Source organism: Pelodiscus sinensis, chromosome 3 (genome assembly GCF_049634645.1).
Source record: "Pelodiscus sinensis isolate JC-2024 chromosome 3, ASM4963464v1, whole genome shotgun sequence".
Lineage (NCBI taxonomy): Eukaryota > Metazoa > Chordata > Testudines > Trionychidae > Pelodiscus > Pelodiscus sinensis.
This window is the reverse complement of record NC_134713.1, coordinates 38461191-38533279: the sequence shown is the minus strand read 5'-3', so window position 1 is coordinate 38533279 and position 72089 is coordinate 38461191. Positions and strand designations below refer to the sequence as shown.

At 40.7% G+C, this 72089-nt stretch overlaps 1 long non-coding RNA gene across 2 annotated transcripts; it reads left to right on the top strand.

The window, feature by feature from the left end:
- Nucleotides 1-32502: 32502 nt before the first annotated feature.
- Nucleotides 32503-51857, top strand: LOC142827584 (uncharacterized). Of its 2 annotated transcripts, none has more exons than XR_012902262.1 (4): nucleotides 32503-33387; nucleotides 43309-43546; nucleotides 46441-46502; nucleotides 51260-51857. It is a non-coding gene; the product is annotated as an uncharacterized LOC142827584 (long non-coding RNA). The 2 variants fall into 2 exon arrangements; XR_012902261.1 differs by lacking the exon at nucleotides 51260-51857 and adding an exon at nucleotides 48189-48391.
- Nucleotides 51858-72089: the final 20232 nt, after the last annotated feature.

Sequence of the window (72089 nt, the reverse complement as noted above, 5' to 3'; positions counted from 1 at the left end):
AAGGTTGACCAGGGGAGGGGCCTGTGAATGTGGGGCCTATTTCCGTTGCCGTATCCTCTCACGTATCTGGGCAGAGTTCCAATGGGCAGCGTCCGCTGGCTCTCTCGAGACCTTCGGGGAGCAGTGGGTGCTTTCCTGGGTTCTCTGCTTGGTATCCCCATCCAATTCCCTCATTTTAGCCCTTTGACCCTCACATCCGTACCTATTTTCTCAATATTTGTCCCCAGCAATTAGTTGGTTCTTCTGGGTTCTGTGAACCCTCCCCACTGACGCACCTCATCATGGGAGGGAGGAAGGAGAATTTTTAGTGCGCACGCAGGTGCACATCTTATAGAGAATGGAGCTCTCAAGCAGGCGGGGTTCATTATCAACTGAGGGTGTAGCCTGGCAGAGAGCCATGACTCGGCAGGCAGGGGTTCGCAGCCCACCACTGGTCTGTGCACCAGTGGTTAGGAACCACTGTCCTACATGACTACTTTTTCCTATTGCTGGTCTTCTAAGTAGCCCAGGGTCTCCTCCCAGAATAGAATTCTGTTCTTCATCTTCTTCAAGACCATGTAAGCTATCTCCAGTCCTGTAAGAACAGAAATGATTCCTCAGCTTCCTTGCATCCTTTCCCATATCTTACACTATCTTAGACTTTCCTTTCTCCTAAACAGATTCCCTTGTAACTTGAGCTGGGTGAAATTTTTAGTTGATATTTATTGCGCAAAATATGCTGTTTTGAGGCAACTGAGGCAGCATTTATGTATGTGGGCTCAACTCAGCAATAGCTTTAACTAAATAAGAGATGTTAAAATTATTTTTAATGTTTTCTAAATGAAATATTTTATGTTTTCATTTCAAAAATACGTTTTGTTTAGAAATTTAACTAGACTCATTATAAACAACAACAACCTCAAAATCCAAGTGAAACAAAATGGAAAACAAGAACAAAACACCCCAAACCAAAAAAACCCTAAACCAAATAAACCAGTGATGCAATATTTTTCAGTTTGGGTAATGAATAAAAATTCATTCAGCTCTACTTACAACTACCATTTCCCTTCAACTATTTGCAGCACTTAGGAACAATGGACCATTTGGATTGGTATCCTGTCTTCTGAAAGTACTCAGCGCCAGATGCTTCTGAAGGAATGATGAGAAATGAGCAATCATCAAATGATCACCCTGTCGCTCAGTCCCAACAGTTGGTAGTCATATAAGAGTCATAGAAGAATAGAACTGAAAGGAACCTTGATGGTTCATCAAGTCTTGTCCCATGCACTGCTGGCAGGACCAAGCACCATTTAGATCATTGGGAATGTTTACACACAATTTTCATTTCAGGAAAAGGATGCAAATAGCGCTGCACATTTGCATACTTCCTCCAGATTTTTTTCAGAAGATGCTCTTCCAGTATTTACCCACCTCTATACAAGGTCAAATTTTGAAATAAACCCCTATTTTGAAAGACCCCTTATTACTCCTACAATGAGGTTTACAGAGGTCTTTCGAAATAGGGGTTTATTTTGAAATTTGGCTGCATGTAGACAAGTGTAAATACCGGAAGAGTGTCTTCCAGAAAAAAAATGGAGGAAGAATGCAAATGCACAGCTCTATTTGCATCCTTCTCCCAAAATAAAAAAATTGTGTGTAGACATAGCCATCTAGACCCATCTAAACCTTACCAGAGTTTATCTAAGTTGCTCTTAAAAATCTACAGTGATGGAGATTCTGGAACCTCCTTTGGCAATTTATGCCAGTGCTTAACCACTCTGACAGGAAGTTTATCTTAATGCCCAATCTAAACCTCCCTTGCTGCAATTAAACCCATTGTTTCTTGTCCTATCATCAGAGGTTAAGGAGAATATTATTTTCTGACTCCTCCTTGTAACCATCTTTTTAGTTACTTGAAAACTGTTATCACGTCTTCTCTCTGTCTTCCTTTTTCCAGATTAAAGAAACCAAATTATTAAAAAAAAATGAATAGTCCTATTGCACCTTAGCCCTGCTCTACAATAAGACTTTATTTTGAAATAACATCCCCCCCCTCCACAGGCTGAATTTATAAATGGAGTGTCCACACTACCACGCTGTTTTGAAATAACAGGCTTTATACTTCAAAATCTGTACTCCTATTTTTCATCAGGAATAATGCTAATTCTGAAATAGTTAGTTCAAAATAACAGTTGTGTGGACACTCTGGTGCTGATGTTTTGAAATAATTACTCCCCAGAGTAATTCGGACTAATTACTCCCCAGTGCTTTCTGGGGCTCTAAATTTGAGATAGCACGTCCACATTAACAGAGCCCACCTCAGATAATTTTGAGACTTCCCCATAGTGTGAACATGCTAGTTTGAATTTGTTTAATGGGGAGTTAAGTCAACTTTACTAATTTTGAAATAGTTTCCTAGTGGAGAAATGGCTTTAGAGACTAACAAAAATATACAGCCCTTCTCCGACTTACGAACCAGTTACGAACCAAGCACTTGGTCGCAACTTGGTTTGTTCGTAAGTCAGACCCCATAGATCACGTTCATAACTCGGGGTCCACCATTTACAACAGCTTTGGTCATAACTGCGAATGGTCGTAAATCGACCGTTCGGAACTTGGGGACAGGCTGTATACTATCATAAGCTTTGGTAGATAAGACCTATTTTATCAAAATATTAACACACATAAACTTGAAGGGGTCAGCTACCTGGTGACTCAATCATGGATTTAAAAGTAGCCATTTTCCTACAAAGGAATTTCACCACATAATTACAGAGAGAAACTGCAGAACTAGAATTCACCTACAAGTTTTTCACTGTTACTCTGGGATCAAATAAAGACATTAACTGGTTAAAGCACTATAAAGCCAATTTCCCCTGCTTTTGATATCCACATTTTCACATTAAAAGGTATGACTGGCACATATCCAGCTCACGTAATCAGCTTCATTAATATAGGTCCTACATTTTATGAGGTGTGTTGATCAGAACTGAAGACAGGATTAAAGGTATAGTGTAGTATAGATTTATATAGTGGCTTTATAAAATATTTTCTATTTATTATCTATACCTTTCCTACTGCTTACTGAGATTCTGTTTGTTTGTTTTTTACTTTTGTTACAAATTAAGCAAATGTTTTCAAAGAATTATGTATAATTATACCAATCTCTCTCTCTTTAGTGGAAACAACTAATTTAGACCCCATCAATCTGTAAGTTAGAATTATGTTTTTCAATGTGCATTACTTTACATTCATTAATGTTCAGTTTCATCCACCAATTTGTGGCCTAGTCACCCAGTTTTGTGAGATTTCTTTGTAACTTTTTGCAGTCTGCTTTGGTCTTAACTATCTCAGTAATTAAATATCATCTGCAAATTTTGCCATCTGACAATTTATCCCTTTTTTCCAGATCATTTATGAATATGTTTAACACAATTGATCTCCTTACAGATCCATGGAGGGTCTCACTGTTTACCACTCTCCACTGTGAGAACTGATCATTATTTGTACACTTTGTTTCCTGTCTTTTAACCTGTTATTGATCCAAGAGAGGAGCTTCTCTCTTAAATTATGTCTGCTTAGTTTACATAAGAGCCTTTAGGGTACATCTACACAGAGGACCTATTTCAGGATACTAGTGGTATCCCGAAATAGTTATTCCATGTCTTTTACACGTGCCTGTTATTTCAAAATAGATTTTAAAATAACGGGCATGCTATTCCAGAATCCCTGTAACTCAGATTCCATGAGGATTAAAGGATGTTTTGAAATAACACATTATTTTGAAATTTGGTGGTGCTAAATTTTGAAATAAGCTATTCTGAAATACATTCAAAATAACCTAAGCAATTTGTTTAGCGCAAAGTGCATAGCTTATTCCAAGATAAGGGGCTGTCTAGATGTCCCCTGAGTGACAGACTTCATCAAAGGCTTTCTGGAAGTCCAAGTAAGTTATATTCACTGGATCCCCCTTTGCCCACCTGCTTGTTGACACTTCAGAGAGGTCTAATAGATCATACTCTTCCCCCAACAAATCATGGTCATCTTTGTGGCTAATAATTTTGTTCTTTATGATAGTGTTAGCCTGGTACTGAAATTTAAAGTTGCCAGCTTTTAACTGTTAGGATCATCACTTTTAAAAAAGCTTTTTAAAAAGTTGGTGTTATATTAGCTCTCCTCCAGTCAGGTCAGACAGAAGCTGATATAAGTGATAGGTTACATGCCACAGTTAGTAATTCTAGAATTTCAAATTCAGTCTCTGAGAGCCATGATCTCTTTGCACAGAATGCATTCATATGCCACCTGTCCCTAAGGCTCGTGATCACATACGTTGCAATAAATTAGATAGCTCCCATTCTGCTGTTGGACTTATGCCTGCATTATTTTTACACTTGTGGCTTTACAACTGTATTTATAACTTTAATTTCCCTCCAACCTGATCAGAAGCTTTTTACCTTTGAAATATTATCTCCTTGATTTATGTATGCCAAGCAGATTTACAACCCCTAAAGCCATATAACTCAAGGCATTTATAGACTCATTAATAGGTTGATTATTTTTACATGTTCTTCACAATAGTAATCTATGAGTTAAATAGTGCAATTTATTGTAATGGTGGCCCTGAAGTGTTCATTATTACTATTTAAGAATTGCCAAGGCATCAAGGCTCTGTAGCAAAGATAGTACAGAAGGTTTAGAGAGAAATAAATGGCAGTATTTGATTTCTCTGCGTAAAGTTGCAGTCTCTTCTTTTTTTCACAAGAATGTACTGTTTCTGCCTCTGAAGAAAGGTCCTTTTTCCTGTCTTAGAATGAATGAATTAAAAAATGATGATGTCAAACAATAAGCTATGATATAGTGTGCCGGATACAATAATGAAAAATCAGGAACAAGATGGAAACTAATATGAGATTAAAATAAGTTATATTTATAAAAGGGAAGTTGATGGTAAGAGATAGAGCTTTGGGCAAAATAAACTTTAATGACCAAGTTTACTTCTTGCGCAATCCTTTTAGGGAAAGAAAGATTTTTCTTTTTTCACATCCATTTCTCTTAGTTTAGTGACAAATTGAAGAAATAAGGCTAATATGTGCAATCAAGCATGCCTGTGTTACCAAGTTAGTGAAACACACCTGTGCTAAAAGAGACAGTAAATAAAAGGAATTGAAACCACATAGTGTTCGTATGCTAATGACTGACTCTGGTAAAGGATATCAGTGTTGATGGATAAACTATAACCTAAACAAGTATAATGGCAATGCTTGCCATGGGATCCACTGTAGAGAGGCTCACAGAAAGTGACTAACTGTGGTAAACTGTATCTTTTTACCAGTGGCGGCCCGTCAATCCAGGCAAACTAGGCTGTTGCCTAGGGCATCAAGATAAACAGCCGTTAAGGGCAGGGCCATATTATGACTTTCGTGGGCCCTAGGCACTTTTCCTTCATGGGCCCCTTGCTGCATTAAACGAAAATATTAAAAATATTTGATATAACTTTAAATACTTCAACATTTTTTTTTCTGCTTTAGGCAAAATTTAATAGCTTTTCGTGGGCCCTGAAAGTTTCATTTTTTTCTGATGTGAGAAAAAAATTAAAACATTTTCTTTGACCCTAAAAGTTCATTTTTGTCTTCTGATTTTAAAAGAAATGAAAACATTTTTGTGGGCCCCTAAAAGTATCGTTGGCCCCAGGCATTGTGCCTACTGGATAAGTCGGCCCTGGTTGAGGACTTTGGAGGCGGGGGAGCCGATCGCGCGTTTCGCCTAGGGTGCCAGTTGCCGACAGCTCGTCTAGGGCTGCTCCTGCTTTTTACATAAAAAATGTTTTTATATCTTTTGACATCAAAAGATAAGTATGGGACACTTCTACCCCAATCAGCCTCATTAGCACTGGCACTACTATTGAAAGGTGCATTTTTTTCTTTCCTCTCCCTTCTTTTTCTGTTATAATTCTGATAGTCCCCCTTTTTTATCCAGTCAAGCTCATCTGAAGAAGTGGGTTTTGCCCACCAAAGCTCATTCTACTATACATCTTTTTGTCAGTCTCCAAGGGTATGTCTACACAACAGGGCTAAAGTTGAATTAAGCTACGCAACTTCAGCTATGTTAATTACGTAGCTTATGTCGAAGTAACTTATCTTGGCTTCAGGCACTGACTACATAGCAGGAAGTCAAAGGAAGAACACTCTTCCTTCGACTTCCCTTACTCCTCATAAAATGAGGGTTATCATGAATCAGAGTAAGAAGTCCTCCAGCTCAACATTATTTTGAAATAAAGGCTTGTAGTGTAGATGCACTCTTTATTTCGGAATAATAGTTATTCCAAAATAATGCTCCTGTGTAGATATGCCCTAAGGTGTCACAGGACTACTCATTGTTTTTAAAGTTATAGACTAACATGACTACCACTCTGTGTCTCTTTTTAGTTTCCAGCCATTTGGGTTACTTTCTACCACTTTGGAAAAAGATTATAAGTGTGTTGGCCCTTTGATCCACCTGTGTTAGCAGTGTCAGCTCCTGCTGTAAACAACAACTGGGCTGTAAGCTGACATTTGAACAAAGATCTGGTAATAAGTAAAAGACAGACTTTCTCTTGGATGATGATGTCAATGAGTGAACTGACCATTTGCTGAAACTGGATAGTATACTAATGAAGAAGTGTATATGCTTGTGTATGTGATTTAAAGATTGTCACAGACTTATGAGTGTCTTTGTTGCGCAACAGGTTCTATTCAAGACTGTTGGAAAGCAGCTTCAAAACTGAACAAATTACTATTGTTAACTAAGGTTGTAGAATCTAACACAGGTAATGGTTTCATACTATTTTTCAAGTTCTAATTAAAGAGAGACATAAAACAAACCATGTGTACAGGTTTCTTGAACTGAACTCATGTTATGCAGATTTTTATAATTTAGGAGTTTATGTTGGCCAATCAGGATTTGTTAGAATATATGATCAGAAGAAAATATAAAGGAATTTTGTTTTTTCAATCTGTGTCTGTTGATAGAGATGTCAGAGTTCAGCTGAAACAGCTATGAAACCTAGTTTTGTGGATCTTAGTGGTGAAAATCTTGGTCTGTGTAAAAAGTATGGCGAAAAACAATATCAAGCTGCAGTGCTTATGTTTACCCCAATTTAGGCCCACTGGACTAGATTGCCTTTCTCATATTCACTGCTTTGCATTATATTCTGCTTTACATTCTTTTCAGCAGTAATGCAAGAAACCAACCAGCCTGTATCCTGCAAGACATTATCTTCAGCAAGTTGGCATAAGGCTTGAAGCCTATGAACTCTAAAAAAATATACTTTACATAGATACATTGATAAATAGAAAACCTTAAATATTTGGGGAATTGAAAAAAATAATTTGAAAGGAAGTTCTGATGTCACATACATGATACAACTATGGATGTGCCATGGAAATGAACTAATATTTATAACAGACACATGATGTGTATCTAAGACTAGCCTGCTTGCTTGCACATATATGTTTTCTAGTAAGTTTCCTATGGGTTTGATTATTTGTTTTATTATGTTTATGGATTTATATTAGAATATATTTATCTCGAATGCAAAAGACATACAGACCACATCCTGTATGTTGAGCTAAGGCAAAATTAGCATGCATATGTTTGGGACCTTTCATTTAAATGGTGATGAACTAAAGCACAAAGTCCACATACAGCTATGATCTTTAACATACAGGTTGCATTAAAGTAGGTCAACATAGGGGGGCTTCTAAGTTAATGTCCTTTTAAACTTAACAGTTACACCACTACTTGAACCTGGGAAAGAAACAAAACAACTGGTTAGGACAGAAATAACAACTGTGATATCAAACCACAAAGAGGCCATTTTAATAAATCTAATATATAATGGAGAATGTTTGTCAGTTTGTGCTCTAATAACTTGGATACTATAAGACCTACCACTACCAAACTTTCCATGCGATAGCCTTTTCTCCAGGAAAAGGTTTTAAGGTAATTTTGAACCTGATCAGGCCTGATCTCAACCTGTAAAATAAAAAATAACCCACCCCGCTGCTTTGCAGATCACCGATATACTAAGCTACAGAAAAAGACACTGCAACATTAGTGGTAAGAGGAAATAAAAATAAGGGAAAGGAGAAAATTCTCCTACTGGGTATGCATCAACATAGCAGTGTCCACGTAACATATTATGAAAGTGGCAGCCCATACAAGTGGCAGTAGGAAAAGGAGATGTAGCCCTTTGGAGGTATTGAAATTACGGCTGCTACCAGTGGTGTTGGAGAAGATGATGGTGATGAGGAAGATAGTAGCTAACATTTCAGATTGTTCTACAGGAGATGGCGAGTATGTGGAAGTGCAGGTGTACATTCTGTAATATTTCTATCTTACTGAGTTGTGGAATTTATGACTGCACTAAATGCATTAATAAACATATTTGTAAATATAAAGAGTTCCTCTAGTAAGAATGTGTAATTGTGCATATTGAGGTTTCCATCTGTGTAATAATTTGAATAATGCTGGGCCTGACCTTGGGAAAAGGACCCGACAACCCTCAAAATGACAGCTGGGGATTGATTCTTAAGTAATCGATATACTTAATACATAATCTGAAGACTGGGTAACAAGTTAACAATCTAAGGGCACAAAAGAGAATAGTAAGATAAGAAATGGATGGAACCAGTGGTGTCAACAGCAAAGAATAGATGACAAAAGTAGACAGTTAAAAGTAAGTCGTATCAGGATAAGCAAAAATAAACTACAGGTACAATACCCTCTGGATCTGACCAGTCCCGAACGAAAGAATTTGCCAGACAGTGGGATACCGTCCCCCAGCCCACTGCCTCTCCTTGCTGCTAGCCTCAGCAGCCCCCAATCCAAGCAGGCTACGTTGCCATGCTGCTGCACCCCAGTAGCCTGGGCTGCTGCAGTCTGATCCTGCTACCAAGGCAGCTGCAGCTGCCATGTCTTCAGCCCTAGCCCTGCTACTGGGGCTTCTGTGGCTCCAGCTGCACTACCAGGGCTCTGACCCTGCTCCCAAACCCAGCTGCCAGTCTTCTTGCCACTGGGATTCCCAGCCAGGGCTTGTGGAGAAGGTATAGGAGAAGGATACAGCAGAGACCTGAGAACTCAGAAGAGTCTCTCTGTTCCCTGGTGAGGACAATTATCTTGAACAACTATTTTTTTTGCCTTATCTATTTTAGCATGTACATGTAATTCATAGTTGATAATAGCATTATTGTAAAATATACAAAATAAAAAACAAAGCAAATACCTACTCGAGTATAAGTCGACCCGAATATAAGCCGAGGCACCTAATTTTACCCCAAAAAACTGGGAAAAAGTATTGACTCGAGTATAAGCCTAGGGTAGGAAATGAGGCAGCTACTGGTAAATGTAAAAAATGAAGATAGATACCGGGTCTAGCCCCGGAAGTCGGGGCGAAAGCTGCTCCGGTGCCCCTGGTCTGCTGGAGACCATCTCCAGCAGACCAGGGGCACCGGGCGGGTTCCCGCGCTTCTGAGGCTTTGCCAGAGCAAAGCCTCAGAGGCGCGGGACCCCCCCGCGGCTGCGGCTTCAGTCCGGGAGCCTGTGGTCTGCTGGGGACGGTCCCCAGCAGACCACAGGCACCCAGATTGAAGCGACAGCAGCGGCGGTTCCCCGCGCCTCTGAGGCTTTGCTCTGGCAAAGCCTCAGAGGCGCGGGACCCCCCCGCGGCTGCGGCTTCAGTCCGGGAGCCTGTGGTCTGCTGGGGATGGTCCCCAGCAGACCACAGGCTCCCGGACTGAAGCCGCAGCCGCGGGGGGGGTCCCGCGCCTCTGAGGCTTTGCCCGCCTCAGTTCTCTGACTCGAGTATAAGCCGAGGGGGGCATTTTTCAGCACAAAAACTGTGCTGAAAAACTCGGCTTATACTCGAGTATATACGGGTAGTTTAAGCCTGAATTGACGTAGATCTTGTTTTTTGCCCAATAGCATGTTAGTCTGAGTCTAGGACTCGTAATTTATAGGGTAGTAGATTAAAAGGATTGACTACTGTAAATCCACTCAGAAGGAGATTTTAATGAGTTAGCATGCAAGTATTTGTCAAATTGTCTTAAACTTTAGCTATGACATTTCCTCCTTCCCTCTCCCATAGGCTGTGTCTAGACTGGCCAGTTTTTCCGGAAAATCAGCCGCTTTTCCGGAAAAACTTGCCAGCTGTCTACACTGGCCGCTTGAATTTCCGCGAGAACACTGACAATCTCATGTAAGATTGTCAGTGTTTTTGCAGAAAAACTATGCTGCTCCCATTCGGGCAAAAGTCCTTTTGCACAAAGGTTTTGTGCAAAAGGGCCAATGTAGACAGCTTGGATTTGTTTTCCGCAAAAAAGCCCCGATTGCGAAAATGGCGATCGGGGCTTTTTTGCGGAAAAGCGCGTCTAGCTTGGCACGGACGCTTTTCCGCAAAAAGTGCTCTGTTCCGAAAATGCTTTTAATGGAAAAAATTTCCGTTAAAAGCATTTCCAGAAAATCATGCCAGTCTAGACATAATATTGTATTAGCAACACTGGATCTGCAAATCACCTGACACAAGTAAGAACTTATTTTGGGAGACTCTTAGGCAAGGTCTACACTATAGAGGAATGTTGACTTAAGATATTCAACTACAGTTACATTAAATACATACGCTTCAGGGGACAGCTTATAACTGGAAAAACTTAAATAACAACGAATAGTCTACCAGCACCTTAAAGACTAATAAACCATGTAGATGGTATCATGAGCTTTTGTGGGTACAACACACTTCATAGCTGGAGTTGAAATATCTTAAATAATGTATTGGTGCCAACCACACATTGGTAGGTTGATGCATACAAACGCGCCCATTGACTTTCCTTACCCCCTGTGAAGAGCAGGACTAATGGTGCAGATGCACGCACCCTCTCAGTTCGAATTAGCATGCCTTCACTAGACCCATTAATTTGAACCCTGGAAGTTCAATTGTGGCAACTTCAATCTTTTCTGTAATGTAGACAAGCCCTACGTGAAAAATCTAAATAAATTCATCATCCTAAAATAGTGATTAAGCAGACCCGTTATTTTCTATTGTAGTTTTCTGATTTGGTTTTGAGTTAAATCATAGTCCAGTAGATTTTTTTTCTCCTTATACCCAATACTATTATAAGCTGATAAAGATACTTCATAAAATTCTATACAAGTACATGAAATTTTGAAGTCCTTTTCTTCAGTTAAGCAATACAAATTCAAACAGATTATAGGAATAAAGAGTTGAATAGTTGCTTAACTAAGCCTTGTTCTATATTCTATCTTTCTTAAAAATTGATAAAGTAAGTACTTTTAACTAATAAAAGAATATAAGGCAATGCAAATGATGAATACTTTGCTAGACTGTATAGCATTCCTAAGTCTGTGTAAGCTATTTCACTTTTTGGACTTGAACATTTTTCACAGAAGAGCTAGGTGGCTGCTTGAGTGCACAGAAAGAGGAGTTCAGCATAGAGAAAAATAATATAATTATTCAGGGGAAAAATCCAAGTTAAATGGAATGGAAAGCTTTTATGAATCAGATCCTTAATACAATAATTATATCCTTTAATAACCCTTCGTCTAAACAGAAAATAATGAAGGGAAAACACATATGACAATAACAATTGTGTGGCTTGGTTAGTCCATAATTAAAAAGTACCTTCTTGTTTGTCTCCCTCGCTTCAATTAGAAACATGCTCAGAAACCCCCATCTGCATTGTTGCTGACTAATGAAAATGAAATCAGTTTATATGGTATCAAAGTTCAGAGAAAACAAAACTGTATTGAATATGATTTAAAGTGCAGACCCTCCTAAACCATTTTCTTCTTTTTAAAATACACAATGAATTTGCAGATTCAAACACAAAGTACTATGTTTTCTCACTTACTTGGAAAAATATAAAATAATTTAATGTCAAAAAAGTTTGTTGAATAATTCTAATAATTCTTGTTCTGTGTTGTCGCAATTATTTCAGACTAATGTGAGTGAAAGTATGTTGTTTTGTATTAGGAATTTTTCGTCTTTCCTCATGTCTTTTCTATGTATTTTTGGGTAAATATTTGACCTTTACAATAACACAGTGGTCTATGAGAAAGATAAGAAAACTAAGGAAGTGGCCTTGAATATAATAGTAGCTCAGTTTGGTGCTAATTTAGAGCCAGATTCTGCAATCATTATTTATGTTGAATATGCCTGGTGTTGGAGAGTTGTCTGGCAGCCTCTTGTTCATAATCTGTCATCATGAACAGAACAGAACACTATCCCTGATGATGCTACTGCACACCTGGTTAAGAGCTTTGCAACTTTGTCCTCACCCACAACTATTTCCAATTTGGGGACAATTTATATCTTCAATGGGCACCCACATGGCCCCACAATATGCCAACATCTTTATGGCTGACCTCAAAGAATGTTTCCTCAGCTTTCGCCCCCAGCATCCTTACTCTACTTATGATACATTGACAACATTTTTATCATATGACCCCATAGGAAGGAGACTCTTGAAAAATTCCACAGGGATTTCAACAACTTCAACACCACCATCAACCTTAGACTGTACTAGTCCACACGAGATATTCACTTCCTTGACACTACAGTACAATTACACGATGGACACATTTCTACCACCTTATCCCAGAAACCTACTGAGCATTACATTTACCTGAATGCCTCTAATTTCCATCCAAAACACATTTCCCAATCAATTGTTTACAGCCAGACCTTAAAATGCAACTGGATTTGTTCCAATCTCACAGACAGAGAAAAACACCTACAGGATCTCTATCAAGCATTCTTAAAATTTAAACACCCACATGAAGAAGGGAAAAAACAGACTGACAGAGCCAGACCAAGTACCTAGGCATCAGCTTCTTCAAGACAGGACCAACAAAGAAAACACAGAACACCACTGGTCATCACCTTACTTAAACCTCTGCAGCACATTATTAACAATCTACAACCTATCCTAGAAAATGACCCCTTACTCTCACAGGCTTTGGGGGACAAGCCAATCCTCACCTACAGGCAACCCCCTGACAAAATCAAGGTCATATTGATAGTCCCAGCATGGCCCAGACAATCCCCTAATGAGAAGCATTGATTGTTAAATAAACATACACTTGTTTTCTCTATTAGCAGATCTAAGTGCACAAGATTAAACAGAGCTCTATTCAAGGGGCTCTATTCAAGTCAGCTATGGGGATACTACAGGATGCTCAGAGCACCTGGTGGTTAGAGTGTGCCTCTCTCTAGCTTTCATGAAGGATAGATAAGCCCATGTGTGCTGTGGAGTGAATTCTTGTGTTGCCTGTGACTGGTGAAGTCAAGAAACTGACCCATGACAGGCACAGACAACTCTTCCTCACACTAAGGGCGAGTGATAATGAGATCCCTCACAACTCCAGGTGCCCACTTCTCAGAAATGTCACAGTGAACTCATTTTAAATCTCTGCTGCTGAGCAGCATTTCAAATCAGGATTTCTAAAATCTAAGCCCTGATCTACATTAAGGAGTTATTTTGAAATAATAAGCCAAGTGTCCACATTACAAAGCCTGTTATTTTGAAATAATGGGCTAGTTATTTTGAAATCTGTACTCCTGCTTTCCTCGGGGAATAACACTTATTTCAAAATACAGGTTGAACCTCTAAAATCTGGGTCTCTCTGTTACACCAACATTCATGATCCAGCAGGACCATCGATATTGATTGAGAGCCCTGGCTGACCAGGTTCAGAAACACAGCTTGGGATGGGCTGATGGCCAGGAGCTGGCAATGTAGAGAGAACAGCTGCAGCGAGGGTTGGTGAGGTGTGGGGAGTGTGGCCCCAGTCAGGGTTGATGCAATGAGGGGAGTGCAACCCCATTCAGGGCTTGAGGCAGTAGGGCAGGCAGACAGGAGTGCAGTCCCAGCCAGGGCTGGAAGTGGAAATCACATCCCTGGCCAGGCTGAAATCAATGGGGTCAGCACTTGGGCATGCAGCCCTGGCTGGGGCTGTAGACAGAGGGGTGGCCCCTGGCCAAGACTCATGCAATGTGAGAGAAGAGGGGGCTGGATACAGTGGGGCAGGCAGTATGGAGCACAGTCCCATCTGGGAGCAGAACCCTACACCCAGGTAGGGAGTATTGATCTCCCCTTGTCTGGCAAATTCTGTGGTTTGGGGCCACTCAGGTCCTGAAGGTGCTGAGCAAGGGAGGTTTGTAGAATGGTTGAGATAAATAGGATGACGTTCAATAAGAACAAATGTAAAGTACTCTGTTTATGGTGGAACAATCAGAAGCACACATACAGAATGGAAAGCAACTGTCTAGGAAGGCATACTGCAGAAAGATCTAGGGGTCATAGCGGACTACAAGCTAAATATGTGTCGACACTGTTGCAAAAAAAGCAAATGCCATTCTGGGATGCATTAATGGGGGTGTTATAAGGGAGATATAAGACATAATTCTTCCCTTCTACTCTGCAATGCTTAGGCCTCAGTTTGATTATTGTATCCAGTTCAGAGTGCTATATTTCAGGGAAGATGTGGAGAAATTGGAGAAGGTGCAGAGAAGAACAACAAACATGCTTAAAAGTCTAGAAAACATGACATATGAGGGAAGACTGAAAGAACTGTTTTTTGGTTTGGGTTTTTTTTTTAATTTGGAAAAGAGAAGGCTGATAGGAGACATGATATCAACTTTCAAATAACTAAAAGGGTGATGCAAGGAGGAAGAATGAGGAGGAAGAAAAATCATTCTTTTAAAACCTCCCTTGGCAATTTAAGACCTTTCCTTCTTGTCCTATTTTCAGATATTAAGTTGGAGCATTAGGAAAAACTTCCTAATTGTCAGGGTGGTTAAGCACTGGAATAAATTGCCAAGGGAAACTGTGAAAACTCCATCATTGAAGATATTTAAGAGCAGGTTAGACAGACATCTATCAGGGAAGATTCTAGATGATGCTTTGTCCTGCCATGAGGGCAGGGGACTGGACTTGATTACCTTTTGTGATCGCTTCCAGTTCAAGTATTCTATGGTTCTATAATATTTGTGCAGCTTATCTAAGTGTATGTGCACACATGCACATACATACACACACACACAAAGCTTCAGGAGGTAGCTGAGTTAGTCTGTACAGGATAAACTTAAAAAACAAATGGTCTGGTAGCACTTTATAGTAGATGATGTAAACATGTAGATGATATAATGTAGATAATATCATGAGCTTTCGTGTTTTGTTAGTCTATAAAGTGCTACCAGACCATTTGTTGTTTTTTAAGCTTATACACAAAAAAGGTCACATACTCCACCCTCCCCTTTGTCTTTTCTACTTTTATGTTAATGACTTCAATCCTGTATTTTGATATGGTGTGCCATGACACCTATTTCTCATGTATTTAGTGGGGACAAAAATTAAGAAGGAAAACTAAAACAGAAAATCCTTTGAAACGAAGCCCTTAATTTTTACTTTTGTCAACAGTTCCAGGTGGCCCAAATGGACAAGATTTTAGTTTGTATGAAAGTGAAAGCAGAAAGGAGAGTTCCTTCCATGTAAAAAAATCACAACAGCGAGTGCTGGCTAATTAATTTATCTTGTTCTGTAGATATTATGACAGATTAATTTAATTACTATAAAATGTGGATGAGGAACCTCCAACCTCCTTATTTGAAGTGAATTGTATCTTGGGATAGACACTGGAAAAACAGAAATGTTTCATTGCAACAGAGGATACAAGGGACAAATTATTCAAGTATAAATGAATAGTTTAGGAAATATCTAATTAGCTGAACACCTAAAATATGAACCAGTTAATAATCCAGAACATGTTTAATAGTCTATTACAAATTAAGATGTCAATTAGCTATGGTTAATTTAACAATGGTTGCTATCATATGTAACATTCCAAGTTAGATGTGGATATACTGCTGTTCCTGTTCATTAGGACATTTTTTTTCTGTAGTCAGTTCCAGATTGACATGTAATTAATACCTTAATTCTCCTCAGCAATTTTCTGATTTTGAATAAGACTCTTTCAAGGAAAATAAGAGTGTTTTTGAGAAATTGGTCGAAGTTATTTGGAAAACCTCTGCCTAACTGATTTTAATGAATGGCTTTGAAAGGATAGATGTTTGTGAAAAGTCTACTTTGACAATGAACTGCAACTATCTGGTCTTATTAAGGGGGAGGGAAAAGCAGGACATTATTAATGAGCAGGGGGAAAAGAAGGGGATCTAAGACAAGCAGAAAGAGAAAAGGGAGAATATTTATAGAAACTATTAAGTATTACATTGTAAAATAGTTTATAATTTTATACACTTCAGGGTTTTATGTATGTTTCTGAGCCAGGACTTCAGGTTTTTTTAAACGAATGCACACAAAATATAGCACAACATTCACTAGATTTTCTAATCAAATAGGTGGAGATTTTTCATCTCCTATTTTTTTAAAAATATTCCTGTTAAGAGTGCACAAAACCACATATATATCTGTAAGGCAACCATATGTTAATGAAAAAAGAAACAGCTAAATTATCAAAAATATTACTGTTTAACGTTTCATTTTAATTATTTGGATGGCATTAACTGCATGATGATTGATTATCATGCTGGACAGATGCAAAAACCATCTTTCTTGCCATCTGAAGAATTAATTGTTGATCATTTGGATGTGAAATATTTGGATTGTTGAGAATAAATTCTGATTTTCTTCAACATCAATTTCTCGAAGTTCTTTTAGACTTCTGATCGAAGACTCCCTGCATACTTCAAGGGGCTTTGGGTCACAACCGTATAGGTTTTGCAATTAAGTCTTCCTGCTATTAATTATTATTTACTATTGTTATTATTATTATTTATATTACTCTAATTTTACTAACTCTTATTTCTATTTAAATGTTCCTACTACAATATGTACATGTTCTTATTTTAATCAGTGATATTATACTAATATTTTAATAAAAGGCCTTTCATTACAAAGGCTAATGTTTCCAATATATATATATATTGCTCGAGTCTTCTCAAAACAGGTACATTGTAATGAGTTACTTTACACAATCATTGTAAGGGGGAATGAACACAAGTAAATATAGAGGGGAAAAAACAGATTAAAGCATAGTTAGATAAGTTAGGTGTATTCAAATCAAATAGTCCTGCATCACAAAACAGCAATCCCATAAAAGCAATCACAACACACACAACATTACCACCACCATCACCACAAACAACAAGAACAAGAACAAAGAAGGTAGGAAGCAGGAAATCAATGAGCACAGACAACTCATCCCAGATATGTAAGGAATTAGATGAAGCACACTGTTATCAATGATCTTTGAGAACACATGGAGAAAGGATGAGATTTCAAAGGACAGGAAATGGGAAAACATAGTACATGCCTTTTAAAATGGGGATAAAGAGAACTTGGGGAATTTTAAATAAGCAAGCCTAACTTCAATAACTGGAAAGATACTAGAACAAATTATTAATAAAACTGTAAGCTCTTAGAAGATAATAAAGTTACAAGAGCCAACATGGATTTTCAAGAAAAAAAATCATGCCAAATCAACCTAATTTCCTTTCTTTGACAAGGTTACTGGCCTACGTATAGGGGAAACAGTAAACTTCTTATGTCTCAAATTTAAAAAGGCTTTGGGCAGTCTCACATAAGATTATCATCAGTAAAGTAGGGAATATGGTTGATGTGAAATTTCTGTAAGGTGGGTGAAAGATCCAATTCAAAGAGTGAATTAATGTTTAGCTCTCAAAGGCTATGTCTACACTGGGAATTCAAAACAATAGTGACAAATTGAAAAAAATATCTGAAACCAGTAAGATGAAATTAAATAAAAATAAGTACAAAGTACCCAATGTAGAAAGGGAACAAAAATCAAATGTACAATTACAAACTAGGAAATAACTAGCTAGGCAGTAGTACTTCAGAAAAGGATCTGTGTGTTATAATGGATCGCAAATTGAATAGGAATAAAAATTTGACTCAATTGTGTAAAAGTCAATTTAATTCTCAGGTGTGTATCATCTACTCACAGATGGATGTCAGATGGGAAGGTCAAGCATAAGACCTCTGGAGGTAAATGAATGAGCTTCTACTGCATGAGCTAAAAGATACATCTCTATGAGCCAAGATGGTAACAGGTTCATCCATCTCTAACTGGCCTAGCCACCAATACAGGGTAGATGGAAAAAAGAAATAATTACCAAACAAATTATTTGTTAGCCATTGTTCATTGATTTGTAAAAACATGATACCGCCTTTACTTTTCCCTCAAAAACAAATATGTTAATGTATCTGTCCTCTAATGTCAAACTAGGTAAGGTTAATTTTCAAAGACCACTTTGTGTTATATTTATCCGAAGCAGATTCTTTTGGTGATACATTAAACCAGGAGGATGAGGTAAAAAAGGGCTTCAAATTGATATTCTACAAAGTCTCACTGTACAGTTGGATGAGCACATGTTTAGTTTTTCATCATCAATGTTAAAATATTTACCAATATTTTAGGATACATTTCTCAGGTATCCTAAAATTATATTACACTCACTGGCTGCATCTAGACAATAAACCTCTTTCGAAAAAGCTTCTTTCAAAAGACAGCATCTAAACTACAAGCAGATTTTTCAAAAAAGCAAGCTGCTAGTAAATGCATTTTTTTTCAAATAAGCAAGTCTAGAGTCTAGTAAATGCATTCCATTTCTTGCTCAAGCGATTACAGATGAAAAATGTTTGAGCTACCCCCTCCACATCTCTAGTAGAAAACATGCTTTAGAATTTCGAGCAAAGTAGCATTTGTTCTCTTCCACCTGGTCTTAAAGTTTGTCCATCACTAGAAACTAAGTTAAAAAGTTAAGGAATTTTGTGCTTTAATTCACTAATACTATGCAGAAGAGATCACATTTATACTACCATATTATTCATTGAAAAAAACAATTCAGGATTTTTCAGCAAAGGAGGGGTATAGAGAACATCCATGCTTCTTTTGATAGTGAGAAAAGGAGGGTTCATATGAATCAGAACAAATATCTTCTTTTCCACCCTGCCACAGGCACCAGAGAAAAATAAACTAAGTCTAAACCAACAAAAATCCTCAATGTAGAAAGGACAGCTAAATATGCTGTTTCCCTCTAGGGCCACCAATCACAGACTGCTAGGTCTGAAATCCAACAGAGAATAGAAGAAGTGTTCATTACAGTGTGTTGTCTTCCTCTGGGCGAGTTCTAACCTGCCAGATTTGCAGGACCCTGCAGGAATTCTGTGTACTTCTCATTTGTCTTCGGTGCTACTGGCAAGAAGTTTTGCAGGACATTTGCTGATTTGTATGCATTTGATAACAACACAGTTTATCTCCTCTTGATATACAAGAAAGCTATGCTGCTGAATTCCACTCACGCACAGGAACATGAACTACCTCTGACTGTAAAATACAGAAGCTGCACATTTTATATTTAATATTTACAGATGAAGCAATCTACTATTTCTCACGTGAGAACAGACAGTTTTTTAAAAAACCTTTTAAAACATAGACTATAGTAATAACCACAAATATTTAAAAACATTCTTTTTTATTCAGTAACATTGTAACTTGAAAGGAGAACTTATATGCTGTAAATTGCAAAAAATATCTGGCAGAGAAAAGTTCCTATCTTTTCCAAGGAATATTTTAACAAATATTTGAGGAGTGGCTGTGACTTGAAAATAGAGCAAAAGAGTTTTTCAATCAGCTTTTAGCTATTTTAGCATTTTTTCTAGAAATAACGATTTCCAAAGTTTGTTATTCTATAATGGTTCAGGTATAGTTCCTCCCTACTGACAAATGAATACAATTGCTTGTTCTTTCAGGTCTATGTGGTCAGAATCTCAACATTTAATTATTTGAGGTACCAAGGAAAGTTTCAGAAAAAATATCTGTCAGCTTTGCATCCAATCCAATTCATTTTGGACTGTTCCTTTTGGACTATCTTATTCCTTTTGGACTGTTGCTACTTTTGAGCCAAGTGGTCTTGTGAGTTTTTCTATAAGAAGCAAAAAATGAAGATAAAGTCAGATATTTTCTGAGGCAAATCCTGTTTATTTACAAAGAATGCAGAGAGAGTGCTGAACACAATATGGCTATGTCTACACTGCACAGTTATTTCGGAATAAGCTATTCTAGAATAATTATTCCGAAATAGCTCATTTGAAAACAGCACATTTACACTGCATGGAAGCCTAAAAATTAGTCCGAGGCAGGCTTCCCTAACGTAAACATGCTATCTTGATTTAGAGCCCCGGTAGAAATAACTTAGAATGGCCCTCCCTGGTGAGGGGCTATTTTGAAATAGCATCAGTGGAGTGTCTACATATGCCTTATTTCGAAATAGCTATTTTGGAATAGGCATTCTTCGTAGAATGAGGTTTATAGAAGTCAGATTAAGCTGTCTGTTATTTCAAAATTATTTTGAAAACTGGAATTGCTGTGTAGATGCTCGCATAGTTATTTTGGAATAACGGCCATTATTCTGAAATAATTTTGCTGTGTAGACACCCTCTATGAGTCCAACACCAAGAGATGTTCTCTTTGCTTACAGTCCCAAGACTCTTTCCACTCAGCAATTTACCCAAAAGATCTCTCTCTAAGCCTTTTGTCAGTATTATACTACAAGAGTTTATCTGGCTATTTTCCTAGTTTCCTTGCTATCTTCTCTGTTTGGCCACAGGAGAAACCCTCCCTGCTGTAATGTGAAAGGAGAACTATAGTAATAACCAGAAATATTTTAAAATATGAGCCCGGGGCAGTTTGTGTGACAGCCTGTTCTTGTTCCAGGGTGCTCGCTATGTTTTTTCTTCTTCTTTGGACTGCAGGACTATCCTAGCTGTCTGGGTGGCTGGAGAGTCCACTTCCACTTCCGCTGTTGGAACCTCGTTCCCATTTCCTCCCCAAGGATACAGGCATGGAGTCCGTGGGTGGAAACTCAGACTCCTCAGGACCCAATCTTGTCCATAGGGAAGGCCGCTCCTTGTTGTTGCAAGGGATGGTGAGCCCTGAGTAGCTAGTTGGGCTGCAGGATTCCTATGCTCGAGCCTTTTTTTTTTCTTCTTCCAATTTTGAGTTTTGGAGCTCCCTTGACTGGCTTGGATGTTTTCATCAGCCCTGGTCTAAGTCCAACCAGGCAGCAGGTCAAAACCAGGAAATGGGGGGAAAATGTTCTAAGTCTATGATTATATGTGATCTAGTCCTTGGAATGTAGTTTTCCATTGCTTCAATTATCACTAAAGAATTGGCTATTTAATTATTTCCTCATTTAGCTTTTATTGAACTAGCTACCACCGCTCACTGAGAAGCACTTCCTTCTGTGACAGAAAAACCCATTTCTCTAGGAAGCATCTATATAGTGATGGTCCAGCATCATACTACAGTGCTGTCGCTGTGATGCTGTACCACATGCAGTGTAGACACACCCATCATACAGAGAGCTGGGACATTTTATCTTGTAAGAACAGTGGAAATCCAAGATTCAAAACAGCTCGTTATGTTCCATATCTGTTGGAAAGGGAGGCGGGAAATGACAAGATGATCCAATTCAACCGTATTGGGATGGATGAAATCTCTTTTCACTGAAGCCTGTTTTAAAATGGAACACCAAGTTCTAAACTTTGTTCTAAAATCCTTGAAAGCCCATTCAACCAAGATTGTTATACAGGTCAGGGAAAGCATAATCATCTCTAGTGCAGGTCTGCCACTTGACCTTCTGCAAAAGATAAAGTGTGTCCTTTTCTTTCTAAAATTTCCCTCCATTGCTACTACAGTACTAATACTGCTCTACCAATACAAGCACCAAATTCTACTCGCAGTTTGTTTATATTTTTCCAATAAAATACTGAGTTATCAAAATCAAAACATTTCATATAAATTTTTGATAAAAATATTCTGTATCATTTTAGGATCATGATTTTAATGTAATGTAATATAATATAAAGTAATAAGAACCTGAGAAAAGACAATTAACAGTTTTCTCTTTTCCACATTATTTGTAGCCATTTTCCCTTTAAAATACTTTTAGGCTATAATAATACAGAGAACATTAAAACATTGATAACTTTGCTCCAATGGAGCCAAAAACACTCATTTATGCATCTTGTCAAAGGATCACATTACTTGACTGGTATTAATTTGTAATTAGATTCTTAATTGGTATAAAACTGAATATCTCTTTTTTTAAATGAATGGAATAATGCCCATTTACGGCATATGAGAATCTGCTTTATGGTTTTGAGAAAGTCTTGTGTGTGACTATTTTACAAACACACATGACTTCATGTTGATTTTATTTTTTAAACATGACTGAAAAAATACAGTTGTGCACCTTTTCCCTAGACCTGCTAAACTGGAAGAATTGTTTTTCTTTGTATTAAATAATCTATAGATATATCTGTGGTTTGGTTTACAGTCCTTCAGATTGTTATTGAGATCATTTCAGATCACGCTGTGTCAAGTTTCCCGAAATTATTAATAATTCATGTTTGATATTGACTGAAATAAAGGGAGAGAGTTACAGGGGATGGAGGAAGGAATGGGCTCTATTTCTTTAAAAGCAAACTGAGATGGATGGAGGGTTTACATCTTAGCCACATTCATTAACATGCAAATATGAGATTGTTAATGAAAAAAATTAAAAAGAATAATTAGCCCTGCATCAAGATATACCTACTCATACAGCTTATATTTAAATAAGCATATGCATTTTCTTCTATGCATTGGCTACATCATACTCAATTAAAAAGCATAACAAACATGGCCTTGATCTGCAAACTCTTAATAAATGAGCAACACTTAATTTATTTGAGTAATCCTATTGCATTCAAGGGTAACATATAGGGAGAGATCAGTGATTCTTCTAGCCTGGTATCTTGTTGCTGCCCTTAACTAATGCGATCATTCCTGATGAACGTGTAAAATATCCATAATTCATCTATTTATATAATATCATACTGGTGGATAATGGGGATATATCTTTTAAATGTATTCTAGATAGCATACATGTAGTTGCTATTCTTATGGTAAGGGTAAGTATAAGGCTATGTCAACAGTACAAAGAAAAGTCAGAAATAGATATGCAAATTGCGAACTGCAATTTGCATATCTTTTTTCTGCTTTTCTTCTGAAAGAGTTTTTTCTGACATTTGACCCAACTACTCCAGGCCAAATGTCAGAAAAAAAAACCCTCTTTCGGAACATCCCTTCTTCCTCATAGAACAAGGTTTACAGGGATGCCGAAAAAATGAATCTGCTTTTCTGAAATTTTGCTTGGAAAAGCAGACATGTTCGTTCCTGGGACACGGCAGAGCTTCTCTGGGATATATCCCGGTAAAGCTCTGCAATGTAGACATGGTCTAAGAGTTGGCACACTACTGGCTTCTCTATTGCTTCAGACAAAGATGTATAAAAGTTTAAAATGATTTTAAGAGGTTTTTTTTCTTTTCCCCTCCCTTTATTGTCAACAAAGAGTCCATGTAAACAGAACTGGCTTCTGCAAGGGTACGTCTAAACTACATGCCTCCGTCGACGGAGGCATGTAGATTAGCCAGATCGGCAGAGGGAAATGAAGCCGCGATTAAAATAATCGCGGCTTCATTTAAATTTAAATGGCTGTCCCGCTCTGCCGATCAGCTGTTTGTCGGCAGATCGTGGCAGTCTGGACGCGCCACGCCGACAAAGAAGCCTTTCTTGATCGGCACAGGTAAACCTGGTTTCACGAGGCTTACCTGTGCCGATCAAGAAAGGCTTCTTTGTCGGCGCGTCGCGTCCAGACAGCCCCGATCTGCCGACAAACAGCTGATCGGCAGAGCGGGGCAGCCATTTAAATTTAAATGAAGCCGCGATTATTTTAATCGCGGCTTCATTTCCCTCTGCCGATCTGGCTAATCTACATGCCTCCGTCGACGGAGGCATGTAGTCTAGACACACCCCAAGTGTCCCACAATGCCTACCCTGATGGCTCTCCTCAGTTTTGATCTCTGCTGCCTTACAAACATGCACTCTTCCTCTTTGAAAGCTCTGAGAACTGAGTATGTAGCTCCCTTTGGGGAACAAAGTTCTGCCCTGCAATAGGAATGCAAAAGGAAGGCAGACTGCTGCTGCAAGGGAAAGGGGACAGACTGCTGTGCTGTTTTGACATTCCTCAGCATGGAGAGCTCACAGAACTACTCATGATGCTGCTCCTGGCAGCTGAGGAGGCTGTGGATGTACTGAGGGGGAATCCCAAGATACACAGGGATCAGCTCTACCTTCCCACAACATAGCACTTGGGATACATACCCACAATGCATTGCTCTTATTGTTGGTGATGGCGATACCCCCAGTGTAGATATGATCGGTTGAAAGAGAGGACAAGTGTTAACACCTTCTGGTGATTTTTGTTTTTGCTGACTTTTGGGTGTCGACTTATCTGACTTTTGGGTGTTGACTTAAATTTTATTGAGAAAACTTAGTAGTGTAGACATATGCAAACTCAGGCTCACGGGTGATTTAAGAAAAGAATGGGACTTGTGTAGTTTTCTGCAAGAGAATGAATGTAACTCTAAATACTGAATGGCATTATACCGAATGGTATTATACTTGAATCTATTAGTGCTTTCTTAAGATGTGCACCCATTTCTAGGAGTGAAGATGTTCTTTTTTTTATTTTGTAGAGAAGGGTTCCATAAAAATACTATTTGAGTTTACACAAGCTGGGATTGCAAGGAATCTATCTCATAGCCTACCCCAGATCAACTACGTGAAATATGGAATTTTCCTGCCTTTCACTAATACTTTTGGAATTCATTATTGTCAAAGGCAGGACACCAGGATTGGATGGATCTTTAATCTCTTTGCATGTATCATCCTATACATTTCACTATTAAGGTTCATATTCAAAATACAAGATATAAAGAAGAGAAAATATGAATCACTAGCATGACACTGAATATGGCAGAGTGAATTTATACGTGTTCTGGAACAATTAACTAGCTCCCATCTTCTGGGTAGCATCTTTTCCTAATAATAATAATAATAATAATTAATAATAATTAATAATGCCCCTCAAATGGCTTCAACTATTCTGATGCCAAATAGGAGCTCAATAGCACCAACAAACTCCTCTATAAGCTGCAAATCCAGAAGATAAGAGACACATTAGCCAAGATGTCTGCCACTGTGGACAGTGAGAGTGCTGACTGTTCAGAAAGATGGCTGCAGATGTTCTCACTCTTAGGGCTCGTCTACACTGGCCCCTTTTCTGAAAGGGGCATGTTAATTTCACAGGTCGTAATAGGGAAATCTGCGGGAGATTTAAATATCCCCCGCGGCATTTAAATAAAAATGTCCGCCGCTTTTTTCCGGCTTTTAGAAAAGTACTTCAAAGTAGGAATAAGATCCTCCGGAAAAGGGCGCTTTTTCCGGAGGATCGGGGCCAGTGTAGACGCTCTTTTCCGGCTTTTCTAAAAGCCGGAAAAAATGGCGGACATTTTTATTTAAATGCCGCGGGGGATATTTAAATCCCCCGCGGATTTCCCTATTACGACCTGTGAAATTAACATGCCCCTTTCGGAAAAGGGGCCAGTGTAGACGTAGCCTTACAGTTATACTCACCACTCTCCAGCAACACTGTCAGCAGCTGAAACTTTCTGAAAGCTAATATCAGGAAGAATGATGGGGCAAAGGGTTAAAAACCATGCAATCATAATTCTTTGAATCATAGGTTATTATTGGGTGCTTGAGTGGCGCACACTGATAATGCTACACTCAAGTTATTCAACCGTAAATAGGGCATACAATCTCTCCCAAATTAGAGGTTTATTCTATAATTAGATTCACCAACCCAATAACAAAAGAGTTTCTACAGTATTACTTCTGGTTAATAAGAAGCCAAACACCCTTCAGGCATTCTGGCCCATGGCTCCTATCCAGTCAATCAAGATTAATATAATGAGAGATTATTGAACATCATTTCACCATATGCGAGGTCTTTACTGATCTCCAAGGACCAGACACTTAGCCCAGGTCAAAATGGATTACAAATCAAATATCATGTTGTCATCTAATACTTAGTAAACTAAATAAAGAGTTTAATTGTAGGGTGAAAATTTCTGAGGCAGGCTATGATATTCTGTTAAGAACCCCAATCTAAATTCAGACTCTGGGAATGGCACATAAACACAGTACATGGTTATTCCCCTTCCCCACCGGTCTAGCCCATCAAAGGAAAGCGATCACCCAGGATGGGAGGCAGGACATGACATATTCAATGATGCCAATGTCTTTACTTTAATCCCCAGATGAATCACAGATATTCCCAAATGGACCACATCCTGCAGAGATACGTTCTTGAAGCTGACAGACATATCACCACTTAACTGATAATTGATCATTGATGTCTGCTTTGTGTAAATACTTGTTTACTGGAACCACTGATGTTTGCTTTGTTTAAAGAAAACACTATGTAACTTTATATTATTACTCTTATTAGCACCTATCCAGGGGTCCAGGACCTTACTTCCCCCCATCACTTTGATCTGCCAATTGGGCAGCCCATATAATTAGTTGTAACCTATTGTTTGGCAGTGTTCAATGAGCTTAGCAAGTGATAGTCCACCCAGCACCGTGTGTGTAATAAACTCTCCTGCTTGCTTCACCTACGGTGTCCAGATTCTGTTCCTTCAATAATAACAAAAGAAGAAAGTTTTAAATGATTAATAGATTATATACCTATAAATTAATATATTACATATATGCAAATGCTCGCTAAGTCAGGTTTGTAGCAGTGATGTTATGGTCTGGTGGCTTGTAAAGTAACTCTGGTAACTTCCAAAAGATTGGAACATCCATATTTCAAGGTTCTTCTTTTAGTTGTAAATCCAAAGTCTAGACAATCAGAGCAGGAAAGAGGCAACATGGAGATGTTCTAGGTGTCCTTTTTATATCCTCTGCTATGTACACTGAAATTTACTATCCCATATAGAACCCACAGCCCTTGTATGTGAAAAATTACAGACCAAGATGGATTCCAGGTTTACTTGAGATTATCACATACTTTGATGAATCACAAGAGATGGTCATTGACTTCTTGCTGTCAGAGGCAACCTCAGGAAGAGCTATCTGGATACAGTGAATTTCTTCAATGGCCCATTCTTCACTGTCCTTTATTGGCCATTAACACATAGTTGTCTAGCTCTAATATAAATTCTGGCCAGGGCAGGTGTCACCCAGAAAAATAACACAGACTTAAACTTCAGGTATATAGCCAATACTTACAAGTTATAACTTCAGATACAAGGATGGTAGATGAATTTCACCAGGAAAATCATACTTGACTTCCACTGGCACCATACGTGATTTATGGTAATTACAGGCAGTCCCTGACTTACGCGGATCCGACTTACATTGGATCCGCACTTACGAATTGGGCTTTTCTCGCTCCGGAGCTCACGGACGGCGTGTCGCTGCCCGTGTCCTCCGGGGCAAGAAAAGCTTCTCTCAGTCTCCCTGTTCTGCTGGGGGGGTCCAGCAAAGCCGCTGGACCCCCCCCAGCAGACCTGGGACACCCGAGCAAAGCCGCCGCCTGGGGGACAGGAGCAAAGCCGCCCAGGCAGCAGGACCCCCGACACCTGGGCGGCTTTGCTCCTGCCCCCTGGTCTGCTGCGGGGGTCCAGCGGCTTTGCTGGACCCCCCCAGCAGACCAGGGGGACAGGAGCAAAGCCGCACAGGCAGCATCCCACCACCTGTGCGGCTTTGCTCAGGGGCAAAGAAGCAAAGCCACACGGGCGGCGGAGTCCCTCCGCCTGTGCGGCTTTGCTCGGGTCTCCCTGGTGTGCTGGGGGGACTCCCCCCAGCACCCAAGGGAGACAGGAGCAAAGCCGCACAGGAAGCGGGGTCCCACCGCCTGTGTGGCTTTGCTCAGGTCTCTCTGGTCTGCTGGGGGAGGAGGGGGCACAGCTAGTGCGCCCCCCCCCCCAGCAGACCAGGCTTTTGTTGCAGGATGCCTCGGGTAGAGCAGCTGGGGTGTTGCTGGGTTGGTCCTGTGGGAACCTACCGGGCAGCACCCCAGCTGTTCTGTCCCAGGCTCCAGATTCAGCAGCTGTTGAAACTGATCAGGCTGATTCCAGAAAGCTGGGGGCAGAGCAACTCTGCCTCCGGCTTCCTGTAGTCAGCCCCTGGTCAGTTTCAATGGCAGCAGCTGAATCTGGAGCCAGTTCCGACTTACATACAAATTCAACTTAAGAACAAACCTATAGTCCCTATCTTGTACGTAACCCAGGGACTGCCTGTACAAGATTTACAAGATTTATGGTAATTTTATAGCAGTGGCCTTTACAGCATTGTTTGCATCTTTCATATAGGCCTATAGTCTGGCCTTCACAACGCTGTCTGCATCTTTTAACACGGAGTAATTTTCCTCAGAATTATTACAAGTTTCTTTTCTACACTCAGTCTGTATTTGCGAGTAGGGAAGTATTTCCTCTCAGAGATGTCCCAGGGTGGGGTGTGAATTTCCCAGGCTTATGGTGCTTAAGCCAGCACTGTGTTGTATTGGTGGAAAGGAATCCCTAGATATTAAACCTGGTCTTGGTCAATGCTCACAGAAGGGTTATATCAGTTTGACCCAGATAGGCTTATACTCCTGAAGTATCCCTGATGAGTGGTAAAGAAGTTCTACAAACCCCTCACACCCATGTTATCACAACATTCTTTTTTAATATCTCATTTTTATTTCCATACGTTTTTGCTTCTGTTAAAATCAACAACAAGAACTTTAGAGTGTGGTGCATATGACAAAAAACATAATTTGTCGGAATACCCTAGGATATAAAGATATTGACATTAGAATTAAGGTAATTAGGGGAATTATCAATAAACCGAGAACTATATATTTTAAGAAATTCATCTGTGAAATTTAGTCTCAAAAGTAGGCTATGTTCACAGTGTAGGGTGTAGCTACATACTGCAGTGAAAGGTCCCTGCTGCCAGAGCCTTTTCCTGCTCACTGGAAAGGCTTCAGGAGCAGGGAGGCTGTGTGAAACTTAACTGTTAAAAATAGCAGTGAACACAGAAAGGCATAATTCAGGTGCACATTCAGGGTACATTCCCTAAAGTTTTGACATGTCTTTTTTCTACTTGCTGAAGCAGTGCCTCTCTCTCTTCACTGATATGTATACCCATGATAGGGACATTCAGGGTACGTCTAAACTACATGGCTCCGTCAACGGAGCCATGTAGATTTGTTTGTTTGGCAAAGGGAAATGAAGCCGCGATTTAAATAATCGCGGCTTCATTTAAATTTACATGGCTGCCGCGCTGAGCCGACAAACAGCTGATCAGCTGTTTGTCAGCTCAGCGCGCTAGTCTGGACGCTCCCCTGCCAACATGAAAGTCTTTTATCGACCTCCCCAGTAAACCTCATCTTACGAGGCATAACGGGGAGGTCGATAAAGAGCTTTCAGGTCGGCGCGGGAGTGTCCAGACTAGACCGCTGAGCTGACAAACAGCTGATCAGCTGTTTGTCGGTTCAGCACGGCAGCCATGTAAATTTAAATGAAGCCGCGATTATTTAAATCGCGGCTTCATTTCCCTTTGCCGATCAGCCTAATCTACATGGCTCCATTGATGGAGCCATGTAGTTTAGACACAGCGTAGTGTATACACTCTACCCAACACCATAAATTTAGACATTGCCTACTATTTATCAGTTTTATTACATTTTTTAAATGTTTTTTGCATATGTATGTTTGCATAGTATGGCTGGTCATTATGAACTGTAGAGTTTATTTTTTCACTTATCTGTTTGCATTGCCATGTTTGTATTAAAACAACAACAACAAAGATAATAAAAAGAAGAAATAGGAAAATTATTTTCTAAGTATGTGTATTCATATATTTATAATTAAAAGATTATTTTCAAATATATCATTTATAGTTACTTACATGATTAACAACAGAGGGGAATAGAAACTATAGGACTTTCCCTAGGAATTTGTTTGCTTAAAGGACCTTGCTTGAAAATTTGCAGAAATAGAAACAATCTTTGTATCTGACCTTCACCAAAAAAGACTTTGCAGTTTGGTTTCTTCAGAAAATGTTTGATGAAGAAAATACAAATGAAAATACATTGTGTCATTCTTTTTGTATTTACTTGTCAAAGATACTCTTAATTCATCTTATTTCATATTTCTTCGGAGACCAAAAAATCCATCAGTATGGCTATAACTGATAATTTAGTCTTATATAGAAAGAAAGAATGATCAAAGCCTTACCCCTACTTCTGACTATCTCAGCTTCAGCTTACAAGTGGAATGATAAATAAGATTTATAAGGACAACTAGATGGCTTATACAGCAATGTAAAAATATGCTAGAGGAAAGGTTATCTTAAAAATTCTGAACAAAAGATATTGATTTAAAAACAGGGATGTTCTTAAAAACATTTGTAAATAAAAGGAAGAAGTGCAAATTCACTACGTCTTGTATTTAATATTCATTCTGTGATACAGTACTCAAGTTCATAGTTTGCCATAATATCAATAGAGAATAACTTTTCAAAGTCACACTACTATTTATCTGTGAGTTTTATTCTTAACACATTGAGCGACACACAGTCACATAAAACTATCATTGTTGAACTACTAATTACAAAATTCTAGGGTCAATTTTCTCCATTAACATTAATGGAAGTTTAGTACAATCATTGAGGAAAGTGTTATTGTATAATAACATGCCCAGGAAGACTATAAATCACAACACTGAAAGCCTTTTCCCACCTATGCTAGCTGTGTCATTATTCTATATCACCTGAAGATCCTTAGTGTGATTATAAAATATCATTTCTCCTTTATGAAACATGAAGCAATAACATATTTATTTAACCCATTGAGAATCCCATTTGCTGTCCAATTGAGAGTTAAGAGATTTTCTACAGCACCCACTTTGCCATTGTACAAAATTTTAGTTGAATGTTAGGACATTTTAGAACAGTTATATATTTTTAGAGTCAAACAAGTATCCCTTTTTTGGATACATTGAATTTTCCCAGTTTTTTTGAAATAAGAAAAAAAAGGGATATATTTTCTTTCTGGACTAGAATTTACAGGTAGACCAGAAATGGAGAATAGAATTCAGTACAAGATCTCTGTCCTGCTATAGAAAAGGGTTTTCCACATTTAGCCATGACCTCTCTCTACAGATGTACTCTACTGGAAACAGGAAGTTGCCAAGCAATGGGACAAGCCATGTGAGCTCAGGAAGCAGATCTATTATGTGGAGCTAGACCTACTTTATGGAAAGAAAAAAAAGACAACAAGAGAATGATTGCTACTTTTGTTCCTATTTGTAGGTGCTTGGGATGTGCTCAGATATTGCAGGGATGTAAATCTCATAGGGTATGTCTAGACTAGCCCCCTAGTTCAAACTAGGGTGGCTAATGCAGGCATTTGAACTTGCAAATGAAGCCCAGGATTTAAATATCCCGGGCTTCATTTGCATGTTCCTGGGCGGGTGCCATTTTTAAATCCCCTTAGTTTGAACTGACTGCCTGCAGCTACACGCGGCAGTCAGAAGTTAATCCGAACTAAGTCCACACTGCAAAGTTACCGAGACCAACAGCTGGGGGCCCTGCGAGCCCTGCACTGCACCATGGAGCAGTGGGTTCAGGATGAATGGGAGTTCCGGCGGGAGCTGCTTGCCCAGGGTCGTGCCATCTGTGCCCATCTGCAGACCCTGGTGCAGAGCATGCTGCCTCCCCAGCTCCTGCTCCTCTTTCCACGCCTTCTCTCCCTCCCACCTCTCCCTCCTCAACCTCCACACCCTCCTCCCCATCCCCCCGGGGACTCTGAGGTACGCATGGTCTTAATGTTTAAGAGGCGGAAAAGTTCCGCCATCAGTTTGGAAGTCACATTGGTCCCTTGGTCAGTTAGGGAGGAGCACAGTTTGCTGGGGGGGGGGAGAGCCAGTGGAGGGCTTCCAGCAGAGGAAGCAGGAGCTCCTTGGAGGGAGACAAGCTGGGGATGACCAGCAAAGGCTGGAGGAGGGCCAGCCAAGACTTCCCCTGGCTAGGGGCTGGAGACAAAGCCCCCTGGTTTGCGTGCCGAGCATGAGGCCGACTAGGTAAGCAGAAGCAAAATGCAGGACAATGTAGCACTTTAAAGACTAACAAGATGGTTTATTAGATGATGAGCTTTCGTGGGCCAGACCCACTTCCTCACATCAAATAGTGGAAGAAAGTAGTCACAACCATATATACCAAAGGATACAATTAAAAAAAATGAACAAATATGAAAAGGACAAATGACATTGCAGAACAGGAGGGGGATGCGGGGGGGGGGGGAGGAAGGAAGGTAAGTGTCTGTGAATTGATGATATTAGAGGTGGGGAAAGTGGGATGTTTGTGAGTTAATGGTATTAGAGGTGATAATTGGGGAAACTGTCTTGGTAATGGGTGAGATAGTTCAAATGTTTGTTAAGTCCTTGAGGACTTAACAAACATTTGAACTATCTCACCCATTACCAAGGACTTAACAAACATTTGAACTATCTCACCCATTACCAAGACAGTTTCCCCAATTATCACCTCTAATACCATTAACTCACAAACATCCCACTCTCCCCACCTCTAATATCATCAATTCACAGACACTTACCTTCCTTCCTCCCCCCCCCCCCCCCGCATCCCCCTCCTGTTCTGCAATGTGATTTGTCCTTTTCATATTTGTTCATTTTTTTTAATTGTATCCTTTGGTATATATGGTTGTGACTACTTTCTTCCACTATTTGATCTGAGGAAGTGGGTCTGGCCCACGAAAGCTCATCATCTAATAAACCATCTTGTTAGTCTTTAAAGTGCTACATTGTCCTGCATTTTGCTTCAACTACCCCAGACTAACACGGCTACATTTCTATCACTATTCTATAGGTAAGCAGAGCCGGTGAGACAGATGCCTATTGTAACAGGGCAGCTGCTCTGTACTGGACCTTTAAGAGCCAAACCCCAGCCTGGAGCAGGCCCGGGGAGTTCAGCCCAGCTGGGCGGCATTGGCCAATTAAGGCCCAGCTGGGAGCAATAAAAGGGAAGGGCTGCTTCAGCAAAGGGAGTGTGAGCCTGGCTGCTGAGGGAGCAGGATGCTCCCTGGAGCTAGGGCAGGGCTAGAGTGTCAGGCTGGGCCAGGGCGCTCGGACAGCCAACCGGCCAGCCTGCTAGGCCTGCGGCAAGGCCTGCTGGAGAGACACCAACCCCCGGAAGGGAGGCTCAGAGCGAGTGACTTGGGCACTGCCGGAGGGCAGTGTGGCGAAGAGAACGACGTGACCGGAGGATTCCAGAGGGGAAACGCCACGTGAGCAGAGGCCCGGGTGGGCGGAATGGACTGATTCCGGGGACAGACGATGGACCCCCGCTACGGTGGTGAGTGACCCCCTCATACCTATGATGAGCAACCCATACAGACTGTAACTTGCCCTGAGAGGGGCTATATGAGGACAGTCAGGGGGCACTGAGGCACAGTGGGGGCATGAACCCCCTGACAGGGTGTTACTGGTAAGGTACGCTAAAGTTTTGTGTCTTAATCGGTCCCTATAGACCCTTCTGGTGCACACAAAAACCTTCTTGTGGTGATCTAATATAGTACTGTTTCAAACAGCACTTCTTTAGTGTATAGGGAATTTTTAATGTGCACCAGGAGGGTCTGTGTGGGCCAATTAATGAACAACACACAAGTGTGCTTTAGAAATCACTCGTCTGTCCAGTGCATTGCTGCCCTCTGTAAACAAGTTCTAATGTACCTATGATCTATATTATGCTGCTATATGTTCCTTTCTTCCTGGCTATAAACATCTTGTTTAGATTTTACAGACACGCAAATGTTCTACATCTTTATATGTGATTCAAAATCATTTATTCAATATTTACACTTGGAACTGGAGATGAGATCAGGTGGAGATGGAGGTTAGGTGGGAGTACAGATGGCTAATCTGTGCAACTGTTCATTAGTGTCTGTGCAATTACAACGACAGTAATATTTTTAGCATGTTAGCTCCATGAGAGCTAATGTGAGTATGTCAATGTGAACTGGGTGCAAAGGTTAGCCATCTGGACTCCCATCTGACCTCCATGGATATTTTCTTGTGGCACCTAAACAGTGAAGCTTTGTGCTGCTGCCCATGCTATTCTGGCTACACTACTTACGTTTTAATATGCTAACTTGATGAGAAGTAGTGTGAGTGTGTCTATGTGAGCTAGGAATCTCACTGCTAGCTCCAAGTATTGGCATTCCCTTACTTACAGAAGGGGACTCTATTTAGTCTCGACTACAGAGTTTTGTCAACAAAAGTGGACTTTTGTCGACAAAACTATACCTGCGTCTACACTACTGCTGAGTTCTGTCGACATAACGTCGACAGAACTCAGCAGTTTTGTCGACGCTGGTAAACCTCATTTTATGAGGCATAACGCCTTTTGTCGACAGAGTTCTGTCGACAGAAGGTGTTATTGCATGTAGGGTTGTGTCTAGACTACAGGGTTTTGTTGACAAAGCAGCTTGCTTTGTCAACAGAACTAAATGTGTCTAGACGCTCTTCGTCGACAGAAGTTTTGTCGACAGATACTGTCGACAAAACTTCTGTCGACAAAAGCCTGTAGTCTAGACGTACCCTGGGACTAAACATGTCTAGAATGACACCTAGATTTCAAGTGAGTAAGGTAAAAATAACATATAAAATAATTACCTGTTCTTAAATCTAAAGGCAATCTGTTTTAAAATAGTTTCTACCTAAAATAGAAGTAATATGTGGTTACTGTATCTGCGGATATAAAATACATACGATCTCATTTAGTTTCATTAAATGTAATTCCTAATTCATTGTCAAGCCACCAAGTTTAGAGGACTTTAGTTATCATTATTTAGAAAGTACCTAGTAATTCCTATTTCTGTGCTTTCTTGATAGGATATAGCCCCTCTGAATGAACATTTAACAGCTCTTCTAACCAAACTTTATATCTAAGAGCTGCACAAAACACATACTACAAGAGTACTTATCTCAATAACAAAGAATAAGAGAGAGAGGAGAAAACCCCAGTCATGTGGATGCATCAGAGATGAGTAGATGGATATGATAGTTTTCCCCTTGCTTTGTTCTGATAGTAATATGGATATGAAGGCTGTGCAAACAAGTGACCAATTACTCATTGTGTATTACAACTAATGAGGTGCATTTGTAACATTAATATAATGTGTCTGGCTCATAATGTTCTGTAACACATGTACTATTTAGCTGAATGATTTATGAGATCTCTATTATGGTCTAATACATTTCCTAGAGTACTAGATGAGATTGATTATTCTGAGGAGAAGTTTTCTAGCAGAAAGTATTTTCTGTTCATTACAAATGTAATTAGCTAACAGTGCATCATATTTCATTAACCGTTGCTCTTTCGGTTTTTTTGATAGGTGTCCCTTCTTATTTAGCTGTCTCTCCTTCAGTTCTGAGTGCCAGGCATTTCCATTAAACTTTTCCAGTATTCACAAGTTTGCTTATTATCATCTCTGTATATAACTCAGGGCATGGGACTGGACTTGATGGCCTCTTGAAGTCCCTTCCAGTTCTTGTAGTCTATGATTCCATGATGCTAAATATGGTTAAAAATTCACCATATCAGACTTAATTGTTTCATTTAAAGCAAAATCATAATATTCTTTTCATTTTTGGTTACTATTTTTAATCTTTTGTATTGAAAAAGCAAGTTTCTGTCCACAGTAACTTGATGGGTAATAGTCGATATCATCAAAAGTTTTCAAGAGTATTCTACAGTCAAAAATTATATCTTCAGAGGCAGTAGGCAAAACATTTGCCTAAAATTTTTTTTTCATCTTCAAATGAGTGAGTGCTTCAAGCACTCTGTGAGTGCTTCAACTTATATTATGTCCCTGCACTTTTGAATGCAGACGTTCAGCAGCAGCGTGTGTCCAGGTTATGCATGCACAGTCTCGGTCTTTCAGCATTGTTGGTGCCTTATCTGGTACATGCAAACCAATCCCTCTCACTTCCTTCTCAGTCATCCTTGATTTGAGATGAAGCTCCCATCAATCTTAAATCTGTTAGGATATTTAGTATTTAAAATAATCTTCAAGTCATTTTTAGTATAACAGATTTCCTTAACTTTTTTATTCCCCATTTACCTAAACCACCACCTCTCCAACTTTCTTTCAGCACCTTCTAGAGTAGGTAATATTTACTCATGTAAACTACATTAGCTTGTACCATGCCCAGTTTACTGGGCTTAAAAAACTGCTTTTCATGACAGGACATGATCCTGGTTTTGGATGACATTCTCAATGTATCTGCTGCTTGAGTGAATCACATATCCCTCAGAAGTGCTGTCTGCAGCAACCTAAAGCATTGCACCAGGAGAGACAGAGACCCATGTCTCAAAATTAGCCTGATGGAAAAATCTCTGTGACAAGCATCTGATCCAAGCCAGGAGACTCACTCTGGACAATGATCTCCAGAGACATCACCCTCCATACAGGAGAAGACCCATTCCTCCAAAAAGGCAATGAGGCATTTCCTCCAAACTTGAAATGCCTACTAAAGAACAGCCAAGAAACAGTCTCCCACTTATTCCTTATTTTTGGTATTGACTATAATATGACTGAGTACATACAAAGCAGTGGGATCCTCTGGCACCACCTTCCTACACCATGGCATCTGCTGACCCCAAGCAAGCAAACTCATAGTTGACATGACCCCTACTAAAATGGCATTATCTCCACTCACCACTTCACTACTGAAACCATCTACCCCAGGCCTTTTCTACAACACAAATACTTATGGGTATTTTTGGTATACTTATGGATATCTACCAGAATCCCTACTTCTTGATATCAACATTTCTCCAGTATGCATGATACCTGACCAACCCATTTCACCTATGGGCCCTCCACTTTCCAGAAAGGAGGAAGATAGAGAAAACATCTTCCTCTTCATACCACACCATTCCTCTCCCATCCAGCCAATCTCGAGTCAACCTAGGACATGTATGTCCAACACATCATCATGGTTTGATATACAATTCTGGTACCATCACCAGTGAATGCCTCCAGCTATTTCCCCCCACACAGTGGTCTTGTTGGGATGCCTGAGCTACATACAGGAGGTAGTACTCTAGACATCTCAATCCCTCCAGTTCTCCAAAACTGACCCTGGAACAGGACAAGCCACTACCTGCTGATAATTCCTCCTCTTCCCCAGACAGTGCCTCCACCACCCTCAGTCACAGGCAATTTCAAACAGTTCCAGGAAATTCAGATGAGTGCCAGAATGCCTGAAGATTACTTTGGACGAGGTTCCAGAGTGCCAACATAAGCTATTGAACATTCTTAAGATCTCCTTAGCTTCCACAATAGTGTTCCCAATAAATGATGTGCTCATGGAACTAGCCAAAAACATCTGGCAGACCTCAGTAACAATAGTGCCCAACTGCAAAAGATCCAATAAAAAAGTACTATGTTCCCTCAAATGTGTTACAGTTTTTATTCTCTCATCTGTCACTAAACACATTGGTTGTTGATATGGTCAGTCAATGCAGTAGACATTAGTAATATTGGTCCATGCCAGAAAACAAAGATTGGAAGCCATATAACAAAGATCTGGAGCTATTTGTCTGGAAGGCCTACTTATCAGCAATATTACAAGTTAGAGTTGCCAACTGTGCAGCCCTAATGGCAGAATATGACCATGTAAATTGCTGCAACTTTGCAGAATTTATTCATTTAATTATTTATCCCAGAAGATAAAAGGTATCAATACAAATTTATTCTAGCTGAGGGTCAGTTCTTAGCTAGATTTGCCCTGCAGTCATCCCTGCCATCATTAGGTGTTGGGCATCAAGACTGCCCCTTTCAGCCCTGAACACCTGAACTGCTTGCTACCTTGTCCTGAACTAGAGCCTGGGCATATTGAATGTTGCTAGGCCTGAGCACCCGACCTGTTTGCTGCCCCATCTTAAATGCTGCCCCACCCTGACTCTTACTCGGCCTGAACATAAGCCCAAGTATCTGCACTGGATGTTGCCCCTCCCTGAAGCAGGGACTGGGCCAGACTGTTTACCTGTTTGGCCTGCTTATAAGTTAGGCACTGTAATCATCCAGGTCAGCAGGAGGCCATGCTGACTGACTGCACTGGCCTGGCTAAATAGGAATTTCCAGCTCCCTGGGCCCAGCTCTCCCACATGGGTCAGGGCCTTATGCTGTGGGCTGGGCCACAGTTCACATAGTCTGCATCCTTGATCAGGACGAGGCAACAAACAAACAGCCTCAGGGTTCAGTAGTCATGGTCCTGGTTCAGGGTGGGGCAGCAAAGAAACAAGCAGTATAGCGTTCTGGAGCCCAGGCCTTGGGTCAGAGCAGGTTAGGGAACAGTTATCGGCTCAGGCCTGGCTACAGGCTGAGCAGCAGTTTGTAAGGATACACCCAAATCAGAGCATGGTAACAAAAAAGCAGTTCAAACTGTTTAATACTTAGGCAAGTCTGCAGGCTGAGCAGTGGTCAGGTCTCTTTGCTCTCTGGTGGAGACCCAAGAAGCGCAGGGTTTTTCTCCCTTTAGGTGGGGAATCTGCCATCTGGGTGGGGGGGGGGGTGATGTGGGGAGAATCAGGTCCACCCACTCCACTGCATCCCAGCCCATGGCCCTAGCAGTGATCCTGACCACAACAAGATGCTCAGGTCTATGGGTCAGTGGGGTCCTGACCACAACACCCTGCCCAACTGACCTCCATTTCCTTAGACACACTGGGCTTAGCTTTCCCTGGGCCCCTTCCCAGTTTCCCCGTGGGCCTACCTGGATCAACTGCTGAGCCTCAGAGTCTGCTGGGGCCAATGGCACTTGCAGGGTATCCATGGGCTCAGGGTCTGGGTCACGCACTGGTCCCAGAGGTGCAGACCAGTCTCCGGAGCCTTGTATGGGCTCTGGCCATCTCAGCCCCTCTTCAGAGCCTGGCAGTGGTTGGGGTAGCATTGGTCCATGTCCAGGGTCGAGCAGAAGTCCTAGAAGCCTGACCCAGTCATCCCTCATATGGCGGGACAGCTGTAGCTCCCAGCTGAGAAGGCTGGGGAGAGTGTCTGCCCTGTTCACCGACTGGACTCTAACTGAACTCTCAGTCCCTGCTCTTATAGTCCCATCCCCACCCTTCTGCTCTAGTCCTACCCACCCAGGAGTTTTAGGGAGTGATTCCCCTTCAGGTCAGTGGAAGACCACACTGACTCATTACAGGCAGGTTGGCCTCACTCTGACCATGGATGAGATCAAGACTCTGACCTGATCCAGTACACATCCTATTTATCTTCATTCTCCCTACCATTCTCCCATCTCTCTCCCTCTTCAGGGACTCTTGTCAGGCACCACCACAGCAAGGGTACATCTACACAGAAACATTATTTCAAAATAACTAGTGTTATTTCAAAATAACAGTCTGCATCCACACAACAGGCAGTTATTTTGAAATAATGTTGAATACTGTCAAGTTAGACGACTTCAGACTCCTGTAACCCTCATTGAATGAGGAGTAAGGGAAGTGTGAGGGAGTAAGGGAGCAAGGGAAGAGTGCTCTATTTCAAAACAAGTGCTGTGTAGATACTCCCAATTTTGAACTAAGCTATTTCGAAATAAGCTATGGAATTGACATAGTTCAATTTGCATAGCTTATTTCGAGTTAAGTCCTGCTGTGTAGACACATCCAAGATATTGAACGGATTTTTCTTCTACTACTTCTTAACCCAGATTGAGGCCAATCCTGGATCTCAGAAAGCTCAACAAATTCATAAGGATCCAATGGTTCATGACAGTACACTACCATGATCACACCAGCGCTGGAACAAGGGGACTGATTCTTAGCCTTCACCCTTCAAGATGCTTATTTTTGCACATTTATATATCCCATGCACAGGAGATTTCTCATATTTAATTTGGGAATAGTCATCAATGAAAAACTTTACCTTTCAGTTTCTTGACAGCACCACAAATGTTCTCCAAAATCCTTCAAGTGGTGGTGGCACACTTTCTCAAATAAGGGTAATATTTCTCTATTTCTCTATCTTGACAATTGCCTATTAAAAATACCCACCAGAGCAGGAGCCCTCAAAGTTATTCACAGAAAACTAGCTCTCTTCCTGAGACAAGGATTTCAGCTAAATGTCCAAAAATCAATTATAAATCCCATACAGAAATTAGACTTCATCAGGGTTCATCATAAAACCCTGGAAGTCATAGTTTTATTATTAATAAACAGATTCATTACTATGACCAATCTCATTATTTAAGTACTAAATAGTGCCTGTGTATGAACATGAACCTGCTTTCAGCTGGTAGGCCATATAACAGCAACCACATTTCTCATATAGTATTCTTATCTTCATATGCACTGCCTTCAGAACTGGCTAAGAACCATCTACATATCATACAAACACAGCCTGAAGAGATATTTCAAAATGCCATTCAAAATTAAAAAACTCTCTACACTGATGGATAAAACTCAAGAACATATGCAGGAGCATCCTTTTCATCCAGACTCCACTTTCAATTTTGCTTACAGCTGATGCTTCCTTGATAGGTTGGGTAGCAAATCTACAGCACAACACAATTCAGTGCAGGAGGGTCTCCACCTGAGACAGTTACATATACATTTTTTAGAACTTGGAGCACATTGCAACATATGCCTCCACTTCCTGCCAATGATCGGGGCCAGTTTGTAGCCAGATAGGAACCCCTCCTTCCCACTGTAACATCATATTTGCTTGCCTGTAAGCATACAGGGCACACGGAGCAGTAAAATCAGCATAGTCTTTGAAAGATTTGACAGGTGGCCCAGATATGCCAGCTCACCCAGTGACCCTGGACAACTGTAAGCAGAGATAAGAGGGTGGTTGAATTAATCGCTGACCAAGAGGCTGCCGAGGAGTGCCCTTGACTGAAACCCATATTGATACGATCACACACTCGTCTGGGGGGGAAGGAATCTCCCGCCCAGCAAAGAATGTTCAGTACTCCTAATTTAGTTATCTCTCTCTTACAAGTGTAAATTATTTGAAACTCCCTTGTAAGAACTGGTGCCACAAAAACGAACCAGTACAATTTGGCATCTTAGCTAAGAAAGAGGATATGGGCCCCTAGGAGTATAAGGATGGGTTCAGCAGCACACTCACTCTGAGCATCGGTCTGCCATCAACCTGCTGGCCAGGTTAGGTGTTTGAACTCCTGAGCTTCCATGGGGATGCCCACCTCGTACTCGTCTTTCTGAGGAATTGGGGGACCAACCCTGGCCTGACCCGCTGGAGATGAGAGGCACAGAAGGGGGTAAAAATTGTACTTGTATGTGTCTTTTGTTTAAGTATATACATAGTGTTAGAGGTCTTTAAAGATTAAGCTGTCACTTGGTACCATTATTTTCTATCTTCCTTTTTCCTTTGTAACTTTTTTAAGATCTATATTTGCTAGCAGTTAAGAAGTAGAGCAATAGCTATTCTAACCACATGCTTTATGAGCCTTTTTAATAAACCTGTAATTGGTTAAGTTTTAACCTGACTCCTTCAGTTGCTGTAACAGAACCAAGCACAATTTAAAAGAACTCCAGCTGGTTATAAGGGACAGGTATAGGGAGAGCTGGGGTGTTTGGATTGTGTCACTTCCAGAGGACAGATCCAGGGGGCATCTCTCAGCCTTCCCTAGACTGTCTGCTGTGAAGGGATCATGTATCCTAGCTGTCAAAATCTGAGGTGTAATAAGCTCTCCCTGTAAACTTTGGGGCGTCTGTCAGTCTGTTGGCTGCTCGCCGTGGAGGGACCCCGGTCCTAGCGGTCAAATACATGGACGTTAAACTTCTCGGGGTGCCTGTCAGCCTCCCTAGGCTGCCTGCTGCGACGGGACCTTGTGTCCCAGCAGTTGAAGACTCGGGTGTAACACACACACACTGCCCTGGCCATCAGCTGACACAGTCCATGATTGATAATACCACATACGTTGTTCATAAACCAACAGGATGGAGCCTGATCACATTGCCTGTGAAACAAAGCCATGAAACAATAGAGCTGGAGTATCCAATACAATGTCAATTGCTCAATTTCATACCTCCCAGGCTGTCAAAATGCTACAGCAGACATGCTCAGCAGAGACTTTCCTCAGGTCTGTAAATGGGAACTAAACAATGGGAACTAAACAACTAGAACATATTCAGACAATTGGGTCATCCATCCATCAACCTGTTTGCAACATCCCAGAATTAGAAATACCCACAATTGGTCTTGAAGGAAGATTGGGGGCCCCAATCCTTAGGGGAAGAATGCCTCCTTCAATGGGCATTTTTGTTATACATGTCCTACCCTACCCCTCCTCCAGATCACTCTGGGTATGTCTACACTACCCTCCTAGTTCGAACTAGGAGGGTAATGTAGGCATACCGCACTTGCAAATGAAGCCCGGGATTTGAATTTCCCGGGCTTCATTTGCATAAGCGGGGAGCCGCCATTTTTAAAACCCCGCTGGTTCGAACCCCGTGCAGAGCGGCTACACGGGGCTCGAACTAGGTAGTTCGGACTAGGCTTCCTATTCCGAGGTGTACCGGTAGTTCGGAATAGGAAGCCTAGTCCGAACTACCTAGTTCGAGCCCCGTGTAGCCGCGCTGCACGGGGTTCGAACCAGCGGGGTTTTAAAAATGGCAGCTCCCTGCTTATGCAAATGAAGCCCGGGAAATTCAAATCCCGGGCTTCATTTGCAAGTGCGGTATGCCTACATTACCCCGCTAGTTCGAACTAGCGGGGTAGTGTAGACATACCCTCTGTTAGCAAGGATGATGCAGAAAAAAAGTATTGAAAAGACCAAGTTCATATTGAGAGGTGCAACATGGCCCAGACACTCCAGCACTCTTATCTGTTGTGGATAGCAGTTTGTACATCACATACTGTCATTCTTTTGTCAAACCTTCTATTACAGGACGTGGTTCACCTTCCAAAGCTGGAGATACTTCACCTAAAAGCATGGTTTCTACCTGGTTCAGGATGAACTAACCTGTTCAAAGCTGGTTAAGGACATAATACTAAACAGTAGAAAGAAATCAATCCTGTTTTTTACCTTTGGAAGAAGTTCTACATATGGTGTCAGAACAGACACATTAGTGCCAATTCCACTCACCTGTCTTTAGAATTGTACTATATCTTGGGATTAAAGACATCTGGACTTTCCATTAGTTAATTCAAAGTACATCTCATGATTATCACCTTTTACCACAAGCCTGAAGGGACATCAATAGCTGCCTCTTCAATCACAAAATGTTTTCTTACAGGTGTTGTACCTCGGTGTCTTCGTATCTCGGTACCTTTAGTGGTCTGAACTGTCAGTGTCAGCATCATCTGGTCCGGATCATCCTGGCACGTTCCTGACAGGACCTCTACTCCGTCGGTGATGATAAACTTTCAGCTGCGTGCGTAACAATCAGTACTCCCTTTATCTAGAGTGTTAGATCGCATGCACTTGGGTCAACACAGGAGATCTCTGAGAGGCCCTGGAAACGACAGATGCAGGTAAGGTTTGGAATCAATCGAGCAGGTTTATTGTCGAATGCGAAGCTCTACCAGTTGGTAACAGAGATCAGTACAATGTTACACCACTGGGCACTATGGCCCACATTGACAAGATACCAACACTGGGCAGGCCTATTGCAATATATCAGATATTAACAGCAGTTAGTCAAAGTTAAGCTACTGTGCATTCTGTAAGTTTAGGCAGTGACACCTGCCATTCAGGCGCCTAGTGCACCCGAGCCCACTCCCCCCCCCCCCAAGGTCGGCCGGAGAGCACCTGTTGTGGTGTCCTTTTATAGACAGGTGCAAACAACTTAGATCATTTTTTTACGTACGTAAAATCTATGAAAATAACTTTTTAAGTGGGTGAGTTGGGAACCTTCATTGCACACCCACCATTTGCCATCTTATTCAATAATAAGCTCACTCTAAGACCTCATCCAAAAGTTCTTCCTAAAGTATCTTCCTCCTTCTATATCAATTAACCAATCAATTGTCCCTCATTCTTTCCCAGATAACACAGAAGCTCTTAGGACTCAATATCACATACTATAGATGTCAGACATGTGCTAGCATTCTGCCTTGATAGAACTAAACCTTTCAGAAAATCTCGGAGGCTATTAATTTCCACTATGGAATACTCTACATAGCACATTTTTTTTCTCAGCATTATCTCAGCACAGAGAGTGGAATTAATACTGTCATTAGATTGGATAGCACATTCATGACCAGGCAGGGCATTGCTGCTAAAATTCTCTGATGAAAAGCACAGGAACGCACCTTCACCTGAAGTGGAACACCTGCAGGGTCACATATCTTGAAGAAAGTTACTGCAAGGGGTAAAAAAATAAAAGTAGTCTTGTAGCACTTCATGGTGAGTCTACACTGTATCGTAACTCGAAATACAATACACAATTTGAGCTATGCAAATTGAAGATCTTATTTTGATACTATTTTAAAATAGTTTATTTCATCATTTGGCACTGTCTATACTGTGCCAAATTTTTAAATAAAGCGGTATGCCAAAACATCCTTTACTACTTGTAGAATGAGGCTTACAGGGATGTCAGAATAGCGAGCCTGAAATAATTGCTTTAGTCAAAAAAACAAATTCAAAAGAATTGGAAAAAATTAAACTTTTTGTTTTAAAAATTTTAAAAATAAATCTTTCATTTTTTCAATTTTAAATGACTTCATTTTGTAATCTCTTAATTTATTTTTAATTGAAATGGTATAAAATCCTCAGAATTATAACAAATTTTGTTCAACCTGAGACACTTTTTAAAATCTTTTTTCAGACAACTTTAATTTTTAATAATGTAGCGTCAGCACATACCTATAGTAAGAAAATCTTTCAGAAAATATGAGAAGGTATCAGATTGAATTAATACGATAAAAGGAAAATCAGACTAAATTTATAAAGATCATTTATAAAACTCTCTAGGGATAAATTCTATATGTACTAATTGCATGCCCAAGTCTGCATTTTGCATGTAAATGGACAGCTGTTTTTTTGTGGACAATCAGAATTGTAGCTATTTTGTGTACACCAACATCTTTTCCATGAACACTAAATGTGCATGATAATTTTGTGAATGCAATTAGGTGACCAATTTAATTGATTTGTTTCTGAATATAATAGATTGCTTGAAGAAAATAAATAAATCCATCATACACTTTTATTTAAATATCTTTGTGTGGGGTATATGAACTCCAGTATTTCCATGTATGCCTGTATTTTATTCCTATTATATCCACTTCCAAATAGTTTGTTTCAAATTAGAAATCTCTAGAACCACGGATATCCATATTTTAAAAAAATGATTTTATATACACCTGCAAAAATATGGTGTGATCTACATATGAGTATATTGATACATTCATAGGTAGATCTTTCAGAGATGTATTTTTTTCTTTTTATAATAAATACCTTATTGTATAGTCCTGACTTTAGACGTGAATAGTTAGTCAACTTTCAAAGCCCTGGGAATGGAAATTGCTCATAGATAAAAATCATTTTAATGTTTTTTTCTTCATTTACAAAGAAATTTACTAAGCCTTGTGTCAGTGAATGTAGAAGGAACCAAAAAAAAGAAGCTGTTTCTTGATTTAGCTAAAAGAGCCAAAAATTCTCAATATAGCTTTTTCTAAGGTCATGCTGTATTTACAGGCCATTGCTATGCTTTCTTTCTTTTTTGCCTCTCTCTTGATTCTTTTCTCTCCTCATTTTTGTATATTTTCCTATCCTTCCTCACCCCATACACTTGGTCACAGTATAGTCAAAATGACCACTAAAATGGGTCTCCTTTCTGTTATGAGACTGTTATGCTTTGTTATAGATGTGACCCCTTAACTCTCTCTTACAACTCTCTTAAAGAGAGGACTCATTAAGACATTAGTTTGCATGAGGTTTCAGTCAGTTCATAATAAGCCGGCCAACAAGGAGAAGCAAAGGGGGAAGTTGCCTCAGGGCTAGTGATTCAAAGGGGCTCAGGGCTCCTGGATGCCACCACCACTTCAACAGCAATGGTAGGAACCCCAGTGCCTTTAAATAGCCACTGGAGTGCCACACTGTGCACTCCATGTGGCTCTGAGAGCTAGGGGAAGAGGCGCACTGTGCTCTAGACCGCTGCCCTGGTCCACCCCTTTCACCCAAGGCCTTCCCCTTCTGGGAACCTGGAGTCAAGCCTCCCCCCATCCCAACCTTGTCCAAGGACCCACACAGGCTGTAAGTGCCCCTCACATTTTTCCCAATATATAGAAATATCTCCAGTTGTGCAGCCCATGTTTACGGAGCCTTGCCCTGAAAATTAAAATACACTGTGTTATACGCTGCCCTTAAATAAATATCCAGCAAAGCCCTCTAACTTCACCTCATTCTTCTCAAAACACAGAAAAAGAAGGCAACCTTTGAAGTTTGGCCAGAAGTTTGAACTTAGGTGATCCAAGGTGCAAGGTGAGTGAATTCCAGAGTCAAACATCCATCACAAAGTGTGTCACTCTTACTTTTCCCCTTTCCTCAAAACTTGTGTTGTTTGGGCTGCAAGTAGGGAGCTGACCATGTTGTAAATGGGGCTTCAGAAGAAGCTTATACACCTGCTGCCTTTCACAGGATAAGCCATCTTATTCTTAGGGGGTACGTCTACACACCAAAGTTATTTTGGAATAACGGTTCTTATTCTGAAATAACTATGTGAGTGTTTACACAGCAATTCTGGTGTTTCAAAATAATTTTAAAATAATGGACAGCTTATTCTGACTTCTGTAAACCTCATTCCACAAAGAATAACGCCTATTCCGAAACAGCTATTTCGAAATAAGGCACATGTAGATGTTCCACTTTTCCTATTTTGAAATAGCATCTCACCAGGACAATTCTAAGTTCTTCATCCTGGAGCTCTAAATCGAGATTACACATCAAAATAGCATGTCTACACTGCAGGGAAGCCTGCCTTGCACTGATTTTGAGGCTTCCCTGTAGACATCCTATTTTGAAATAAGTTTTTTCAGAATAACTATTCCGGAATAGCTTATTCCAAAATAACTGTGCAGTGTAGATGTGGCTGTGTCTACATTGGTACCCCTTTCTGGAAAAGGGATGCTAATAAGACCAGTCGGAATTGCAAATACCGCGGGGGATTTAAATATCCCCCGCGACATTTGCATGAACATGGCTGCCGCTTTTTTCCAGCTCGGGGTTTTGCCGGAGAAAAGTGCCAGTCTAGACGGGATCTTGCAGAAAATAAGCCCTTTTCCACAAGATCCCTTGTTCCTACTTTCAAGAAACTTTCAAGAAACTCCGGTATCTCGAAATAGCGTTCCAGTGTAGATGTAGCCTTAGAATTTAGTGAAAATTACCATAGAATTACAGAAGATTAGGGCTAGAAGAGACATCAGGAAGTCATCAAGTCCAACCCCCTGCTTCAAGTAGGACCAACCCTATCTAAATTGTTCCAACCAGGGCTTTCTAGTGAAATAGCTTTCCTAATATCCAATTTAGACCTCCCCCACTGAAACTTCAAACCATTGCTGCTTGTTCTGCCAGCTGCTACCTTTGAGAATAGCTTAATTCCATTGCTTTAGGAACCCCTTCTTCATATAGTTGAAGGTTGCTATCAAAGGAATGTAAATAAGGGGCTTTGTCTTTGGCTGGTGTGACACACCCAAAACGGAAGCTGGGGATGCATGTCAGAGCTAAAGATTCTTTTTTGACTTAAAGGCATTCCTGAGATGGAAACAGATTTTAGGGTAAGTGTGTAATAACTTTTACTATATATGAATTAGCTAAGCATTTTCTTTTCATTCTGTTGTAACTAACTTTGATCTGTCTATTTTCACTTTCAACCATTTAACTCTTACTGTGTGCACTTAAAAAACATGTTTGTTTACTATCAAGACTAGTGTAAATAATTGTTATGGGGGACAATCTATGTGCATATTGTCTCTTTCATTGATAAAAATGGCAAGGATTAGAAGTAGCAGCTTTAATTTACACCAATGGTAGAAGGTCCTGCAGTCATCTAGATCAGAAGAGGCTGTAATAGACCTCTGCTCTGCTGTGCTCCTCCTTATTCTGAGGGCAAATGTATTCTGAGGGCAAAATGAACTTTTCATTCCAATATCTTGTTCACTTTCGTACCAGTGGGAAACTCACCTGCATGGAGAGAAATGTCTGCTTGCCATTGCTGACCAGATTAAATCCAATTATGCTGCTGCAGCACAGAATTTTGCTCATTTTCTACAAAGGCATTGCACAGAGGACAAAGCGGACACTGTTTTACGCAGGCATAACTGAGGGCAAGACATTCCTGCATTAGAATTTAGTTAACAATTCTGTTGACTATACACTAGTTAAATAAAAGCCAAACTACAATCTTGTATCTATTGTTTCTCCATTATTTTACATTTTTATGGCAGTGACACCTAATGATCTCAAACACATTGGAGTCCATTTTACAAGAAAATTTTACAAGGCAATACACAAACACATAAAATCACAGGCCTTACTCCAAATAATTTAAAATCTACACATGAAGATTAACAGAAATAGAAACTTATTTTTGTCACTAAAAAAGCTCAGCTATCTCTGAATTCACAAAAAGGAACAGAATTCAAGTAAGAAAGAGCCATTTCTGCATGGCTGATTATCAGAGTAAAAGCATACCTCAAAGATAAGAGTTGAAATACAACCCAGTGAAAATTCTTATTCAAGGCACAGAGATCACATAAAGCCATATTTCTTACAAGGGATTAAGTGAGTTTTAAACAGTGCATATGGTTTGATGTGAACTGCCATACTGAAACAAATGCACCCAGCATTTCCACATAGTCATGTTAATAGAGTTATATAAACAATTGATTGGAGGGGGGAGGCGGGATTTGGTAGCTAAACAAAAAATTAATTTTGGATCAATATAATATCACTTTTCTCAGTAAACCAAAATACAAAAAAAACCCCTCAAAATTGTTTCAGGTCAAATTAAATATTTCATTTTCAATGTTGGGGTCTTTTAATTGTGTTGTTATTAAAGGCAAAATATATTTATAAAAATGTTATTCATAAACCAGAGGTTAACAAAAGATTGGGATGCAGTGGTTCCTCTTTCCATCTGAATTTACAACTACCAGTCTATACTGTCAGTCTTTTTCTGTTCCATAAATATTTAATTAGTTAGGCTATGTCTACCCTGCAGCCCTATTTCAGAATATAATTTGAAATATAATGGGCTCATTATTCCGATGTCCCTACAAGCCCCATTCCATGAAGCGTGAGTGTCATTTTGGAATAGAGATTTATTTTGAAATAAGTGCTGTGTAGACAGCTCCAAATTTCTAAATAAGCTATTTCAAAATAAGATCAAAATAAGAAACACAATTTGCGTAGCTCAATTTGTGAATCTTATTTGAACCTGTCGTGCAGTGTAGATGCACACTTATATAAACTGGAGCAGCTTTAACAGGAGAAAAAATGAGACACTCTTTATCTTCTTTTATGACATGTAGCCATGTGGTTAAAGCACTCACTTAAGAGATAAGAGACCCATGTTCACTCTGACTCAAACCATATGTACTTGGGTTTTCCACTTTGCAGGTCAATGCATTAACCACTGGATATAGGTTATTCTGGGGACACCTTCACCTTCTCTGATGGTTTTGAGAAGGGGATGTAAGGAAGCCTCCATGTGACTCTATCTTAAAAAAATTTTGGCTGAAAATATTTGGTAAATGTGTGTCAAATTCATGAATAGTTTCCTTTGAACCAAAACTGCATATTTTTTGCAAAGAAACCATTTATCTGAAAAATATTATCCATCTCTAATTCTACTGATATTCATTGTTTTAAAAATATTTGAAAGATACATTCTGATTTCAGCTGAGGAGAGCTAGAAGTGATGGTTTAATTAAACAACTGTTAAATGAATAGACTTCTTTAAAGCTGCTAACTGAAAATTGTTCAATATGTGCAGTGAAATCAACTCAGTAAATCAGGAAATAAATGCCTACCAAGGTCTCTGTGGACAAAGTTCTTTCATCTGCTTAAGTGTCTTCCATTAAGAAAGTAAAATAAAAATGAAGAGAAGATTAAAGAGTGATAATTTCGAGGAGTATTAGGCAGGTTACTTGGAAATAAATATTATAGCCATGGTAATAAAATATCTCACAAATGGGCACAAGGGATCTCTTTCAGGGAAAAGCAGGAGGAATCTTTTCCCCAAGTTACAAATCAGGACCAGTTCCTAAGGGCTGAGAAATGCTTTGTAGTAACCATCCTGTCCTACATGCCCTATGATAGTGAGGCCCTGCATAGTGGCTGATCTTCTGCCCAGGCATCCTGTCTTTCTAACATTAGTAGGCATCATCAGCTAACTCTTGAACAGATAACTTTGCTACTTCTACTAAAAAATGTAGGCATTATCTTTATAAATGCTTATTGTCAGCTGCAATGTAATACTTTCAAAGCTAGTACCACCAGTAAAATCTGTTGAGTTTCTCTCTAGCAAGGAATTGTTTTGGGTATATTGATTAAGTACAGGTTATACTCCTGCAGACAAAACATTACATGGTGCCATGACATTACAACCATGTGCTCCACAAGATAGGATTTAGGCCTTGGGTTTTTTTAAAGGGTATTTAAGCACTGGAACTGGCCATGCAATTTCCAGTTCAGGTAAATATACCCACATTTCCTCTGATCAAGCTAGCGTACTAAAAATAGAAGTTTAGCTAGAGCAGCATGAATGGCCAAATGGCTAGCAGCTTTGAGTAACATTCTGTGTGAAACCCTAAACACGTATTTGGGTGGCTAGCCTGTTCTGCTGCCCATGTGGCTTCAATTTTGAGTGTGCTAGATCAATCAGAGATCATGTGGGTATGTCTACTGCACAGATTATTACACCTTCAGTTCCACTGTAAACATATCCATTGTGTCCAAGACAAGTGAAAAACGATTATGGATCATATTCAGGGTTATTTTCTTAGCAATGTCTGTGGATCTACACATTTTCTTCAGTGTTAACTGTTGTTCACACTCTCAGATGTCTTTACAGAAATTGTTACCAACAAAGAGCTAATTCTTTTGGGATAACAGAATGAAGTTAAATTTTCCATTTTAAAAGCATCAACTCTTTTATTGACCTAACCATATTCAGTGCGTAAGTTTCAAAGCAATATATGTTTGATCACATTGTCATAATGTTCATTGTTTACTTACAGGATGCTTATAATTTGAGTAGTACTATTTGGCCTTCAGCATTCACCTGTCCTGGTGCTCAAGGTGTTAAATAACAAAAGAACACAGGTAACAAGTTCAGGAGGACACTCCAAGCAAGAACACCAACTGAAAAAATCACAATAAGAAAGTGTAATACGTCGTAATCTTTTAGGCTTCACTGAAGCCTATTCCTGTCTCTCTGTGCACTTGACTGACCACATGCCATATATTTGATCTGCACTGCAGCATGTATTCTTTTTCACATCACAGAGACTAGTCTCTTGATCCACGCCATTGTACAGTGACTACAGTTCTGACTTATTATAACGTGACTCCTGTCTGCAGATGCAGACAGCACAGTTTGTTCTGAATCCCAGCAATGTAATTTCTGACTTATTTCATTATCCTGTCTGTTATAGGGTGCTGAGTAAGGAGGGCTTAATCAGACTCCTGCCACTTCAGCCCCAATCAAGAGAAATAGATTGGAGTTGGTAGAACATCCCTGTGTCTGTCTGGCAATAAGAAACAGCTACCATTCTAATTAGCTAGGGGTTATAAAGGAAGGGAGTAAGGAGGAAAAGGCCAGGCCCCAGGCCTGCTACTGGCAAAGTTTGGCTGTGAAAAATGTAGACAAGAAGGTGGTGGTGATGGGAAACAGCTGTAAGTAAACTGCTTGTTTTTGCGTAAAAACCCCTTCTGCAAAAAAGGCTCGAATATATTATGCAAATGAAGGGTTACAAAATGCTAATCAGCACTTCATTTGCATACTCTTTGCCAGCAAAAGCCAGCAGTGTAGACATTGCCTAAGTGTATAATGCTCTGAAATGTCTATATAGATGCTCATATATCTCACAGCTATATTAAAATATTTAATAGTCTTTAAATGTCTCATTGTATCAGTGTCTTGGAACCAAATGGTGTACATGATTTCTAGAGGAGCAGCTTAGGAAGTGCTGAGTTTACTAAAAAAAGAAAAAAAAGACCGTTGTGTAGTGATAGGTAAAGAAGGATACACAGATAGATAGCAAAATGTGAAAAATAAAAGAAAGAGAATGAGCCACATGCAATTACATAAATTACACAATTCAGATCAAATGGTGTTGATTGCTACAACTTTTCTGCCTTCTATTATGGGACACATAATATAGCCTACAGCTCTCTATAGAGCAATATGACTAGCCTATATATGTAATTTCATTAAATTTAAATTAGCCCATCAATGTTGGCTTCTAAGCTGAATTCTCAGCCCTCTCTTTGTCCCCTTTGTACTGACCTCTGCATTTCCTTATACTGATAGAGAAGCCCAAATTAGTTCTCATATATACAAGAGAGCCATCTAGGACCCACCTCTCCTTTTATATGAAGAATGCATATATATCTAAGAACCTGACCTATAATATCCTCCATATCCCTTCCCTCTCTTTATTTTAGCAATATTGGATCTTACATGTCCATTGCAACAGCTAGCCCATGATGGTCTCGGACACTCAGCTCTGGTTTTCACTAGGGAGTTATTTGGAAATAACAAGAGGAGTGTCCACGCTATCAAGCCTGTTATTTCAAAATAAAAGGCTGGTTATTTCAAAATAACTCCCTCTTTCCATGAGCAATAACACTAATTTTGAAATAATTATTTTGAAACAGCAGTAGTGTGGATGCTCCAGGGCTGCTATTGCTAAATAATTACTCTCCAGGGTCATTTTAAGTAATTACTCTCCAGTGCTTTGTGGGGCTCTAAGTCAAGGTAGTGTGTCCACATTAAGGGTATGTCTATACTACAGATAAGATTGAACCTGCCACTGTTGATCTTCTAGGGTTCGAATTAGTGGGTCTAGTGAAGACAAGCAAATTTGAACTGACAGGGGCACTCCAGTCAATGCTGGTAGTTCTGCTTCTATAAGGAGTAAGGGACATCAAAGGGACAGTGTTCTCCCTTTGATTTCCTGCAGTGTGGACAGTCCCAATAGTCAAGTTAAGGTACTTCAACTTCAGCTATGCAATTAACATAGCTGAAGTTGCATATTTTAATTCAATCTTATTGCATAGTGTAGACATACCCTAAGGGACCCTGCCTCAGACTAATTTTAAGGCTTCCCAGTAGTGTGTAAACACTATTTCAAAATAGTTATTTTGGGAGTTATTATTTCGAAATAACTTCCTAATGTAGCCATGCCCTCAATGTTTAAAGTTAAAAAAAAAAAAAAACATGTCTTTTATGTCATTTCATAAGCAGAAATTTAACAATATTATTTTTGTGTGTTTGTTCTGTGGTTGACTTTGAAAGGTTCAATATATACAATAAAGCAATCTTCATAAAGGGAAATTTTACTGAAGACATTTCTTATTATTTGTATTATTTTTCTTTTTTAATTACTTCATAACTGATAGCTAGAGGCTTTGTTGAAATGGCAAAGAACCATATGCAAACTCTGTCATTTCTCTCTTTTTATTTAATATAAAGTATTATACTTAATATCATGAACCCTATCTTCAGCTTCAAGATTGTCATAAAGAGTTTTTATCTACAGTATGAATTCTATTGGGAAATAAAAAAGTGAGACCAGTTTACTTGGACGAATAATTGTTAGTATCAAGTTATGTTCATTTTCTTTTGTAATAATATCCAGAGGGCCTTTAGCTGTTGTCCCAATTCATTCTGAATAAAATAAGTCCTTAGAGTTTATTAGATGCTTCACAGATCTTTATACAATTTCAAAATAAAAATAATCATTAAGGGAGACTGACCAATAGGAATTACTTAACTCTTGATGGAAGCTTTATGAGTAAAAAAATCATTTCAGAAAATTAATTAACTATCAGGTCCAAGAAAGTGCTTTTCATCAGTAAAATGCAGGACAATGTAGCACTTTAAAGACTAACAAGATGGTTTATTAGATGATGAGCTTTCGTGGGCCAGACCCACTTCCTCAGATCAAATAGTGGAAGAAAGTAGGAAGTGGGTCTGGCCCACGAAAGCTCATCATCTAATAAACCATCTTGTTAGTCTTTAAAGTGCTACATTGTCCTGCATTTTGCTTCAACTACCCCAGACTAACACGGCTACATTTCTATCACTTTTCATCAGTAGGCCTTAAAGCATTTTATGAAGGAAGTCAGTACTATTATCCCCATTTAACAGATTAGGAAGCTGAGGCACAGAATGTTGAAGTGACTTGCCCAAGGTTGCTCCGTAGGACAATGAAACAGCTGGAATACAATCTAGGTTTTCTTTGTTCTAGGCCATTGCATTATCCATTCGAGAATACTGCTAAACCTAGATTTGTAGGCCTCTGGCTCTGATCCTGCAGGTTATTGTCAGGTTCACAATTAAACCTCTTCACTCACATGAACTGAAAGATCATGACACACTGTTGTAGGGAGCAATTCTTCATAATGTTTGCCCATGAGGGAAAGTAAGGCCAAAAGGTCGGCAAAGAAACTCCTCCGTTGATCAAATCCTGAAATCTGACAGATAATGATTATTCTTGCAGAACACTATTGTACAGGACAGCTCAGTGCCCTTAAAATGAAGCTAAAGCCATTTTTTAAATAATACTAATAAACCATATTTATTATATAAAAAACAGGATTTACAGCAGTCCTTACCATATTAAAACACTGGCTCATTGTATTTTGTATTAGATATCTGTTTTAACTAATAACATCACTTTAGGCAGATTCTTTTCTTGATTGATCATTCCTGGGCTGCCCTCCCAAAGACAAACCTAGAACAAAAACAAACACTATATATTTCCCAGGCGAAATCCTAGGAACATATAAGAAATACACCAATATGGTGTATAACATCTGTCCAAGGTTATGCTCTGATTGGGGTGCTTAATAAGGCTGAGTAAAATGGTATGGTTTATTGATATGAACCAAAATGAAAAAGCTGAAGATCAGGCAAGCAGTTATTTTATATTCACTGGGTTCCACATCCTTAAAGCTGTGCCATTCATTATCTGGGCCTAGCTGATTAAATTTAATTAAAATCTCAGGTTGAAAATCAGTTTCAGAATGAGGTAACAGACATAATAAGAGCTAAAAAATTTTTCAGTCCTTCAGACCTGGAGATGATTTCCATTGTAGAAATGGCCAAATGGTAAATCAGATATGTTTTGTTCTCCAGGTCAGCAGTCAACACAACGGGACGTACAGCCTCTGATTCATCCAGCTCACAGGAACAGGTGTTTGATTCATGAGGGACTGTATAAAAATAATTTTCAGCAATCATTCTATCTTCTCTCACAGCCCTATCTCACATTCAGGGCTGTTGTGAATGAAGTCAATAACATTTTTTCAAGTTTTTTAGATGAAAGGCAAGACCTTATTACTATTATACTTTCTGAATGTGACACAATATCAGATCGAGATAGAAAGACCTATATTCTCAGGAATATAGTAGTCAGATAATCTGACATCACAAGTGTTTATAGTTATTTAAGTCACAACTTTGGTAGAAGTAAATTCCAGTATCTTAAAAGGGAGGTAAAAGGAGAAAGAAAGATTGAAATAAAATAAAAATGGCACAAGAATAAAAATGGTATTCATGGCATTTCATCTTTCTCTTTCTCTTTTTATCTGCATTTATTAATATAAAATCAGAATTTAGAATTTCACACTTATTTAACACTTAGTTGAACACTATGTAACCTTTTGGCACAGAATAAATGCAACATTGTTAAACAGAATGTAAACTATTATTGTCCAGATTAAAGCATTAATATTCACACTGAAGCTAAATCAATCTCTTGGGAGGTGTTTTAATATAGCAGCCATACTAATTAAGCATGTCCCAATTAAGTGTTATATATTTCCTAGCCACAACATGGCTTATGTTCAGAGAATTATATACACAGTCTTGTCCTTGTTAAAATGTTATGCTTGTTTGAATTCCACTCTGAAGTGGATAAGAAAACCACTGTGGAGTATATCATACAAAATATATACATTTTTTTTGTCTCTTGTGTTGACTTTGAAATAAGAAGTATACAAGCAAGCTGTGAAAAACTGGTTGCCATCAAAGGTCTCTTTCTCCAGGGAACAGCCTAAGTGTTCTTTTACTAGAACAAGTTAAAGAATGATTGCAATAGCACATTTGATGGAAACTAGTCTTTCAACCCCTGTGGTACCTTTTATCTCTACTGGAAATTGGATTAACTCAAGTCTTTATTTTTCTGCTACTTATAGTTCTAGGATCCTGAGCAAAGTCTTTCATCTGGAAATGCGCACATCAATCTGCTTAAAATACATGGCAGATGATCAGAATATCCACTCTGGCAGACTTTCAAAAAATTTCCTGTGTTCAGTTTCATTTGAATTGTTATCAAAGAAGTCTCAATATACAGTATGTTTATTACTCAGTGAGACCATGCCAGAAAGTGAAAGCACAATGGGAGAAACTGACGAAAATCTGTTTATGGTTTAAGATCATTCAATAGGTTTTTAAACATTAAAGGCCCATTATTATTAAGGATGGACAAACAGGTTCAGATAAAATAAGTACCTACCCAAACTAAAATCAGACCCGTTAATTTGCAGAAACTCTTCCATTTCTAACTGAAACAGAAGAGACAAATACTGTGAGAAAAGCTGTTCTCTTTGTATTTCTGCATCAACTAGAAATGAAAAGTATCCAAAACACTTGAAAGAGAGTCTGTTGTGAAGAAATTCCCTTCTTGGGTTCCTGGATATAAGATGCTCACAGGATTAAAGAAACATCCATTATTTTGGCTCCTTATCTGAACTAAACTTCCAAATATTCTGACATTTTCTCATCAGTCTATGATATCAATATTAACTATGTAGGGTACGTCTAGACTGGCAAGATTTTGCACAAAAACTTACCAGCTGTCTACACTGGCCGCTTGAATTTGCGCAAGAACACTGACGTTCTAATGTAAAAATTCTAATGTAAGATTTGCCATGAGGCTGGCTGCTTGAAGGGCTTGGAGGACTTCCTTAAGACGGTGTATGTGATCTTCCCAGGTGCTACTGTAGATAACAATGCCAAAGTCATCTGTATACTTCAGTACATACTGGTCATGTGGTGGCAACAGTTTATTCATCAGTTTCTGGAAGGTGTCAGCCACCCCATGCAGTCCAAATGGCATGGTAACAAATTGGTATAACCCAAATGGTGTGGAGAAGGCAGTTAGGTACGAGGGGTATCTGCCAGTACCCCTTCGTCAAATCAATAGTAGACTGGTAGTTAGCCGCCCCTCTAGTCATTCCAATAGCTCTTCTACTCAGGGCATTGGGTAGGCATCGAAATGGAATACCACATTGACTTTTCGGAAATCAATACAGAATTTCATAGCCCTGTCGGGTTTTGGCACTAGGACAATGGGACTTCTTCATTTGCTTTGTGATTCCTCAATCACTCCCATCTCGAGCATCGTCTACAACGTCCCACATCTTCCTCGGCAGTGTGTATCTCTCACCATTTGTCCTGTCTCTGTGGCAATGTGATGGTGGGTCATATCTGTCCACCCTGGTTGTATGGACAAGACATCTTGGAAGACCCCTAGGAGGTCCTGCAGTTGGCTTTGTTGCATTGGACTGAGGACTTCCCCCATCTCTGCAGGATTTGGATCGAGGAATTCCCCTGCCAGAGGGCCCAGATTAGATTCTGATGGCGCTGGGGCAATAAATATTGTCTCCCATGTCTTCCAGGCTTTCAAAAGATTCACATGGTAGGTGCATGTCCTTTCTTTGTCTCAGCAGTCTTAGTTCATAATCTACCGGTCCAACACACCGCACTACTTTGAAGGGACCTTGTCACTTAGCCAGGAGCTTTAACTCATTAGATGGTAAAAGTAGCAATACCCTATCCCCTGGTTCAAACTTACAGGCCCTAGCTCCTATTTTCCCTCCTCCCCCCCCCAGTTATACTGATGTTCTTGACTTTGCTGTGCCTGTATTAGATTCTGGTGTGCAAAGGCACCTAGTGCTCAAAGGCATTCTTTGAGTCTCAACACGTATTGCATGGTGCTGAGTACCTGCATCTCCTGGGCCTCCCATTCCTCCCTTAACAGGTCCAGTATCCCTTTGAGTTTTCTTCCGTATAGGAGTTTGAAGAGGAAGAACCCTATTGAGGTTTGGGGTACCTCCCTTATGGTGAAGAGTGGGGCTGGAAGGAGGGTGTCCCAATGGTGTGGGTTCTCTCTACAAACTTTCATAGCATTGACTTGAGGGTGCCGTTAAACTGCTCTACAAATCCATCTATTTCAGGATGGTAGACTGAGGTTTGGAGGGTTCTGATGTGCATGAGAGAGCACAATTCAACAATTAGTTTAGATGAGACATTGGTAACCTGGTTGGTCAAAATCTCCCTGAGGATGCATTTGCTATATTCTTCTCAGTAGCGACCCACAATGGCACGGTCTCTGGGTACCTAATCGCATAAACTAGTATTACCAGTATGAACTGGTTCTCCATCTTATTCTTCTCTGGGGAACCCACTAGGTCCATCCCCACTTGCTCAAAAGACACCCCTACAACTGGCATGGGTAGGGGGCTTTGGGTATGCCCTTAGGTCCAGTTCATTGGCATTCAGGGCAGGAAGCATAGTAATCTCTAACCTCCTGATGTATATCAGGCCAGAATAACCTCCGGGCCACTCACTGGAGGGTCTTTCCCCTTCCCAAGTGTCCGGCCCAGGGAAGGCATGTGCCAAGTGAAGCAGTCACTCAGAAGCCAATGGCAAAGCTATGAATATAATCTAGGTCTCCTCAGAGTTGGGTCCATTACTCTATCCTCTAGGCCACACTGCTTCCCTATATAAATAATATATATTGAACAAAGGTTCATATTGATATTCTAAACCTGAACATTCTTTGCTTTTGGATCTTATCTACATGCAAAAAATCAGAGTGCTGATTTCTGGATCTGAGCATAGGAGGGAAGACACGTTTCTCCTTTAAATACTTCCCCAGTGTTTTCCCCTGAAATTTCTCTCATGCCATTCAAGAAATCCCTAGTTCTAGCTATCCTTCTGCCAGCCTCATAATAATATAAAAATGGTCATAATTGGTCAGCCCAATAGTCCAGCTAGTCCTGCATCCTGTCTTCTGGCAGTGGCTTCCAAGGTAATGATCGGAATAAGGCAATTATCTAGTGATCCATCCCCTACTATCCAGTACCAGATTCTGGCACACAGAGGTGTAGGGATAACCAGAGCATGGAGCTGCATTCCGGAGTATCATGTTTAATAGCCACTGATGGAACTATCCTCCATGAATTTATCAAATTATTTTTAATCCAGTTATGTTTTTGGTCTTCACAACATCCTCTGACATTGAGTTTCATACATTGATCATGTTTTGTATGAAGACATATATGCCTGTGTTTCTCTAAAACTTGTTGCCTATTAATTTCATTAGGTGAACTTAGTTTCTGTATTAAGTGAAAGGGTAAGTAACATTTCTATGATCACTTCCTCTACATCATTCATGCTTTTATAGACGTCTCTCATGTCTCCCATTAGATGTGTCTTTTCTAAGATGAATGGTCCCAGTCTTCTTAATCTCTCCTCTTATGGATGCTGTTTCACTCCCTTATCATTTTTGTTGCCTTGCTCTGTACCTTTTCCAATTCCCTATGTATATTTTGAGATGGGATGACCAGAAGAATACACAATATTAAAGATAAATGTGTACTACAGATGTATATAGTGGTGTTGTGATATTTTCTGTTTTATTATCTATCCTCTCCTCAGGATTACTAACATTTTGTTTGCTTTTTTTAACTGCTGCATATTGAACACATTTTTTCAGAGAAGTATCCGTATTGACTCCAAAATCTCTTTCTTTAGTGGAAACATCTTATTTGGATACCATCATTTTTATATGTGTGTTTGGGATTATGTTTTTAAATGTCAATTACTTTGTACTTGTCAGAACAGAATTTCATCTGCCATTTTTTGCCCAGTTACCCATTTTAATGAGATCCATTTGTAATTACTCACTGTCTGCTTTGGAGTTATTTATCTTGAGTGATTTTGTATCATTTTCAAACAGTGTCACCTCACTATTTGCCCCTTTTTCAGATCATTTATGGAAATGTTGAACCAAACCGTTTCCACTACAGGTTCCTGGGGGGGCCCCATTGTTTACTTCTCTCTACTGTGAAAAGTGACCATTTTTGCATACACTTTGTTTCCCATCTTTTAATCAGTTACGGATACAAAAGAAGTTCTTCCCTTATCCCATAACTACTTAGAGTCTTTGGTGAGGGACCTTTTCGAAGAAGGCCTCCTCCATTTTTGATTTACTATTTTCCTGTGAGATACGGAGATCCATCCGAGGATTCCTATAACGGAAGTGCAGTACCATGATAATTGCAAACAAAATGAAGAAATGATGGTTGGTGATATTGACCTAGAAGGCTACTTCCATCACAATCTACAGTGTGAATGTTCATGTGAGGACTTGAGTTGGCAATGGGAATATGAGCAATCCCATTCATGTGCAATAGTAGAAGGAAACAAGACAGTGGCAAGATAATTAGGTATTGATTTATGTGCACTTAAGTTTGAATAAGTATGTGAGATCAGGGAATCCAAAACTGTGTGTGGAGCAAAGGAGATTCCATAGTGTCCATAGGAGATTCCAGAATAGTGGTTCTTATGTGATACTCTAAAGTTTCTGGTGGAAAATGGCAGGCATTAGACCTGGGATTACAGGCCTTCTTCCTCAAAAATGGTTATTGGTTAGAACATGCTGTGTACTGAATATTTCTGTAGAAAGAAATGCACTTAAAGAAATGCTTGATTAGCCTCAATCTAACAACATTTTACTAGTTTACTTCATTCATTTAAACATATACTCTCAATGGTGGGGGCAATATTTAGGTAAATCTATTGTGTTTTGCCAGGCCAAGAGGCTACTACAAAGGTATAAAGCTCCTCAGGACAGGCTCCATACTCCAAGGTTTATTGTGTTCCTCCATATAAATTGGCAAACAATATGGGATTGTTTACCAAACATTTCTTTATATGTTCTGGCCATGATGAGGACTGATTTATGACATGGTCTTATATATGCAATGCTGAAGGTAGATTTCATGGCCATAGGATTTGAAAACTATTAAATTTCACATTTTCAGCTGTTTAACCTGAAATCCCTTGTGACTGTAACTAATTAAAACATGGAATATGGCCAGAAAGGTTCATAGGCTAACTGATCCATGGGCTGACCTTTAAAGACTGCTTAGGAAGATGTGTAAGTTATAGATGGGCTATTACATTAGGTTAGAGTATAACTTTGAAATGCAAACTTATATTGTTAGAGTGGTAAAATGGTAGCTGTTTGCTCAGGCCTTGTGAAGTGAACAATCTTTTTCTATTACTATAGCATTGATTGACGTTCAGAAGGGAATATTAACATTGATTATGAAACTTGATTGAAGTAGTATTATTGTTTACATGTAACTTTGAAGGTTGTAGTAAACTGTTTATGAACTTTTTAATGGATAAATTACCTTGTGATAATTGCCACAATGTTTGGGAGACAGAATTATGTCAAAAATCTATTGTGTTCCGCTAGGCCAAGAGGCTACTACAAAGGTATAAAGCCCCTCAGGATCCTTTTTCATCTCATATCTGCTCCGATGCTTAGGGGGAAAGCTGCAAGGATGAGACGGTATGTCTATGGGACATTGATTTAATAACTGTGGACTAAGCTGAAAAGATCCATCGGCAGCTACAGAGTTCAACAAATCTATGTATCTGAACCTCAAGAATTAAACTCATGTCTATATGCATATCAATCTTTTAACCAATACTCTCTGTCCTTTTTAAACAATTTTTATTTCATCATCATATTTCACCTGGATGCCTAGATGGAGGCCTGAGGCTGGGTACTTTAAGTGAACTGCATTGTATAGATGTTTGAGTAACCAGTGAGATAATATTGATGCTGTTTTGTGTTGGCTTGGTAAATCTAAATATTATATTATCCACCAGCTTTGGGGGTGTTTTCACCCCATTCTGCTTGCAGCTCACCCTAACTGAGTGACCTAATAGCTAAAAGAGACCACGGTTACACTATCTAAAGCCAATAATCCTTTCCTTACTATGGACAATCAAGATTTTCTTGAATTAACACCATGTATCCAGACAGCAACCCCGTATACAGGAACAAACTAACAAAAAACAAACAGACGCTCAGACACACATGTTTGAGAGACAATAATAATATTATCCTGGGATCAACATTGCTACTACAACTTTGCAAACATAGAGACCATATAAATACATACAATTATTAGAGATGAGCTCCAAATATGTCACTAAGGAGAGTGTTAATTCTATTAAAATATTCACCTTAAATATTCACTAGATGGCAGTAAATACCATTGGTGCCCCTCTCTCAGGAGAAGGCTGGGAAAAAGATAGTGGAAAACAGAAACATTAGTTTTCCTCCTAGGTCCATAGGACCCATTGCCAGCCTCATAATAAAAGTAACACACATTGCTTGCCATGCCAGCATAGCTGTTTTGACAGCACATTTGGGGCAATGCCAAGACTTCTCTCATTGCGTACCCAGACTCTACCAAATTTAATAAAAGGCAAATAGCAACTTTGTGGAGGCTGCCCTTTGCTGCTACAATGCAGGGATCCAGCCCAAGATGGACTACTACAACCAGGCACTTCATGAGGAGAAAAGTGAAAGCCTTAGAGGTCAGACATTGTGGCTGTGTCTAGACTGACAAGTTTTTCCGCAAAATCATCTGCTTTGCGGAAAAACTTGCCAGCTGTCTACACTGGCCACTTGAATTTCTGGAAAAGCACTGACGATCTCATGTAAGACCGTCAGTGCTCTTCCGGAAATACTATGCTGCTCCCATTCGGGCAAAAGTCTTTTTCCGAAAGACTTTTGCGCAAAAGGGCCAGTGTAGATAGCACAGTAGTGTTTTCCGCAAAAAAGCCCCGATCGTGAAAATGGCAATCAGGGCTTTTTTGCGGAAAACCGCGTCTAGATTGGCCACGGACACTTTTCCGCAAAAAGTGCTTTTGTGGAAAAGCATCCTGCCAATCTAGACGTGCTTTTCCGAAAATGCTTTTAACGGAAAACTTTTCTGTTAAAAGCATTTTCGGAAAATCACGCCAGTGTAGACGTAGCCTGTGTGTTCAAAAATAGCTTAATACTGAAAAATGAAAACAGTGTCCCAATGTAGACTGATACTAAAAATCTTGTACCAATCTTATATGCCTAAATTTGTATGCAAACAAATTTAACAGTTTGGATGGCTATTTTTAGACAAGACCTAGCTATGAACTTATTTATGAAAAGTATTTGTAAGAAACTTGAAATTCTGCAACCAATATCTACTTTATGGGGAAAAAAAGAAAATCAGACATGTCAGAATATACCAACTATCCCAGTCCTAAAATATAATTCTTCTTGGGTATTCTTCACTTTTCCAATACATATTTCAAGAAGACAGATAAGACTTCAGCTTCTAAGAATGGAGGGGACTGCAGGCATTTTGACAAATTTCCATTAATCCTAAAAACACTTTCCAATATCTTATAGACTGTTTTTTTAAGAGCAGTAAGACCTTTCGGTGGAAACTTTGTTCATGTTTTATATCACATGTAATCCATTCATAGCCCTTGAAGAGTGGATGTGAAGAAAATAACATTCTCAGTTTTGTTTTGTATTGGTAGTTGGCTGCTTTCCCTATGGCATTATAAAAAATATTTATTATATCAGGATTTATATGTCTGTACCATCAGTCCCTCTGCAAAAGTAGCAGATTGCACTTTCATCATTTGCTCTACAGTAAAAAAATGATTTTTACAGACTGGTGTAAATGGCAACTCACTTTTTGTCCATCATAAGTATCACTTCTGAAACATGATTTCTGTAGACCTCTGTTTAGTCCTGTATTTTCCACTTTTTTCTTTTTTTTAACTTTGCATTGCTCTGAGTTTCTGCCTCCTCTAGTAATACCACTTCATTGTCATCAGATTCACTTCATGGTTCCATTTTACCTGTAGTTTAGGATGATTGAAGAAACAATCTAGCCTCTTCATGTGGTTGCTGCTTATACACTCAGGGGGAGAGAACCTGTTTAGCATTGCCTCAACATGCTCCTGCTATGTTTTTTTCTCTTTGGTAATCACTTTCATAGTAGCAGCTCACTCTGTAGTAGTGTCATAAAATTTACCATCTGCATGGCTTGTCTTTTTTTAGCATGCTGGCTTTTTCATAGAATAAAATTTCATATGTTTAGTCATTTTTAAAAAATCAAATTGTTTTTATAGCACATATTGAAAAAAGGGCATAAAGCAAAATCAAGAATAAAGAAAAAGTTGAGACAATGTTGTATATGTATGTGCTTAGGTAGTTACATATATTGTATAAAGTGATAGAAATGTAGCCGTGTTAGTCTGGGGTAGTTGAAGCAAAATGCAGGATAATGTAGCACTTTAAAGACTAACAAGATGGTTTATTAGATGATGAGCTTTCGTGGGCCAGACCCACTTCCTCAGATCAAATAGTGGAAGAAAGTAGTCACAACCATATATACCAAAGGATTCAATTTAAAAAAAATGAACAAATATGAAAAGGACAAATCACATTGCAGATTACCAGAAGTTTCAATCTTATATTGAAATGAGAAATATAATTGTTGCTTTATATGTAAATTACTTGTTGAGCAGAGTTCTTTTATTTTCTATATAACTATCATATTAATATATTTTTAAAAGAAAAATTTCTAAATATTATGATAATTAGGTCACACTTGGCCAAACTCAGTTATATCCATGTAAATCCACTTCTGTAAATGGATTTGTCTAGATCTTTACTAAAGTAAATGAAATCAGAACTTAGTCTGTTTTGCAGAACAGTGCTAAAGAATACAACACAGTATATTGCAACAGCCAATCTAATCATCTTTAATACCATATGATTATTACATTGAGTTTATTATTTTATAATCAAAAGCAGAATATAGTAAAACAGCTTTAGCATATTTTACACGATCATTTAAAGGATCTTAGTTTTCACTGACTGTTCTCCAAGCTTATTTTGTACTGAAAGAAGTGCCAGAGATTTAGGTGCCAGGGCCCAAGCAATTTTTTTTTTATTTTCATAACTGATGCAGTAAGCCCATAGATGCTGGGGCTCAACCATAGCAAGACCTGGCACAAATTAAGTACTGCCTGTCCTGCTGGAAGTGGTTTACTCTCTATCCATTCATATTTATCAGTGAAACATACAGGCCAAATGTCATCCTGATTATTTCAATGTTGCATTTGTTTCCTGTCTACCATCCATTTTATTAACTCCAGATGAAGACGACAATAGATTATTAAGTTGCAAACAAACAAAATATATATCAATTTTTCACTGAGCATCGCAGCATTGTAAAATGGGATGTGCAGAAGTCAAAATTCCAGGCCTTTTTTACATTTAATTACTATCTTTACTATACAATTGTCTCGTTTTGAGATGCAACATACGACTTTCATAAACTATGATTTAAATAGTTCAAAGAAGCATATATTATCCCTCCCTATGGACTATAATGGAAGAGTTGCTGCTTGAATGGTCTCTACATCTTAATCAACAGATCAATATACGATACTTCTCCAGCTCCAGAGCAATTTAGCTGCCTTCATTTCATTGTTCTCTACAATTTAGTTTTACAATCTTGGCTCTTCTTTTTTATCACTTCTGCAAACGGAGTGGGTTCAGGGATATCATTTAATGCTCAAATCTCTAATTATTTTATCTTCAATTGAAGGAACTTGAAAAGTGGACGCCTTCAAACTTACAATAGTTGACAGATAATACATAACACACCTTCTGTACTATATAATCAGCAAAGACAGAAACACTCAATTTATACTAGAAAAGCCTCTCCCCCCCCCAATCATATTTTGGTTTGGAATGAACTGAACGGAATCTGACACAGAACAACTAACTTCAATAAATGATGAGTGACCAATGTTTGAAAAAAAAGCCAACCTCACTCATTAGCTGTCAAGAGCTACTCAGCAAGGAGGTCATTTGCAATGTGACAGCACTGACTTTATTCAATATATATCTTTATGAAATGTACAACAGCCCCTCAGCGTGATTGTATGCCTTGTCTCTTGAAGCAGCAGCGCACACAGATGCAAGCCAAAGGAATGCTGGGCAAAGTGATTTTAAGGATTCCAGGATGCTTGGGGTTCAGTGTCTTCCCCAGCATTACTTAGGGTCAGGGGTGTGCTTTAACTTATGGTAGTCCTTTCTAGACTTTCTATGGGGAGTTCCACAATTCACAATTCCTCAGAATCCCCATAGGGTTCTATGCAATGCCCTTCCCCCATCACAACTCCTACACTATTATGTGGGGCCCTGGGTAAGACATCCACGGGAGTTATGTTAAATAATGTCTGCACTGAAGGAATTCTAACCTGGCCAGCTAAGGGTCTTTAATCCCCTGTATATTGCCAGAGAATTATTGTATGCCAGAAATACTTGATGAAGAAGTAGATAGAGCATGTGCTCGAGCCCCAGGCTTCCTTATTCCCATAGCTTTTATCCTTCTTTTTGTGTCATAATACCCAGCCTGTGATGATTAAAAACCATATTTCCACACCCTGTGATTTTATGGGTACACACCCATGATTTTGAGACAGGTTTTGAATATGCATGAATAAAATCACCTGTTGTCCCCTTGGACTTGTTTCCAGACATGGAAAAAGTGGGAACTTTACAGTTAGATACAAGAGGGTCTGTTTCCTCCTGTTTCCTTAATCCACAATGTCAGTTAGCTGAGTTTTGCAGCATTAGACTCACGAGGCACTGAGTCACAGACCCCATCTGTGTACTGACCCAAGTGAAAATTTTGCCACAAGGTTTTTCATAATTTCTAAAAAGATATTAAGAACATATATAATTTCTAGAAGATGATTAACCCTTACTTATCGTACTACACTACTGCTAAAGCCAACTCATACAGAGCCTTGCATTCCTGGCATTTCTATTAAAATATAGAAAAAAGGAGAGAATAGGAAAAGATAGAGCTTGGCAGGCTTCACTCTGTAACACCTACCAACCGAGTATGCATTATCAAGTACAATAAACTTCCGATAATCCAGCACCTTTAGGACCCAGGGGGTGCTGGATTATCAAATATGCCAGACTTTTGGAAGGGGGGGGCTACGAGGGGTCTGGGGTCAGGAAGGGTGGGGAGGATGGGGGGGGCGGCACTGACCACTGGCTGACTTGGGGAAGCCCGGGGCAGAGCAGCTAGGGTGCTGCCAGGTTGGTCATGCAGCGCCAAGGGGCAGCGCTACGGGACCAACCCAGCACTCCTGCTGTGTCCCCAAGTCAGCCGGTGCTGAAACTGACCAGCGGCTGACTCGGGGAAGTCTGGGGCAGAGCAGCTCCAATTGTCCGGCTGCCTGGAGCACATCCGGGTTCCAGGTGGTGCCTGACTAGCAGGAGTGCTAGACCACTGGATGTCGGACAACTGGAGTTTTACTGTATATCTTTTTGGTTTTTATTAATAAAATCATCTTTTTTAAGATGATGATTTGATTCTTATGCTCTGGAAGGTAATAGGAGGTCTGTGTATGCAAGCCTAAGTTTGAGAGGTCAGCTACCAGAGACTGCAGTTTGTTTTCTTCAAGTTCACTTGTGGTAAATGAGCTTAGGGGTACCCCTCTGAAATAAGTTCAAATGCCTGATGATGGTAGCCTGTCTCCCAAGCCCAGAGAATCTGTAACTTTGGAGAGGTTTTTTTAAGTAGAAGCCTATAGAGGCAAGGTATTTAAGGCACTCTTGTGGGCCCCCACTTTCTGCACTCGGAGTGCCACAGTAGGGAACAGCGTTGGCAGGAATATTGATACTTTTTACTTATTTCTAATATAGGCTTTTATACTTTTTCTCACTCTTGTGTTTCTTGCTGCACTTTCTCATAAGATTTAGTCATGTTTTGTGTGCCGAGGTTTTAATTTCTCTCCACAGTATTTCAGCCTTTAATAATAGAGAAACACCATATCCCTAGCTAGGTTGCTGCAATGGTTAATTCGTGCTGCACATGCATCATCTCAGCACTTTGCAGCAATTCCACTCCCACGGCTTTCAGTTCTGAGCAATAGCACTCCTCTTCATATCAGATGAGAGGTTACCACTGCAAGTAACTGGAGCAAGTATGAATCAGCTGAAGCCTGCTATTGCACAATGACCTTTTAAAATCAGCAGCTGCATGTTTGCTGACACATCGCCCATTGTGGTCTCATCAGCTATGCCAGGATGTTAGGGTGGAATCTGTTATAATCCCCAATCCATCCCTCATCACTGCTCCCACAATCTACCTGCCTGGTTTTGACCTGCTTTCTCAAAAATAATTCCTTTTGAACAAGTTTGGAACTGGCAAAGTTTCTCTGCAATCCACCAGTATCACTGGGGCTTTTGTGACAGCCCTTTGTGCAGCTACAGTGCAACACAGACAATAACTCATATTGTTGATTAATGCCTGCTGACTAGGTTCAGTGGTTGTCTAGAATATGGTAGTACCTTCTTTTGATTTTCTTCTTTTGATCAACAGTGATGAGTAATCAGACTGAAATAGAGCTGTAGTATCTCAGAAACCAAACCACTTTCTCACACTTCTGGCAAAATGACATATCTCAAGTAAGAGAACCACACTAAATAATCAAAAAGAATGTGCCTGAAACCCCACATATGTTCTTAATGAGAAGACCATTCCCAGTCAGAATAACTCTCTGAGGGTATGTCTACACTACAGCGCTAATTCGAAGTAACTTAGTTCGAATTAGTTAATTCGAACTAAGCTAATTCGAACTAGCGCATCTAGAACTAAAAACTAGTTCGAATTAGCGTTTTGCTAATTCGAACTAGCGCGTCCACACTGATTGGACGCAGGGGGGCATTTAAGGGCGGCTGAAAATGGTTCCGGCAGGGCATCAGGTCAGTAGTTGTTTTGTGTGGCTGCTGTCTGAGGCTATCTGAGGCTCGAGCTTAAAGGGACCCCCCTGGACAGCTGGTTCTCAGCTTTTCCTGCTTCCTTGCCAACCTCGCCGAGGGACAGCAAAGCGTTGGTCTCTGTGCCCGTCTGTGTTGGTGCTTCCCTTCGGGGGGGCCGCCGCAGGTGGCAACATGGAGCCACAGCTCGCCCTGCACCTTCTGGTGCACTTTCTGGACTTGCTGCTGCAAGCCTGCCACCAATGGCTCGAGGCTGCCTGGCACCACCTGGTGGACGTCAGCCCCCTGCCTCTCCGCCTGGCCACCCTGGGGGCCATGGAAGAGCCGCGGCGGCGCCCCAGCACCGGTATGCCCCGCCGCGTTTGGCTTCTGGACACCAGCACGGACTGGTGGGACCGCATCATCCTGGAGCGCTGCGAGGACCGACAGTGGACCCAGAACTTCAGGATGAGGAGGGACACCTTCCTGGAGCTCTGCGAGTGGCTCGACCCTGCCCTGCGCAGAAGGGACACTCGCATGAGGCCCGCCATCCCCCTCCAGAAGCGGGTGGTCATCGCCCTCTGGAAGCTCTCCACGCCGGACAGCTACCGATCCGTCGGGAACCAGTTTGGCGTGGGGAGATCCACCGTCGGAGCGGTGCTCATGCAGGTATGGCACTTGTCAGCCACCAAGCTGGGGGAGAGGGGGGCTGCGAGGAGGGGATGGGCCGCCCCAGGGACAAAGGGGGGGCGGGAGGAGGTGAAAGCGCTCCGCACTGGAGGGGTCGGTCTGTCCCGGCCGTACTACACGCCGCCAGGGGGATTGCTACCGGGAGTGGGGCGCTGGGCACTGCCAGGGCACGAACGCTCCCAGCCACCCAGGCGCCCCACTGATTGGTGCTTTGCTGTGTCTCTCTCCGCAGGTGGTCAAGGCCATCAACCAGGTGCTGCTCCGCAGGGTGGTCACCCTCGCCGACCCGGATGCCGTCATCCGGAGCTTTGGCGTCCTCGGCTTCCCCAACTGCGGGGGGGCCATCGACGGGACGCACATCCCCATCCGTGCCCCGGAACACCAGGCGTCCCGGTACGTCAACAGAAAGGGGTACTTCTCCGTGATCCCGCAGGCCATGTGTGACCACCGGGGCCAGTTCACGGACATTAATGTGGGCTGGTCCAGCAAAGCACATGACGCCCGGGTGTACCACAACTCCTCCGTGTGCCAGCGGCTGCAGGCCGGGACCTTCTTCCCCGACCGCCACATCAGGGTCAGGGACGTGGACATGCCCGTGTGCCTGGTGGGGAATGCCGCCTACCCACTGCAGCCGTGGCTGAGGAAGCCCTACACGGGGCACCTCAATCCCTCCCACCAGGCCTTCAATGCCAGGCTGACCAGGACCCGCATCGTGGTGGAGGGGGTCTTTGGGCGACTGAAAGCCCGCTTTCGATGCCTCCTCACCCGTCTGGACCTGGCTGAGCACAACATCCCTCCCGTGGTGGCAGCATGTTGTGTGCTCCACAATTTGTGTGAGCGAAAGGGGGAGGCTTTCCTGCCAGCCTGGATGGCTGAGGCTGACCGCATGGCTGGACACTACGGTCAGCCCCGCACCGCCGCCATCCGGGAAGCCCAGCGGGGGGCCGTCCGGATCCGGGAAGCCCTGCGGGAGAGCTTCCTGGTGGAGGAGGAGGACTGACCTCTCCCTGCATGCCCCACTGAGGCCTTCTTCCACCCTACCCCCCTTCCCCTTTCCCCTCCCTACCTACTGTAAAATAAAGACACCTGTTTTTCAAACAAAAACGTATGTTTATTTAACATAAGTGGGGTGGGGGGAGGGAGGGAGAGGGGAGGGGGAAACCTGGGATGAGGGAGCTGGAAGGGGAGGGAAGGGAGGAAGGGAAAGGAAAGCTCAGTGGTGGGAGTCCGGCTGCCTCTCCCGTCTTGCCACACTGCGGGTCCGGGGGCGTCGGTGGGAAATGGTTGTGGGGGGGGGCAGGAGGGACAGGGGGTGTGGAGGAAGCAGGAGCGGAAGCAGGAGCGGGAGCAGGAGGAGGAGCAGGGGGAGCAGGAGGAGCAGGGGGAGGAGGAAATGGGAAGCGGTCGAGCAGGCTCTGGAGGTGCCCTCGCAGGGCACAGCCCTGCTCCTGCAGGGCCTCCAGACTCCTCCGGCGCAGCTTCAGGTCCTCCTGGACCCAGTGGTCCTGGTGCAGAGCTGGTGATCCATGAACCGGAGGTGCCGCCTTTGGTACTCCTCCTCATTCCTGGCTCTCCTGCTTGCCCGGGCACGGCCAGCTGCTGCAGGCGGTGTGGTGCACCCTGCAGGCCCAGGTGCTGCAGCTGTGGTGCAACAAGACCAGCGGTCAATTACCCCAGGGGCCCAGGTGTGTGAAACCCAGCTCCCCTCTGCAAGGCCAGGGCCCCTGCAGGATCCCCAGCTGCTGCTCCTTGGTGGGCAAGGCCCAGGCGCACAGTCCTGGGGCTCCCTCTTGCCCCAGCCCCGTGTACACATAAGGAGAACGCGATGGTACTCACATGTGGACGCCTCCCCGGCCTCGGACGACACAAGCGAGCGGCTCTGTGGGGTGCCTCGGGGGTCCCGGGTCTCGGGCAGGCTGGTGGCAAGCTGCTGGCTCTCAGAGCCCTCCTCCTCCTCCTCCGTCTCCAGGAGCGGGCTCTCTGCCCTGGGGGTCTATTACGTCCCGGTGGGCAGGGACGGCATGAGCCCCCAGGAGGCGGTCCAGGGCATGGAAGTGGGGGCAGGCCTCCGGGTCGGCCCCTGGCTGGCAGGCCCGGGAGTAGGACTGCCGCAGATCTTTAATCTTGCAGCGCACCTGCTCCTGGCTGCGCTGGTGGCCCCTGGCGGCCAGGCTGGCAGCCATGCGGCCGTAGACGGCCGCGTTCC